The 72,089-nt window shown below is 39.5% G+C and overlaps 4 non-coding genes across 4 annotated transcripts; 3 read left to right on the top strand and 1 right to left on the bottom strand.

Moving 5' to 3' along the window:
• Positions 1-15,868: 15,868 nt before the first annotated feature.
• Positions 15,869-15,972, top strand: LOC112760649 (small nucleolar RNA R71). The gene has a single exon (XR_003181080.1). It is a non-coding gene; the product is annotated as a small nucleolar RNA R71 (small nucleolar RNA).
• Positions 15,973-35,198: 19,226 nt separating this feature from the next.
• On the top strand, positions 35,199-35,302 carry LOC112761547 (small nucleolar RNA R71). The gene has a single exon (XR_003181937.1). It is a non-coding gene; the product is annotated as a small nucleolar RNA R71 (small nucleolar RNA).
• Positions 35,303-43,400: 8,098 nt separating this feature from the next.
• LOC112761818 (small nucleolar RNA R71) lies at positions 43,401-43,506 on the bottom strand. The gene has a single exon (XR_003182194.1). It is a non-coding gene; the product is annotated as a small nucleolar RNA R71 (small nucleolar RNA).
• Positions 43,507-66,521: 23,015 nt separating this feature from the next.
• Positions 66,522-66,629, top strand: LOC112760092 (small nucleolar RNA R71). Its single transcript, XR_003180546.1, has one exon. It is a non-coding gene; the product is annotated as a small nucleolar RNA R71 (small nucleolar RNA).
• The last annotated feature ends 5,460 nt before the right edge of the window (positions 66,630-72,089 follow it).

Genomic DNA, 72,089 nt, shown 5'->3' with positions numbered 1-72,089 from the left:
GTTTTATCTTGGTGAGCAAAGGAAGAGCAACAAAGAGATTGAGGTATTCCTTTTGGAAGATGCACCTCTTGACAAAGAGCAATGAACAAGTGAAAGTCCAACTTAAGGACATTAAACAAAAGTGCTAGGTGGGAGACACCCCACTATGGTGAGATCTATCCTTTCTCCCCTTTGTATATAGTTTTAAATTCTTCATTGTTTTGTAATTGCTTAGCTACACTTTTGTTTGATTAGCATTGCTTGTGACTGACTTGGATAACTTGTTCATAAAGACTTACATTGATTTTTCCCTGAATGACTTGATTGTGTGGTAGAAGCACACTTCTCTTTAGATTTTTCATTGATTTTAGGTGTTTTTGACTTCTTTGCCTTGTTTGGCCAGTGAATACATGATAATTAGGCATTTTCCCATTCAAAAAAAGGCGGGGGGGGGGGGGGAGCACGCGTACGCGCACTGTGCGCGTATGCGTCCCTAGGCTTTCGCAACTCCTGGGCCATTTACCAGAGAGTTGTGCAAATTCTGGGTAGCTTTGGGCCCTGGGCATAGCCAACATCACGCGTGCGCCCACAAGACGCGTACGCGTCCATGTCAATTCACGCAAAAACACGCGTGCGCGCACTAGCCGCGTACGCGTCACTACTGCGTTTTTGCGACCCTGGGCCATCGTCCAGAGAGTTGTGCCCTGGTTGGGCCAATTTCATGCTACTGGCCTGATGACAAGTCATCCTAGCCTATTTTAACTAGTCTTTTTCTTTTGTTTTCATTAGAATTATGCACTTTCTTAAACCATAAGCAAGCTAATTGAGTAGATTTTCATGTTTCCCTTGATTGAATCAACCATGTATGAATTCATGCCATTTCATGAGGTTTTATGCCATAATTGTTGCATATTATGATAGAATGAATATCTCATGATTATGAGCATAGCTTTGATGAGTTTGGTTGATTAATGATAGGTGAAGAAAGCTTGGAGAAAGGTTGAAGTAGGAAGGAATAGCTAGGAGTAAAGAGAAGACAATGAAATAAGTGAAATTGAACCAGGAAGCAAAAAGCTGGACCTAAAGTTAGCATCAAACTTTTGCACAAACTTTTGGTTGAAAAGTTAGCCCCAACGTTAGCCCCCTAACTTGGAGGCTAACGTTGGAACTTGAAAATCTTTCCCTGGGTTCCAAAAGTTTGCGCCAACGTTAGCCCCCTAACTTTGAGGCTAACGTTGGCATGAAGAAATCCTCCCTGGGCACCAAAAGTTTGCGCCAACGTTAGCCCCCTAACTTTGAGGCCAACGTTGGCACATGAATTCCTCCCCTGGGCTCCAAAAGTTTGCGCCAACGTTAGCCCCCTAACTTGGAGGCTAACGTTGGCACATGAATTTTCAATGGAGAAGGAGCAAAAGTTTGCGCCAACGTTAGCCCCCTAACTTGGTGGCTAACGTTGGCGCCACAAGCACATTAGGCAAGGCCAACGTTAGGGTCAAAGTTAGACCCCTAACGTTGGCACCAACGTTCATACCAGCAAATTGTGCTGGCTGCTATGAAAAGTTGGAGCCAAAGTTAGACCCCTAACTTTAGCTCCAACTTTTGGTCTAACTTTTGCTAACCTCAAACCCGGTTCAATTGGTTCACTTTGGTTCTTCTTCAAACTTCAAGAGCAATCAACCAAGGCCTCTTTCAACCCAATTCCACCAAGAGCAAAGGCCCAACTCAAGGCTTGAAGATCATTTGAAGAAAGTGTATAAATAGGATAGAATTCAAGTTCTTCGGAGAGCTTTCCTTTTGGAATTTTCATAATAGTTTTCGGAGAGCTTTTGATATTGAGTGAACTTTAATTTCTTTGTTTTCATTGCTTTCAATTTCATTTACTCTTGTCTTGGATCTTGGATTGGAGAATTGAAGAAATTCTGTTTCAATCTCAATCTTGGATCTCTCTGTTTCTTTACTATTAATTGAATTTCATTTCCGGTTAATTGCTCTTCATCTCTTTTCTTTGCAATTTACATTTTCCCTGCAATTGTTCTTGTTGGATCTAGGAAGGCATTGAGATCTAGAATTGGTTTTCTAGTCTCTGGGCCCTGAGATCTCAATTTTACATTCTCTGTTTCTTGCTTTTAATGTTCATTTACTTTACTGCTTCAAGATCCGTTTCAATCCTAATTCCCTTTCCCTCTTCTGTTTAATGCAATTCAACTTTTCTTTGTTTAAATTCTGCAAATCCATTCCCCAATTCCCTTTAAATTTCCAGCTGTTTACATTTCTTTCACTTTAAGATTCCGCAATTTACATTTCTTGCATTCTAAGTTTCTGTCATTTAATTTCTTGTTCTTTAAGATTCAGCAATTTATTTCATGTTCTCTTTAATTCCATGCACTTTAATTTCTGCAAAATCACAAAACACTCAACCAACACTCGATTCGCTTTACTAAATCAACCACTAAACTAAAATTGCTCAATCCTTCAATCCCTGTGGGATCGACCTCACTCCCGTGAGTTTTTATTACTTGATGCGACCCGGTACACTTGCCGGTTAGTTTTGGGTGTTTTTGGAGAAATTTATTTTTCACCAAAATACCTCATCAAGTTTTTGGCGCCGTTGCCGGGGATCGAACCCGGGTCGTCCGCGTGACAGGCGGAAATACTTACCACTATACTTACGCATGGATGGCGCGCGCGCGTCGGTTTCGCGAACAATTGAATGAGAGTGTGCCTTTCTCCCTCCATTTTCTTTCTTTCTTCTTACCACCACCCCTCTTCTTCACCTCTCCCCTCCTCTACCATCCCTACCTCCTCTTCTCTGCCACCACCAGCGGTAACCACCACCTCCGGGATCCACACCTTTCTTTTCTCTCTTCCCTCTCTTCTTCTTCACTAACCTTTCTCTCACCTCCATACCCTATCTCCTTCTTCCTCTTCAAGGTACCCCTCCTTTCCAATTTTTTGTTTCCTTTTCTCTTTTTCCATTCCCTTAATTACATGCTCTTACTCTTTTTTTTAAGTAGTTGCATTCATGTTCTCTTTGTTTATTGCATTTTATTTCCTTATTTCTTTTCATTTTCTCATGGGTGTTCTAAGTGGAGCTTAGTCTTGCATTGATGAGTTTGTTTGGTTTACATACTTTCTTTTGTATTTAATGGTGTGATATGATGATTGATGATGTTTTATGGGATGCTACATTGTCACTCTTCTCTAATTTTTTGTCATAAAGGGATGCACACCAAGTGTTTGATGAAAGACCCATATGACTTCTTGGAATTATTTTGACTAAAGTGTTCTTTATTTTGGTGTTCCTTCTCATTCACTTATTTGTTCATGTATACATTGAGCTTACTACATTTCTTGCTTCATTTATACAAGCTCATCCCTATTTTTCTTACTTCTTGTTGTTGATGTTAAGAGTGTGCGCTTCTCATGCTTCTTGTTTGCATGCCTATATCACTCATGTATCATATGCTAGTGACTAGCTATGATCTTTATTATTGTCTTAGTTACATGTTGCAGCTGTCATGTATCTAGGCCATTCATTCTCTTGTGCTTTATCACTTGCATGATTATTCTTTCTTGGCGCCTCTTTAAGCTTAATTTCACCACCTTTCCTTCTTTTCTAGGATGGTTCTCAAAAGAGACAATGGAAAGGAGCCCAAGAAGGCACCATCATGGTCTAATAGCAAAGCACAACAAGGCCTGCGAGCTAAGCCCCTCATCACCAAGACTAGGAGCGTTGCTAACATTGATGTTTTGGAAAAAGAAAATCCGGTAAGGGATTCGAACAAGTTCCCCAACTGCTATTGTGAACTTGTCTATCCCTTGATCAAGCCAAGGAACTTTCATGCGGAGCCCCTTCTAGCCCCTTTGGCTCATGTCTTACCTCTCATTATGCTCCGTATCAAACGGCGGCAATGAGAATTCCTATTGAGGAAGCCACGGGAGGCGAACTTGTCATGGGTGGTTGAATTTTACACCAACTACCACTCACCTTCCCTTACATCGGTATTGGTGCACCGAAGGCAAGTTCTCGTCACAGAAGAGGCCATTCAAAATGTGCTTAAGACCGGACCGTTAGCGGAAGTGGTTGATGCCTCTCAAGAGGCCATTCAAAATGTCCTTAAGGTCATTGCCATACTGAATCATTCTGGATTCGAGGAAGGATGAGGCCCCGGCCCAAGGGCATTGACGCACATTTTCTCACCAGAGAGACTCAAGCATGGGCCCAAATTCTAGCCCACTACGTGCTCCCAAGCACCCATGGCTCATCTATCACTACCGAGTTAGCCTTGTTGGTTTGGTGTGTCCTTATAGAGAGACCGGTGTATATTCCCCGTCCCATCTGCCAATCTATGGGCCGCATCCACGCTAAGTGAAATCTACCTTTTCCTGCTCTAGTGACCGACTTAGTCGCCGCAGCCGGTGTTCCCTGAGAGACCAATGATAGAAGGGCCATGATCCCGGTGGATGGAGATGTTGTTCCAAACGTGAGGTACCTTTACCCTTTGGCGGACACCGAAGAGCCACACTTATCCGTCCCCATGCACATCCCTTCTTCCTCATCCGCACCACCAAAGTCATCCATGCAATGCATAGAGGAACTCCACAAGAAGCTTGACCGTTATGAGCGGCGTAACCAACGCCGATACACTTTTGTCAAGAAGCTTCTAAGTTGCCTAGCACCACCTATGGAAGAACCGAAAATTTCCACGTCCATCGGTACCGATAATGATGAAGAAGTGGATGGACACTCGAAAGCCGATCAACCACTCCGTCTCACTCAAGGCACGGAGGACCGTGCCAACTTCTAAGTGTGGGGAGGTCAGTCGGCCGACCGGTCTTCGTAGGTAACACCCGAATAAATTCCTTGAACCTCTTTTCTTAACTAGAGTAGATTGCATACTAGGTCTTTCATTTTTGGCATCTTTTGCATATTAGTATCTCTTAATAAATCCACTTGGTTAGAGCAATGACTTCTATTCTAGAAAACTAGAATTTTATGGCGAACCTACCAGTTTTGAAATTTGAAAATCTTTTGATGCTTAACTTGTTTGAAGAATGTATTTTGGAACATAGGATTTGAGCCAAGACCACAAGGAAGCGAGTTTTGAGCCTAATGGTGGTGTGGTTACATCTTATAACCACTTATTTTCCCTTGTTGTGTGCAATTGTTCTCTTCCTACAATTGTGATCTTTGATTTGTTTAATTCTATATGTCCATTATTCCTTGTATTTATGCATGTATATAATTGAGGCCATCATTTCTTTTAACTTACTTACCCAAATGGCCTTACCTTTTATCTTCCTTTGTTAGCCAATTTGAGCCTACGATTAACCCACTTTGTTCATAATTTTAGCACATTACAAGCCTTAAAGCGGAAAACAATAAAAGTCCTTAATTTGGATCTTTGATTAGCTTAGGCTAGTGTGTGTCTGTCATTCAAGTGTGGGAAAACTTGGGACATTAGGTGAAAAAAAGAAAAAAAGGGTAGTTTTGTATTTTGTTGTAAATATTAGGAATTGGGTATATGCTCATGTGTAATAAATGTAAAACATTATGCATTGATGATCTTGTATATAAAAAAATGATAAAAAGGAAAAGAAAAAAGAAAAAAAAATATAGAGAAAAAAAGAAAAAAAAATAAAAAAAGAAAGAAACAGAGAAAAAGAAAGAAATAAAAAGGGGACAAAATGCCCAAAGTGTAGTTCAATAAAGATCAATGCACAAGTGTTGAGAAATGAAAAGAAAATGCATAAGTATCTTAAAAGTGAAAGAATGGGTAGTTAGGTTAGCTTTAATATTGTATAAGAGGTCATAGGTTAGGTGAGAAGTTTAAGCTCATCAAAGATTCAAATTTCAAGCTCACTTGACCAAATATGCACCCTTACCTTGACCCTAGCCCCATTACAACCTAAAGAAAAGACCCCATGATACTTGCATGCATGCATGGAATATATGTTGATTGTTAGAAGAAAAACAAATTTTGAAAAAAGCATGAAGTAGGGGAGGATTGAGTGATCAACCCTACACACTGAGCGAATAGAGTGCAAATACTTCCGGTGAGGGGTTCGAAGCTCAATTCCTTGTTCCCGGCTCTCGCGAGCGTTCTTCGTACAAGTTATGCATATTTCACTTTGATGACTAGAATTGGTAGAGTTCATACATTGCCCATCATCTTGCCCTATGTGCATATACATATGTGTCTTCTAGAAAGATTGAATTACTCTTGGCCAAGTAGATAGTAGCATACACCCTAGTTGCATTCATGTAGGTAGATCGCATCACATGAGTCCTACGCCCTTGTAGTCCTTTGATCTTTTGCTTTCCCTTAGCATGAGAACATGCTTGACTTTAAGTGTGGGGAGGTTGATAAACCCCGTTTTTAGGGTTTATCATGCATAGAATTTAAGGGTTTTATCAATGATCTTCCACACTTATTCATATAAAACTGCATGATTTTGTGTATCTTTTCCATTTTTTCCTCATAGATGAAAATGTGCTTCTTTTGCATCAAAATTGATACATTTTAATCCTCCTCAATAACCATTAGATGCCTTGATCCATTTGTTGAGTGATTTCAGAAGTTACGGGAAAAAATGGAAGGAGCATGAAACAAAATCACAGAATTGAATTTGCACACACACGCGCACCGTGTGCGTACGCGTGGATGCGTTCATCCAGAGCCAGCGCAGTGGAGCCGAGCGAGGAGCCGGCACGCCTATATGGCTGAGCCATATCCCTTATGACGCTCGTGCGCACCGTACGCCTGCGTGCAGGTCGCAAAAGAGCCCAAGGACGCGTACGGGTGCAGAGCGCGTACACGTCGATGTATGCACATGATTTTTTAAATGAAACACGTGCCTAGCGATTTTAGAGGGTTCCCAGGCCCTGTTTTGGAGTAGATTTTGGAGGAAAAAGCTTAAGAAGACCAAGGATTAGGAGTGTTAGCATAGTTAGTCATAATTATAGATATTTTAGGAAGTTAGTTACATTTTATTTCTAGAGATAGAAGCTCCATCTTCTCTCTAGATTTTCATCCTCCATTGCAAGTTTCCTTGGAATTCTTGGTGATATCCATTGATAATTGACTTTTTGTTTTGCTACAAGTGTAGATCTACTCTTCTTCTACTCTTAATTGATGTTCTTTTGATTCAATTCCTTAGATCTAGGTTTGGTTCATTTTGTTACTTTGAATTTGGATTAATGAATTGAGGTTTCATTTAATTGTGTGATTGTTGATGATTGTTTAGATTAGATAGCTTTGATTCAATTCTCTTCTCTTAATTATATCATATTTTCTATAATTGCCTACCAATTGTTTGTGATAATGACAACCTTAGCTATGGAGTAGATTTCTCTCACTTGGTTTAGGGGTTGAGTTATTGGAGAGACTTGAATAGTTGATATCAATTGTAGATTATGAGTTGAGAATTGCTAATTGACTTGGAGTGCACTAAAGCTAGAATTCCCTAGGGTGAGACTAGGACTTGTGACTCAAGTTAGTTACTCTCGTTTGACTTTCCTCCATTGTTAGGGGGTTAACTAAGTGAAGCAACAATCAATTCTTATCATAATTGAAGGAGACCATAATGATGGAACTTCCAATGCTTACCCTTGGCCAAGGGTTTTATTTCAATTAATTGTTGATTGCCTTGCTAGTTTGAATTCTTGCACCAATTCTCAAAACCATAAAAGCTTTCTTAATCAATGATGCACACTCTAAAGCAATTCCTAGGGAGAATGACCCGGGATCAATACTCTCGATCATAGATATTAGAATTGTTTGATGCGGTATTTGTGTGTTGGTTAGACTATACTCACGATCGGATTCATCACTAGATTCTAACCGGCATAAGAATATTTACGTTCATCAGCCACCTCTTAGCTTTTTCCTTGTATATCTTAGCATTTTCATAGGATTCTAGTCTAAACTCATCCAACTTATTTAATTGTAATAGCCTATTCTCTCCTGCTGCCTGAGAATCAAGGTTGAGGAGTTTAGTGGCCCAGAAAGCTTTATGCTCAAGCTCTACAGGAAGGTGACAAGATTTGCCATATAACAACTAAAAAGGAGACTTTCCAATAGGAGTTTTGAATGCTGTTCTATATGCCTATATAGTATCTTCTAATTTTCTGGCCCAATCCTTTCTTGTGTTCCCCACTGTTTTCTCCAAAATCCTCTTCAACTCCCTATTTGCAAGCTCTGCTTGGCCATTGGTCTGTGGGTGATATGGTGTGGCCACTTTATGCATCACCCGGTATTTGTGAAGTAGTTTCTCCATCTGTTTGTTGTAAAAATGACTACCACCATCACTGACAAGACCCTTAGGTACTCCATATCTAGTAAAATTGTGCTTCTTAAGGAATTTAAGGACAATTTGTGCATCACAGTTGGTTGTTGCCACGCCTTCCACCCACTTTGAGACATACTCTACTGCCACAAGTATGTATTTGAAAGAATATGAAGGTGGAAAAGGGCCCATAAAATCTATGCCCTAAAGATCAAAGAGTTCTACCTCTAAGATGTAGTTTTGAGGCATCTCATTCCTTCTTGTTAATCCTCCAGCTCTTTGGCACTCATTGCATTGATGAACAAACTCTCTAGCATCCTTGAATATGGTTGGCCAATAAAATCCGCTTTGAAGTACTTTGGCTGCTGTTCTTTCTGGCCCAAAATGTCCACCATAAGCTGAACCATGGCAATGGCATAGTATGTCTTTCATCTCACTCTCCGGAATACATTTCCTAATCATTCCTTCTGGACACCTCCTAAATAAGAATGGTTCATCCCATAAGAATTTCCTGGCCTTATTGAGCAGCTTCTTTACTTGTTGCTTGGTGAATTCTTGTGATAGTCTTGTGATAGTCTTGACAAATGGTCTGCCACTTGATTCTCATTCCCTTTTCTATCTTTCACTTTAATGTCAAATTCTTGTAGCAGCAACACCCACCTAATTAGCCTTGTCTTTGAATCCTGTTTAGACATGAGATACTTGAGAGCAGCATGATCAGTATATACTATAACCTTTGAACCAATCAAGTATTGTCTAAATTTATCAAATTAATATACAATTGCCAAGAGCTCTTTCTCAGTGGTGGTATAATTTTTCCGTGCTTCATTCAACACCTTGCTAGTATAGTATTCAACACCTTGCTAGTATAGTATTTAACTTGCATCACACATAAGTTCAAAAGGCAATTCAAAGGCATGCTTGCAATTGTCATCAAAGATGAAAGGATTATCAATCACTAGCAAATTGCTTAGTGGTTTTGCTATTTTTGAAAAATCTTTGATGAATCTCCTGTAAAAATTAGCATGTCCAAGAAAACTTTTCACTGCTTTCACATTAATAGGTATAAGAAGCTTTTCAATGATTTCTATTTTTGCTTTGTCAACTTCTATACCTTTACTTGAAACCTTATGCCCAAGAACTATCCCTTCAGGAACCATGAAATGGCATTTCTCCCAATTCAATACCAGATTAGTTTCTTGGCATCTTTTCAAAACAAGAGTTAAATGATGCAACCAGGTGTCAAATGAATTGCCAAAGACAGAAAAATCATCTATGAAGACTTCGAAAAATTTTTCCACCATGTCAGAAAATATAGAAAGCATACACCTTTGAAAAGTTACAGGGGCATTGCATAGCCCAAAGGGCATCCTTATGTAAGCAAAGACTCCAAATGGGCAGGTGAAGGAAGTCTTTTCTTGATCCTTGGGATCCACCACTATTTGATTATACCCAGAATACCCATCCAGGAAGCAGTAATAGGCATGGCCAGCCAATCTTTCTAGCATCTGGTCGATGAATGGGAGAGGAAAATGATCTTTCCTTGTAGCATCATTTAGTCTTCTATAATCTATGCACATCCTCCACCCGGTAACTGTCCTGGTGGGAATTAACTAATTCTTCTTATTCGAAATGACTGTCATTCCTCCTTTCTTTGGTACAACTTGAACCGGACTCACCCATGAGCTGTCAGAGATTGGAAAGATTATCCCAGCATTCCATAGCTTCATCATTTCTTTTTGAACCACCTCCTTCATAGTTGGGTTAAGCCTTCTTGGGGGTTGAACTACAGGCCTTGAATCTTCCTCCAATAGAATTTTGTGCATACAGATAGCAGGGCTTATGCCCTTGATATCATCAATCGTCCAACCCAAGGCTGTCTTGTGAGCTTTCAACACTTCAATCAGCTTTGTTTCTTCTTCTATGTTCAGAGACGAATTTATGATCATTGGCAAGGCCTCTGCTTCCCCAAGAAATACATACTTGAGATGAGAGGGGAGAGGCTTTAACTCTTGTTTTGACTTTTCCTCTGTCTTGCCTTCAGAGGAAATTTCTACCACTTTCTGTTCTAAGAAATCTTGTTCTACTTCTGTTTCCACTTCTTGTTCCTCCTGGTTTTTGGTCTCAAGTAACCCTATCTCTACTTCTTCCACCATTTCTACTCTCATATGCTCTTCTTTCTCAGGGGGATATCTCATGGCTTTAAAGACATTGATGATCATCTTTTCATCATGCACTATGAGTGTCATTTCTCCTTTCTCTACATCAATTATAGCCCTTGTTGTGGCTAGAAAGGGCCTCCCCAAGATGATTGAGTTGTGTCCTTCTTCCTCCATGTCTAAAATGACAAAGTCAGCAGGAAATATGAATTCTCCTATATTCACTAAAAAAGTTTCCACAACTCCATTAGGTATTTTGAGCGATCTGTCAGCCATTTGAAGTGACATTCTAGTTAGCCTGAGTTCCTCTATTGTAAGCTGCTTCATTAATGAGAGAGGCATCAAGTTAATGCTGGCTCCTAGATCACAGAGGGCTTTGTTCAATGTTCTGTTGTCTATAGTACAAGATAGAATAAAGCTTCCTGGATCTTTGAGCTTTGGTGGAAGACCTCTTTGGATGATAGCACTGCATTCTTGGGTCAATATTATTGTCTCCTTCTTATTCCAGCTCATTTTCTTATTGATGAGCTCTTTGAGAAATTTTGCATATAGAGGCATTTGTTCTAGAGCTTCAGCAAGTGGGATATTAATTTCCAGCTTCTTAAAAACTTCTAGAAACTTTGGGAACTGTTGATCCTTGCTCTCCTTCTGATATCTTTGAGGATATGGTAGAGGAGGTGTGTAAGGCTTCACCATCTTCCTCTGTTCTTGTGATTGCTCCTCCATGATTTGCTTTTCCTTCTTTGAAGATTGTGGCTGTTCCTCTTTCTCCTTGAGCTTCTCTTGGTCTTGCTTGTCTTTTTCCTTTACTTGCTTCTTGCTGCCAATATCATTCTCAGCTGGCCTCTTGTTAATTTCTTTGTCATTTACCAAGGTTCTTCCACTCCTTAATTGGATGGCTTTGCATTCTTTCTTGGGGTTGGGAATGGTATCACTTGGCAGTGCGTTGGGCACTCTTTCAGCCACTATTTGCTTGGACAATTGGCCAATTTTCCTCTCTAAATTCCGCAGTGAAGCTTCATGATTTTTGTTGGCCAATTCTTGATGCTTGATCTTCTTTTCCATCATCATCTCCAGGTTGGAGATCCTTTGAGATTCTTGGGGTAGTTGTGGTTGATTATGGGATGTTGAGGGTGGATGATAGTTATTTTGATTAGTGGATGGGTTGTTGGGTGGATAGTAGTTGGGTTGGGGTTGATTATTTTGTGGTTTTCTGTATGGATTTTGATTAGTGTTTTGATGGTTTTGATGGTTTGTGTTTCTGAAGTTATTTTGGTTTGAGTTTCTTTGCTAAGGATGCTAGTTTTGGTTTTCTCCCCATTTCAAATTGGGGTGGTTTCCCCAGGATGAGTTGTAAGTGTCTCCATGGAAGTCATTTGATCCAAAACCTTGGTTCTGCATGTACTGCACTTGCTCTTGCTACTGCTCTTCATAGTTTTCCTCCTGCTGTTCCCACACCACTGGTGGTTGGTTGGTTGTGCTCACTGCTGCATGTTGTAATCCATCCATCCTCTTTGACATTATTTTAATTTACTGTTGGAGTTGCTGGTGCATGAGTTTATTCTGAGCCAAGATGGTATCAACTTCTTCAAGCTCAAATACACCTTTCTTTGGAGCTGCTTACCTTTCAGAAGAGTAGAAATACTCATTGTGGGCCACCATGTCTATAAGATCATGTGCCTCTTGAGCAGTTTTCATCATTTGTAAAGATCCTCCTGAGGAATAATCCAAAGCTTTCCTTGAAGGTAAGGACAAGCCTTCATAGAAATTCTGTAACTCCACCCATTCACAGAACATTTCTTCCGGACACCTTCTAATTAGATCTTTATACCTCTCCCATGCTTCATACAATGATTTTCCTTCTTGCTGTCAGAAGGTTTGCACATCAGTTTTCAGCTTAATGACTCTTTGGGATGGATAGAATTTGGCTAGAAATTTGCTAACCAAATTATCCCAGCTGGTGATGCTCTCTTTAGGGAAGGCTTCTAACCAATGTGTGGCTTTGTCTCTCAGTGAAAATGGGAATAGCAAGAATTTATAGATGTCAGGGTTGAATCCTTTGGTTTTGACAGTGTCACAGATTCTCAAAAATACAGAGAGGTGTTGGTTTGGATCTTCAGCAGCACTTCCTCCATACTGACAATTATTTTGAACCAGGGTAATCAATTGAGACTTGAGTCCGAACTTATTGGCATGGACATTGGGTGTTAGGATACTACTCCCACAATTCCTTGGGTTGGGGATAGTGTATGAAGCTAAAAATCTTCTCTGAGACTGGCCATTGTTGTTGGCCATACCATCAGGGTGATTTGTGATGTTATCTTCCATCACTTGATTTTCCCCTTCTAAGTCCTCTTCACCAATAATCCCCTTTCCTCTTGCTTCACTTCTTGGTATTCCGAGGGTTCTCTCGTCAAGGTCACAAGTGGTGGATATCTCTCTCCTTGCTTCTGTCATACACACAAAACCAGAAACCAGAGAAAATTTACTCTACTGCTAGAGTGATGTTAAGGTTAGCTTAAACAAAAACTCAAACAATTAGTGTGCTTAGTAAAAATAAAAAGAAAATTCTTAATCTAGATTATCACCCTACTTAATCATTGTCAATCTAAATCAATCCCCGACAACGACGCCAAAAATTTGATGAGGAAAAAATGATTCCACACAAACTCACTGGCAAGTGTACCGGGTCGCATCAAGTAGTAATAACTCACAAGAGTGAGGTCGATCCCACAGGGATTGATGGATTGAGCAACTTTTAGTTAGGTGATGAATTTAGTTAAGCAAATAGTTTGTGATTTGAGTGAAATTTTGATTAACAGAAAGTGAATTGCAGAAAGTTAAAGTGCAGAAAGTAAATTTGCAGAAAAGTAAAGTGCATAATAAGTAAATTATAGAAAAGTAAAATGCAGAAGAAGTAAATTGCAGAAACTTAAAGAGCAAGAAAGTAAAAGAGCTAAAACTTAGATTGCAAGAAATGTAAATGATTGAAACTTAAAGTGCAAGAAACTTAAATTGCTAAATCTAAATTGCTGGGAAATGTAAATTTCTTGAAGAATAAAAGGGATTTGGGTATTGGGATTGAAATTGAACTGGAAAATTTAAGTCCAGTAAACTAAAGAACTATGAGATGAAGAGAAATTGCAAATGAACCAAAACAAAAATGAAAAATTGTAGAAGAAGGTAAATCAGAAAGAAACAATTGAGCTCCGATCTTTAATTCATAGATTCAGAAAACAGAAAAGAAATGGAACTCCAAGATGAAGAACTTCAGAGAATTCTTCAATCATAGTTCAAAAACCAAAAAGCAGATAGTAGAAGTTACAGCAGAAAGAAAATGAATACAGAAAGTAAACTCAGATCCGATCCCAATTCCCCCAAATTCAAAAGAAAATTAAAAGAGAGCCAAAAGTAAAAGTAAAATAAAAATTAAGTAAAGGTCCTTCTCAAATCAAAATTTCTTCTATTTATACACTTTCTATTTTCAGTCGTTGAGCCACTGGAATGGACTTGAGATTTGGCCTTGAAGAAGTGGATCCGGATTTGCTTGGTTTAATTGGCTCAGAGTGCATTTTGTGGCTTGGGTCTCCTCCCAGTGGAGCGTTCAATTCACTTTGTGAACTCCACGTTCATTTTGCATGCATGCTTCCTCACGTGCGCAATCCTTCTTGCCTAGCGTTCACTTAGTGAATGTCACGTTCACTTGTTGAATGTTGCCTAGTGCTCCCTTGGTTGAGCGCTTCTCCTAGTGCTCCCTTGGTTGAGCGCTATGTTCATTAATTGAATGCTCCTTAGTGTACAAGATGGCCTCCCAAGTGTGAAAGTCTTGATAAAGTTCACAAAGTGAATGCCACGTTCAAATTTTGAACGCTATCCCTTGCCTCTTTGATGCGCGCCTTCCTTCCTTGGCCAGTAATCCACCAAAACGTTCACAAAGTGAATGCTATGTTCATTTCCAAAGTGAACGCTGGCCTAAAGGCGTTGTTGAATGTGGCCCCTTGGTGCGTTGCATTAGTGAACTCCAAGTTCACTCTTTGAACATTGCTCCCTTGATTGGCCTCCCCCTTTTCTTCATTTCTTCACCTACAAGCAACCAAACAAACAATCAAAGTATCACCAAATTCACAAGGTCTTTGTATCATTCATGAAATTAATTAATTCTAGCATAAACCCTATGATTTTGTGTAAAATAAATGATAGTTGATTGATTCAAGATAATCATGAAAATTCAGTCCAATTACTTACTTATTGTGCAAGAAAGTGCATAAAACCTAATGAAACTAATGAAAAATGCTTGTAAAACTAGCATAAGATAACTTGTGGGAATGGTGCTCTTGGGAATCTTGAATATGACATTTCTTTCTCACCTCCTCTGAGCCTCTGTGGGAATGGTGCTTGTGGCACATAAGGTTGCATGGTCTTTTTCTCTTTTGATTCTCTCTCTTGGGCAGGATCAGTCTTTTGCTAAATCTCTTCTTTCTTTTCTTTTGAAACTCTTTCATTATATGTTGTAGGATTGCTAACTTCCTCTTTCCAAACCTCCTCACTTGCTAGGCTTATTGCTTTACATTCCTCCCATTTCACATTTTGTGTTCCTCCTCTTGGATTCTTCTTAGTGTCACTTGGGAAGCTATCAGTAGATTTAGGGATTTGTTGAGATAGGTATCCAACCTGTGACTCGAGATTTTTAAGAACCTCTCCTCGGATTTTCATACTCCCTCTTACTTCTTCCTTAATTTTTTTTATGTCTTCAAATTCCTTGCAAAGGTTTGCAAGCATAGCGTCCATTTTGGCCATTCTGTCATCCTCATGTGGTGATGGTTAGTTGAAATTGGTGTGTTGGGAGTGGTTATTATGGCTTTGGTATGGTGGCTGTGAATAAGAGTTTTGTGTGGTCTAGTATGGTCTTTGTTTTTGAGTTTTGGTTAGAGGAGTTGTTATATTGGGTTTGATTGTGTGGTCTGTGGTCTTGGCCTTGGTTTTGTTGGTTTTCCCATCCAAAGTTTGGGTGGTTTCTCTAACCAGAGTTATAGGTTTTAGAATATGGATCATTAGCTTGCCTGGATGAATTTCCAAGGTAATTAGCTTCCTCCCAGTTAACTCCTTCGTCTGTCTCCAACTCTCCTTGAGGTGATGGTTGAGTGTGGATAGTTGCAGCTTGATTCTTCTCCATTTGGTTGGTTAATTCAGCCAGTTGCTTGGTAATCATCTTGTTCTGGGCCAGAATTGCATCCATTTGGTATAATTCCAAGACTCCCCTGTTGTTGCTCCTATCTAAGGCATAAAAATACTCATTGTCAGCAACTGTCTCTATAACATCAATGGCTTCTTCAATGGTCTTCTTCTTGTTAATGGAACCTCCAGATGAGTGGTCTACAGCTTTCTTTGATTCACAATTCAGCCCTTCATAGAAGATACGAAGTTGCACCCACTCATTAAACATACTAGGAGGGCATTTCCTTGTCAAATCCTTGAATCTATCCCAGGCTTCATAAATAGTCTCACCATCTTGCCGTCTGAATGTCTGCACTTCAGTTCTCAGCCTGTTAACTTTTTGTGGGGGGGTAGAACCTTGTCAAGAATCTATTCACCACATCCTCCCAGGTTGTCAGGATTTCTTTGGGAAATGATTCTAGCCATTTTGATGCTTTGTCCCTCAAAGAAAATGGAAACAGTAGCAATCTATAGGTGTCAGGATGAACACCATTAGATTTAACTGTGTCACATATCCTTTGGAATTTAGTAAGATACTCATTAGGATCCTCTTGGGCACTTCCTCCGAAAAAACAGTTGTTTTGCACAAGAGTTATGAGCTGGGGCTTCAATTCGAAGTTATTAGCATTGATAGTTGGCTTTTGAATGCTGCTACCACAGTTTCCTGCGTTTGGATTGATGTATGATCCCAGAACTCTCCTCTCTTGTCCAGCAGGGTTGGCTCCACCTCTTCTGGCATGGTTATTCACCTCTCCTTCATGATGGTTTTCCATATCATCCTCCATGGTTATATCTAAGTCTTCCTCTTCTTCTTCTGCACCAACAGCCCTCTTTCCTCTTGGTTCCCTCCTTAATCTCAGGAAGGTTCTTTCTGGTTTACTATCAAATGAGGATGAGGCCTCTCTTCTACCTATCATATAATGAACAAGTACAAGAAACAGCAATTGCAGAGTCCACTAAAACAGAGTATAGTTAGCTTGGTTAGAGCAATTTATCAAATGGTTAGTGGGTTAGCTTGTTGGAAGTAAAGGAGTAAGGTAAAATTAAAGAAAAACAACTAAAGATTGCAGAGAACAAAAATGAACAACTAAAATTAAAATTCAAAAGAAAAGAAAAGTGCTCAATCTAATTATCCTCCAATTAATAATTGTCAATACAAAACCAATCCCCGACAACAGCGCCATAAACTTGATTTACTCGGAAACCGTCTCTCAACAATTTCCTACCGGCAAGTGCACCGATTCGTCGTCAAGTAAAAACTCACAATAGAGTAAGTTCGAATCCCACAGGGATTGGTAGATTGATCAATGTTAATTGGAGAATTGTGCTAGTTGAGCAAAATCAGATTTGGTTGAGATTGCAGAAAGTAAAATTGGCAAAAAACTTAAATTGCAAGAAATTAAATGATAGAATCTTAAATTTCTAGAAGTTAAATAGGAATGGGGATTAGCATGAAATTAAAGAGCAGAATGTAAAAGAATGGGTAAGATCAGAAATAGGGGATTCATTGGGTTTCTGGAGATATTGAACTCTTCGGATCAAATCATTTTCATCTCTTCCTCAATCAATACATTCATTGACATTGCTTGGCAATTTAGATGATTGGATCCTAATGTCGTGGCTTACCAATCTCTCTAAGCATGAACAATTCCCCAATGTCTTGATTTAATTGCTCATGGGAAGATTTGAAGTTCGGTCACTGACTATACCACACAAATTCATAGATGAAAGTATTGGTAGGATTACATGTCACTATATCCATCCAACCCCCAATCTAATCCAATGTGAGAAAGAAATTCTAGCATGAATTATTCATCCCTCTCTCAAGGATCCGAAGAATTCCAATTATGGATAGCTTATCTCTCAAGACAACTATCCAATTGAATTAAGACCGAAAGCTTTCTAACAAAAATCAAGAGAAAAGAAAGTAGAAGAAGATGAAAACTACTATTGATCCGTTGAATTACAATAGAGCACCCTAACCCAATGAAAGGGGTTTAGTTGTTCATAGCTCTCAAAATGGAAATTGAAATTGAAAGATACATTGCTAAATTGAAAGAAATTAAATGAACCGGAAGTGAAAAGTGAAGTCAAAGTTCTTTCTAACTTAAATTCTAAGCTATTTATACACTTTCTTCCCTTGATCTTCAATCTCTGAATTGGGCTTTTGGCCTTGATAAAATTGGGTTGAAGTTGCTCCAATTGGTTTACCTTGCTGTTGAGAAGAGATCTGTTTGAATTGTGAATTCTGATGCTTCACGTTGGAGTCAACGTTTGATGGCCAACGTTGACTCAAACGCCATTTAGAAGAAAACCAGAAAAACCAGATACTTTGCTCTCATTGGCGTTTGACTCAACATTGGAGGGCCAACGTTCAGCTTACCTATCCGTACGCGTGGTTCACGCTTAAGCGTGAAGCCTGTGATTTTGCTGATTCATGCGTACGCGTGCACCACGCTCTCGCATGAATTGCCCTTTTTACCATCTACGGGTACGCGTCACTGACGCGTGCGCATCGATTCACATTTTTCAACTTCAAATTCTGGGCTCCTCGTCGCGGACGTTGGAGGCAACATTTGAGGCAATGTTGGACCTCCAACGTTCGTTTTTGATGCGTACGCGTGACCCGCGCGTACGCGTGGATGGTAAATTTTGCCATTCCACGCGTGCGCGTGACTCACGCTTGCGCGTGGATACAGAAATTTTGCTCTTTCACGCGTACGCGTCGTAGACACATACGTGTCAATCAAAATTCATTTAGCTCTAGAATTGAACTTTTTATCACCATGTTGGGGGTAACGTTGGATGTCCAACATTCCCTCCAACGTGAGCATTAGTAAAACATGCAGAGACTTGCTCTGCCTCTCTTCCAACGTTGGAGGCAACCTTGGTGGTCCAACTTGGCCACCAACATTACTTCTTCTTCATCTTTTTCAAGTCTCCTTCATCAACCTTGCTCCATGCTTTCTTTTACCTATCATCAACCAATACATGCATCAAAGTGTTGCTATGAGAATTCTCATCATTCTTAGCACACAAGTAATTATAGCATAATTCTCATGAAATTACATCAAATTAATTATAATTAGATGAATCTAGGTATGCACGAATTTCTACCCAATTTGCTTACTTATAACTCAAGAAAGTGCATAAAACCTATTAAAAACAAAGAAAAAGGCTAGTGAAACTAGCCTAAGATGCCCTGGCATCACGTAGATCCTGTGGTATTCGCAGTATTCGGTCCGACTTCTTCTCCTTTTATGTTTAATCGGGTGAGGAGGTGGGATTTTTTCTGTGTTGCATATCTCCCGATAGACATCCATAAGGGATACCCGAAGAGGGGTGTAATTATGGTATTTCCTAGGTTTCTCTACAGATTGGTCTTCTTTTTTCCTGGAATCTTTACCCTTATCCCGAGGTGGGTAGAAGAATCCGGCTTTGGAGATTTCTCCTAATCGGGAGTTCTCCTCCATGTTGATATACTTTTCGGCCCGTTCTTGTACCTCGGATAAGATCTGCTGTTGTGGCCGGAGCTGTCGTCTCTGACTTGCTGGATTTGATGGTGCTGCTGATCTCTGGTCACTAGAGGGTGGTGGTACCTGCAAGAGACTCCGATGCTTAAGTTAGCATGTGTTTTAGGCAGGTTTTTTTTGAAGAATTAGAGTATGAGTTATACCTGGGTGCTCCAGTGTATTTATAGTAGTGTGGAGTGACTTCCCTTGAGATAAGATAAGTTAGTTATCTTATCTTATCCTTTGGAGGTGAGTCCCCTTATCTTTGGCCAGCCGTCTTTTAGGTGGGTTGTGATCTTCTACTTTGGCCCTACTTGGGCCCTTATAGCAACTTGGCCGAGCTCTTTGGGGAGAGGTCGGTGGCGACCAACCTTTATAAGAGGTCGGTCATTTTTATCTTCATCCAGCCCAGCTCTCATAGCTCGACCCATGGTATGAACAGTGCCCCTGCTCGAGCTTCGATCTTCCCTTGAGGTCGTGCTTTCCAGCCTTGATCCCTTAGGGGAGTCATGTTCGAGCACCTTGGTCCAAGCTGTACTTCTGTTGGCGAGTTTTATGCTAAGTTTAAATATGAAGCGTTTTTTGTTTTTGCCTCTTTTATCGTTGCGCTTTATTCCTCGAGGGGGCTACTTCCTTGGGAATATGCACGTGCCTTTAATGCATCTTGATTAAGCTTTCATTTTTCTTTGTGATAAACCCCATCTTTAGTGTGTATCTTATGCTTCATTTAAGGGATTTTATCACCTTTTACCCACATTTATTCAATGAAATAGCATGGTTTTGTAAATTCTCCTTTAATTGTGCTTAAGAGTGAACACATGCTTTTTAGGACATAGAATAGCTAAATTTAATTCACATTGATTCCATTAGATACCTTGATATGTTTTTTAAGTGATTTCAAATTTAGAAGGCAAAGATTGGATCAAGGAAATGAAGGAAAAGCATGTAAAAATGGAGAACTCATGAAGAAATGAAGGAATCGCAAAAGCTGTCATGCCGACCTCTTCGCACTTAATTGACCATAACTTGAGCTACAAAGGTCCAAATGATGCCGTTTCAGTTGCGTTAGAAAGCTAACATCCGGAGCTTCAAAATGATATAAGATTTGCTATAGTTGCATCACGTTTAAGGGGCGCGTATGTGGCATGTACGTGTACGCACCGATTTGCACGTTATTCATTAAATGCAAATTAGTAGCCAGCGAATTCTAAAGCCTTGTGGGCCCAATCCAACTCATTTCTGATGTTATTTAACCCAAAAATTGAAGAGGGATGGGACATCTAGTCATTAGTTTAGTTTTATTTTAGTTTTCACATGCTTTAGTTAGTTTCTAGAGAGAGAAGCTCTCTCTTCTCTCTAGAATTAGGAGTAGGTTAGATCTAGATTAGGAATTCTTAGATCTAGGTTAATTTCATGCTTTGATTTACTTTTCCTTTTGCAATTCTTCTTCTTCTACCTTTCCTCTCTATAGTTTAGCATTTAATTCATCTAATTCTCTACTTTTATGTTGATGCACTTTTATGTTCCTTTATTGTTGATTTGATTTCTTGTTGTTTAATTTCTTGCAATTGAGTAGTGTAGATTTACTTTCCTTGCTATTTTACTATGTTTTCCTTTTATGCTTTCCAAGTGTTTGATGAAATGCTTGGTTGGATTTTAGAGTAGATTTACATTCCTTGCAGTTTTACTTTGCTTTTCTTTTGTGCCTTCCAAGTGTTTGATGAAATGCTTGGTTGGATTTTAGAGTAGATTTTAGTGCTCTTGGCTTGGGAAGGTAACTTAGGAACTCTTGAGTTACTAATATCCAAGTGATTGACGATTGGGAGCCATTAACTCTAGATCTCACTAATTGATTTGGTGGAGAACTAGGACTTATGGACTTGGATTGACATAGCTCACTTGACTTTCCTCTACTATTAGTTAGGGGTTAACTTAGTGGGGTTGGTCCTTGCCAATTCTCATGTTGTGGTTAGTGATTAGGATAGAGATCCTTGACCACCAAACCTTGCCAAGACCTCTTTAGTTGTTAGTTTATTTTCATTTCCATTTATTTTTCATGCCTCTTATCAAAAAACCCCAAATATAACTCATAACCAATAACAAGACACTTTATTGCAATTCCTAGGGAGAACAACCCGAGGTTCAATACTTCGGTTTATAAATTTAGGGGTTTGTTACTTGTGACAAACACAATTTTTGTATGAAAGGACTATTGTTGGTTTATAAACTATATTGCAACGAGATTTCATTTGTGAATTTCTAAACCGTCAAAAGTCCATTCATCAAAATGGCACCATTGCCGGGGAATTGTAATGGTGTTATGTTATTGGTTATTGTATATATGTGAATATTGTGAATAGCTTGATTTTTGGGATTGCTTGTTAGTTTTTGCTAGTTTTAGGATTTTGTTTCATTATTTCTTATTAGCTTTTGTTTCTTATTTTCTCTTTTTATCATGGATTCTCACTTTGGCTATGAGTATAATTACAACTATGTTGTAAGTAATGAGAGCTACGATGAAGATGTGTATCAAGGATGGGATAATCAAAGGTGGGAGGAGCCATATGCATATGATCAATCCTCTTGGCAACAACCTCCACCAATGCACTATGAAGAAGAGCCATTCTATGATGCATACCAATCAAATGGCTATGCTGAGCATCCTTGTGACTTTCAAGAACCACCACCATATGCCTATGAGCCATATCCTCAACATAACCCTCAACCATACTCACAAGCCTCTTTTCACCAAGCACTTCCATATGACCTTGACCCATATCCACCATACCAACCACCTTTTGAACCATATGAGCCATACATGGAACCACCATTCCAATGTCAATACTCCCAAGAACCACCTCAACACACACCACCACCACACCCTTACAAAGAAGAACTACCTTCCTATCATGAACCCCTTCTCCAAGACAATGAACCCTCTTATCCATCCCAATCCTCAATGGATGAAATCCTTAGCCTTATACTTCAAGGGCAAGGAGAAATATAAATGGAGACACTAGAATTTATGGGTACCTTGACCAAGGTAGTAAGCACCTTAGCCTCCCAATATTTGAGCACTCCAAGAACTTCCATGGTCACATGTGGAGAATCAATTAAAGAGCAAAGTGTGAAGGAGAGATTGGAAACTCCGGTGGAGAAGGAGGAATGCCACTTTGTGTTAGAACAATTGGAAAAGCCTATGATCATTGAAGAAGAGGAAGAAGTAGTTGAAGACTTAGGAGATGCAGAACCACCTTGGGAACCTAGAGTTGAAGAGAACCTCTCAAAGAAGATTGAATTTGATGTTGAGGAGGAGAGTGTACAACCTCCAAAACAATTTTTGAATGAAGACTTGGAAGGAATGGAGAAAAAATCGAGTTTCCTTGGTGATGAAGATCATGCATCCAACCTTCTTGGTGGTGAATCCTTTGAATTTGAAGAACCTTCTCCCAATGAGATAGGAAATGATGTGGAGGTAGATTTTTCTCAACCTCCCATTTATAATTTGAGTGATGGGGAAGAGTTAGATGAAATTGATGAACAAAGGATTGGAAGTGAAGAAGCTTATGAAGAGGTGGAGATTAACAAGGAAGAACACAAGGGAGTAAAGCTTGCTAGCACGTTGGAGATACCTCTCCCCAAGCCACCACCATCCATTCTTTCATTCAAGTGGGTAAATTCCTTATACTTAAGCTTTATTATTCCCCTTGAATATGGTTTGGTTGAGACGGATGGTCAACTTATATATATTTATGGCTTTAAAAGCAAAAAGGAGATGGCTAGTGGTTGGAAATTTCATTCTAGGTTCATGATGGCTACACGTTCAAAGCTTAATTACAATGGTTGGTGTAGAACTATATTGCTTGGATCTAGGATGTTGTTTGGTTGCTTAAATGAGAACTCCAAGATTATGCCACCCAAATGGAATAATGACAATCAACTCAAAGATGGGTGTAGAAACAAGATATGGGATCCCGGCATACATGAGGATCAACTTTGGGAGCCCATAGTCTATGAAGAACTCCATCAAAGCTTTGGAGAATTGAACTTGAAGAGTGGAGCTCATTAGAAATGCAAGCATTAGTGGATGTTCAAGGATGGCTTCAAGCACAAGCCACCTTGATGGAGCTCCCCATAAGTCCAACTTAAGGACAATAAATAAAAGTGCTAGGTGGGAGACACCCCATTATGGTAAACTCTTTTCATTTTTCTCTTTTGCACATATTGGTTTAAATAGTTTAATTTCATGTTTTGATTGATTTGTTGAGTTTGTTTGGTAGTTTAGTATGTTAAATAAGGTTCTATGGTGTTTTGGTAGCTGTTTGGAGGTTTGGAATGCTTGGATTGGTGCAAAAACATAGAAAAAAAATAGAGCACCATCCACGCGTAGGCGCACTGCGCGCGTACATGTGCATTAAGCATTTTCGCCTACCCACGCGGACGCGCCATGTACGCATACGCGTGGATTGAGAAATTACACCCCCAAGCCAAAAACCCGAGAATTGTGCGAATGCTGCGTGACGTGGCAGAAATTGGCAGATTAAGAATTATTAAGAAAAATGGCGTTGCAAGTACAGCTCTTAACCAGCAAAAATCCACTTGTCAATTTAGAAAAGAGTTGTCACAAAATGAGAATTAGAATACTGGGAGTATGAGTCCCAGGTCGTCTCCCAACAAGTTGCAGAAAGATGTGCTATTTCATTAATCAGAGGTTTTTCCAAAATGGTTTTGAGTTTGATAAACAGGAAATTAATTCAGAGAATTTATGTAATTTAAATAAAAATCTTGACCGTGAGAAGATTAATCGGAAGTTCTATCCTTGTTGGAATTTTCTCAAGGTTAATTAATAATTAGTAGTTATTCCACTTAGTTAACCCTCAACGAATGAAGGAAAGTCAAGTTAAAAGCCAACTTCTATTCACAAGTCCTAATCCTCTCCCTTAGGAAGGATTAGAGTTAGTGACTAACAAGCAACCAACAACGAACCAATTACAATTGATCTCTTGAGTATTCCAACTCAAGGTTCTCCTTTTAATCAACTCCCAATCAAGTTGGGGGACTACTCCATTATCATAAATATACACTTCACAAAATAAAGAGGGGAAATAAAAAGAGACATGATAAACAATAATCAAAGAGAATAATTTAAAAAATAAAAATAGTCTTTGTATTAAATAATTCTAAATATAATCCAATTGTACTCTGGACAAATTAAGGATATGGAAGAGTAAGTAAAAAGTAGAGAAAACAAACTAGAGAAATGAAATCTTGCGGAGGTAACAACTCTTCTCGATATCCCAATCCAAAAAGTAATTAAAACAAAATCCTAAGAACTATGAATGTGTAGAGAGAAAACCTAGAGGATGAGTAAAATCATATCTAAAACTAAAAATTATGCGGAATGAATGTCGTCCTCTGTCTCTGCATGTTCCCTGGCTCTAATCATCTAATCAAGCAATCACCACCACAAGTCTTTATTCTAATTCCTACTACATTGGACAATCACTTTATATTTCAAATATTTTCTCTTATTGATGCAAAAAGGGGAAACAAGACATGAATTTAATGCAGATGAGTGATAAAGACAAGCATTTACACTAGTGCAGACATCAAAATTTACATTATTTGAACTAATCGTCAAGGTAAACAGCAACTTCTCATTCAGAACATTTCAAAAGCTGAGTGAATTTAGTGACAATACAACTTCTCAGGAGTGTCTTGCAGCTTTCCTTTTTTCCTCGTCATCTTTTACTTTTGCATTTTCCTTGGTGATGATTCTTTTAAGAGGCTGAGTGTTTTTTTTCTGCATAATTATTAGAAGTAGCTTTTTTTTCCAAGCACATAGGCAAATGGTTAGCATGCATGAATTATTGTAGTTTCTTGAACTTACTTTGGTGAGGGAACACCAAACTTAGTCTCTTGCTAAACGTAATAAAACTAAAAACTAGAAGACAGACAATGGTTTAGTGATCTCCCTGATTGCTTGGATGATGGGAAGCAGAAGCTGGTAAATTAAAAATTTATTAAAATGGTTACGTTGCAAGTATAGTTCTTAACTCACCGAAAATCTGCCTATCAATTTAGAAATATGTCACAGAGAGTTTAAATTAAAATTACTGGGAGTTTTAAGTCCCAGGTCGTCTCCCAACGAGTTGCAGAAAAGTATGCTGTTTTATTAATCAAATGTTCCAAGAAGTTGAGCTAAGTAAATTGGAAATTAAATTGAGGAATTTTAAATAATATAAATAAAAGCCTTGACTAGGAATTGATTGGTTAGAATCTCTATCATTGATGGTGTGATTGTAAGATTAATTCATAATTAATGGTTGTTCAATTTGGTTATCCTTTACTAGGTAAGGGAAAGTCAAACAAGTGGGAATGCCAGATCTGTTCACAAGTTGCAACCTACTTAGTTCAAAGGGATTGGCGTCGGTGACAGGATAGCAATCCAACATTTAACCCAATTACAAATTTTCTTTCAATCCTTCCAACTCAAGAGTTCCGTTTAATCAACTCCCCATCAAGTAAGGAAACTACTCACGCATTGTAAATAAAGAATCCATAGCACATGAAAGGGAATTAAAAGAATCCATGTGGACGCGTCGCTTGCGCTTTTTCCTCTCCACGCGTTCGCCTCGTCCACGCTACCGCGTCGCTTGCGCTTTCCAACCCGCGCGGCCGCGCAAGCCATGCAGCCGCGTCACTGCGAATTGCGCTCCTTCGCGCGGTCATGTGAGCCATGCGACCGCGTCACTTCTCGTTGGTTATCTTCTCAAATTCTTGTGTTCCTTCCATTTTTGCTAGCTTTCTTTCCAATCTCCAACTCATTCATGCCCTATAAAGTCTGAAACACTTAACACATAGATCACGACATCGAATGGAATAAAGGAGAATTAAAAATAAATAATTAAAGTATCTAGGAAGCAATTTTCAAACATGTACTGAATTTAGGAAGGAAATCTAAATGCATGCTAAATTGATGAATAAGTGGGTAAGGGTCATGACAAAACCACACAATTAAACATAATATAAACTATAAAATAGTGGTTTATCAACCTCCCCACACTTAAACATTAGCATGTCCTCATGCTAAATTGAAGGAGACAAGGAAATAAGTATGAACATGCAGAAACTCATGAAATGCAATGCAATCCTACATATATAAATAAATGCAACTATATGATTATTGTCCACTTGATTAAAAGTAAATAAGCCCTTCAAAATAATTACAAATCAAATTCCACTAATTCTATCATTAAATAATAAAACCGATAAAAGTGCAAGAAGATAGCTTATGAAAGCAGGAAACATGAAAATTTAAGCATTGAACCCTCACTGATAATGTATGTACACTCTAATCTCTAGTGTATAGGGTAATCACTCTATTCTTCTCTAGTCATGTTTTCTAACTTTTGTTTTTCTCCTAACCAATCAAAAACAGTTAATATACCAATGCAAACATCATGAGGTCTTTTCAGGGTTGTAATGGGGCCAAGGTGCAGGTAAGGGTATACATATGGCTAAGTGAGCTTTATAAATTGAATCTTTAATTAACCTAAGCTCTCACCTAATATACATATATTCTATATACTTTTAAATTCATGCCTAGCTACCCATAATTTCCTTTTTCAACCCATACTCATGTTTCAACTTTGTACTTTGATTCTATCCTATGTGCATTGATCTTTGAATTCTTAATTTAACATTGGGGTAATTTTGTCCCCTTATTTTTTTGTTTATCATTTTTTTTTTCAATGCACATAGATTTTTCATTCTTATATTTTCACATTAGTAGGTATCCAAATTCCCTTTAAATTTTCATGACACATCCCCTTAACAACTTTTGTTTCCACAATTTCCCATACTTAACTAGCACACACAATTCTATCTTAAGCTAACCAAAGATTCAATTTGGGATATGCAATTTGTTTTTCATCTTAAGGTTAGTAATGTGGTAAAATATAGAACAGATGGGGTTTTAAAGGCTCAAAGTGGTTAACAAGGGTAATTGAAAAGGGTAGGCTTGATTTGGATAAGTGAGTTTAAACAAATAATGTCCTCAATCATGTGCAAGCATGTAAATATAATAAATATTGGACATATAAGATAAAACAAAATATAGATTACAATCATAGAGAAGTAAACACACAAGAATAAAATAATTATGGTTAAATAATGTAACCATACATAAAGGCTCAAATCTTTCACAGGTTGTGTGTTCTCTAGCTCAAACATCATGTTCCAAATACAACTCAAGCAGAAAAAATTTTGAAAAATTAGTGAAATTTTATTCCAAAGATAGATTTTTAAAAGAAATTTATTGTCTTTTCAATCAAGTAGAATATGCATGCAACTATTCTAACCTATGCAATTTATCCTATTCTATAAAGGGAAGAAAATCTAAATAAAATATCCTGATTATTGGTGTACAGAGAAGAGAAATTACCTCCGGAAGTCAGGTACTGACCGACCTCCCCACACTTAAGGCTTTGCACCGTCCTCGGTGCCATCTGTCAGAAACAGGGGTGGGCTGGTAGCAGTATCTCCACAGTCGGGACCATCATGGCTCCCGGTGCTGGTAAAAGAAGTGGAGTCCGGAGTGTCTGAGTCCTTGAATTTGCCCATGATCAGCTCCTTGAGGTATGTGAATCGGCGCTTGTTACGGCGCTCTCTCATCTTATCTTTCTGTTCATGCCAATCCAACTTTTCAAGTAACTATTGGAGCAATTTCTCAGTGGTAGATGCTTGTGGTGTTGAAGAAGGAATATCTTCAACTGGCTCAGTATGCTGGCTTGTAGTGGCTGCTAAAAGTCTGAGGTATTTCCCGTTAGGGACATATTGATCATCCCGTGGAAGCATGGCTTTGGTGTCCCCAGCTCTGTATAAGACTCCGGCTATTGAGACAAGATCTGAGACCAGGGCGGGAAAAGGTAGGTTGCCCGCGATTTGTACGTGTTCCATAGCATTCCGGATATGTCTTGAGAGATTCAGAGGTTGGTCTGTAAGGATGCACCATAGTAGAACAGCCATGTCTGCAGTGAAAGAGGACTCATGAGTGCTCGGAAAGACGTAATGGGACATGATCTGTGCCCATACGCGAGCCTCCAAGGTAAGTGCGAAAGCCAAGATTTCCTTAGGGCGGGTACGGTGGTATCCGTAGATCCAACGGCTACCAGGTAATGCAATGACTCCGAGAACGGAGTCCCAGTCAAATTGGTATCTCTGGCGCTGAAGGGTGGCTTCTTGAAAAGCGTCCATTTCTGCTGGAAAAGGGGGAAGATTCAGAGCTTGTTGGATGGCCTCTTCTGTAATGGGCACTGGCTTCTGCCAGACATAAACAGACCGCAGGGTCGGTATGTAGAAGTTGGAGTAGAACTCAACTACCCATGAGAGATTGACCTGCCTCGGCTGTCTCCGTAAGAAACCCCATTGTCTTCGTTCAATTTGTGGCTCAACAAAGGAGGCAATATTGGATGGGAGGATAAGAAGGTATTTATTGTTATAGTTCCTTTCTGCTAAGATAGGAAACATCCGCTCACAGTAGCGATTGGGAAATCGCGCAGTGTCCTTTGCTGGAAAGGCTTTCTCCTTGTCGTCAACCTTTATTATCCTCTTGACTCGTTTTGTTGAGGGCTTGACTGTGGTTGAAGAAGGCTCTGCCACTAATGCTCTTTTAGTTCCTCTTCTTGCTGGTGGTTTGGAAGTAGCTTTCTCTTTTCCTTTCTTGGTGGCCATCCTGAAAGAAGGAAAGAGAAAGAAAATTAAATTTAAAGAGAGATACAGCAAGGAAGGAAACGGAAAAGATGGTGAATGATACACAATAAAATGTAGATGACATTAACACATGATCTTGAGTATATATGAAAAGCCATTAATGGGAAATAGCTAGTGCATAAAAAGATAAGTGAATGCAAGGTGTTTATTGGCATGCTGGCAAAGGGCATGAGTAGCGTAGACCAAGCATTACTTTGTAACAAACCATCACGTTTGTGTTGACAATTGAATTCAATCAATAAAATAATAAGGGAAAGTTGTGAAAAGCAAGCATTGAATAGTATAGTAACATAGGGAAGTGCATAATGCTATATGGGCTTTTTCACAAGCACATGGCATGCATGTTAAACAAGATATAAAAAGTATGAAATTGAACATGCAAGCAATCCCTTAAAAATAATAATAATTGTCAATTAAATTGTAACAAGTCACAAGCATATAATGAGGGATAATGACTCAAAAAAAAGATTTCTAACACCATGTAAAAAGGGAAAAGAAGAATAAAGAAAAGAGGAATAATTAAAAGAAGAAGAAAAGAAGAAGAAAATACATGTAGAACAATAAAAAAAATGATAGAAAAAGAAAGAAGGAAGAAGAAGGTAAAACCTTGTTAATGGAGGAGAGAGAGAGAGGGAGTGAAAGGTGAGATAGAAGGGGGAAGGGAGAAGGAAGAGAGAAGGAGGGAAAAGAAAAATTAGGATTTGGAGGAAAGAAAGATAAGATAATTTGGCAACTGAGGTTGAGCTGTGCGGCGCATGCGATGCGGCCGTGGAAGGCACGCGTTCGCGTGGGTGCGCATCAGGTAAGATGACGCGATCGCGTCAGTCATGCGGTCGCGTGACCCATGTTGCACTGCTGGTGCGAGTGCAGCCTCACTCCAGCACAACTCTCTGTTCGATTCATTTTAATTGCCAAAATTGGGTGACGCGATCGCGTGGGTCATGCGATCGCGTGAGTGTGCGTCAAAAAATAATTTGACGCGGCCGCGTCGGCGACGCGGTCGCGTGACAAAGATTGTGCTTCCAGCACCAATCCCGCACCACTCTCGCACAATATAGCATTGTGCACCCTTTTACGTCGAAAATGCAGGGCACGCAGCCGCGTGGGGCACGCGGTCGCGTGGGAGGCTATAATTCCCATGCGACGCGAACGCGTCAGGGACATGGTCGCGTGGTTCAATTTGTGCCGTTGGCACAACTCCAGCGCTCCTCCTGCGTAACTTTCTGTTCATTTTTATTTTTCTTTACTCCCCCTGCCACGCGGACGCGTTGCTGGTGCGATCGCGTCGCGCGGCGAAATTTTTTTTTTTTTTTTAAGGAAAGATAAAGACATGTAATTGAAAGAGCACGGAAGCACTAATATAGAGAAGAGTTATCAAAGAAGAAAAACTAAAAGTGAAGAAAAGAACGATCATACCGCGGTGGATTGTCTCCCACCAAGCACTTTGCTTTTACGTCCGTAAGTTGGACGCTCCAATGGCTCAATCTGCTGCGATGTGGGGATCTTCCAAGTGGAAGATCTCAAGCCCCTTATTTTTCTGCACCTTCTCACCATGGTATAGCTTCAGGCGTTGTCCATTAACCTTAATAAGTTCAGAGCTTGAAGGATGGCTTAGGTGATAAACTCCGTACGGTTCAGCCTTCTCTATTCTGTATGGACCTTCCCATTTTGATCTCAACTTACCGGGCATGAGCCTCAGTCGAGATTTGTAAAGGAGAACAAAATCTCCAGGTTGGAACTATCTCTTCTTGATGTTTTGATCATGCACAGCTTTCATCTTTTCCTTGTATATTCTGGAGTTCTCATAAGCTTCCAGGCGAAGGTTCTCCAGTTCCTGCAGTTGCAACTTTCTTTCAGCTCCAGCATACTCAATTCCCATGTTGCACTCCTTAACTGCCCAGAAGGCTCTGTGTTCGATTTCAACTGGGAGATGGCAAGCTTTTCCATAAACCAAGCGGAAGGGACTCATCCCAATGGGTGTCTTGTATGCTGTTCTATATGCCCACAGTGCATCTTGTAGTCTAGTGCTCCATTCTTTTCTATGAGGCTTTACTATCTTCTGCAAGATATGCTTAATTTCTCTGTTTGACACCTCGGCTTGCCCATTAGTTTTGGGATGGTAAGCTGTTGCAACTTTATGGATTATCCCATGCTTCTTCATCAATCCTGTTAGTCTCCTGTTACAAAAATGGGTGCCTTGATCGCTCACGATCGCTCGTGGTGATCCAAAGCGGCATATAATATGGTTTCTCACAAAGGAAACAACAGTGTTAGCATCATCAGTGCGGGTAGAAATTGCTTCCACCCATTTGGAAATATAATCCACAGCTAACAATATATAAAAATATCCACTAGAATTTCGAAATGGACCCATGAAGTCAATGCCCCAAACATAAAAAATTTCACAGAAAAGCATATATTGTTGAGGCATCTCATCCCTCTTGGATATGTTACCAAATTTCTGGCATGGGTGACAAGATTTACAAAACTCAGCGGCATCTCTAAAAAGAGTAGGCCACCAAAATCCGCAGCCTAAGATCTTTCGAGCAGTTCTTTGAGGGCCAAAGTGTCCTCCACTCTCAGATGAGTGACAGGCCTCTAAAATGGACTGGAATTCTGATTGAGGTACACAACATCTAATTATCTGGTCAACGCCACATCTCCATAAATATGGGTTATCCCATATATAATATTTAGACTCGCTTTTCAGCTTGTCTCTTTGATGTTTAGAAAAATGTAGAGGAAATGTGCGGCTAACTAAATAATTAGCAACAGGTGCATACCAAGGGACTACCTCAGATACTGCTTGCAGGTTGTCAAAAGGAAAATTATCATCTATAGGAGTAGAATCATCCTTAATATGTTCAAGGCGACTCAAGTGGTCTGCTACTAAATTTTGATTACCACTCCTATCCTTTATTTCTAAATCAAATTCTTGTAACAGCAGTATCCAACGTATAAGTCTTGGTTTGGATTCCTTTTTAGCTAGTAGATACTTTAGAGCTGCATGGTCCGAATACACTACTACTCTAGTACCAAGTTAATAAGCCTGGAATTTATCCAGAGCAAAAACAATAGCAAGTAGCTCTTTCTCGGTAGTAGTATAATTGGACTGGGCAGTGTCTAAAGTTTTAGATGCATAGGCAATAACAAAATGATCCTTACCTTCACGCTGAGCCAGCACTGCTCCTACTGCATGGTTGGAAGCATCGCACATGATTTCAAATGGTTGGCTCCAGTCGGGTCCTCTCACAATTGGGGCTTGAGTTAGAGCAGTCTTCAGCTTATCAAATGCTTGTTTGCAATCTTCACTGAACTCGAACTCAATGTCCTTCTGCAGTAATCTGGATAAGGGAAGTGCCACCTTACTAAAGTCTTTAATAAATCTCCTTTAGAAACCTGCATGGCCAAGGAACGAACGGACTTCCCTCACAGAAGAGGGGTAAGGTAAACTAGAAATAACATTCACCTTTGCTGGGTCTACAGAAATGCCATTATTAGATACCACATGTCCTAATACAATCCCTTGCTTTACCATAAAGTGGCATTTTTCAAAATTCAATACAAGGTTTGTATTAACACATCTATCTAATACTCTAAAGATTAGAGAAACTTCCATACAGTCCTCAATAAGATCAGAGAAAAGACTCATCATGCACCTTTGGAAGGTGGCTGGTGCATTGCACAAGCCAATGGGCATTCTCTTATAGGCATAAGTCCCAAAAGGACATGTAAAAGTAGTCTTTTCCTTATCCTCAAGAGCTATATGAATCTGGAAATAACCTGTGTAACCATCTAAAAAGCAATAATGTGATTTACCTGACAGGCGATCCATCATTTGATCAATGAATGGAAGTGGGTGGTGATCCTTACGGGTACCTTGGTTGAGACGCCTGTAATCAATGCAAACTCTCCAAGCATTCTGAACTCTAGTTGCTATGAGCTCTCCATGCTCATTCTTCACTGTAGTGACTCCAGACTTCTTGGGCACCACTTGTACTGGGCTTATCCATTCACTGTCTGAAATGGGATATATGATACCTGCTTCCAATAGTCTGGTCACTTCCTTTTTGACAACTTCCAAGATGGTGGGATTCAATCTTCTTTGTGGTTGACGGACAGGTCTTGCTCCCTCTTCTAAAAATATTCTGTGTTTGCATACTTGAGGGTCAATTCCCACTATGTCTGCCAAACTCCACCCAATTGCCTTCTTATGCTTCCTCAGTACATCAAGTAACTGCTCTTCTTGTTGAGAAGTCAGTTCCCTTGCAATAATAACCGGAAGCTTCTGCTCATCCTCGAGATAAGCATATTTGAGATGTGGAGGGAGAGGTTTCAATTCTAACTTTTGATCATGGGCAGGCTCTGGATTATCTGGGGCTTGTGAAAATGGCGAAGTGTCCTCATTGTCAGTTAAGAGGGTCCCCACACTTGGACCTTGTCCAGTGTGCCTCTCTTCAAACTCTTCTTTTTGAACTTCAGCCACACTTTCATCTATGACATCACACTGGAAGATAGAACAATCTTCTGGGGGTTGTCAATGACTCCATTCAGATTGAAGATCACTATGCGGCCATCTATTTCAAAGGAGTATGTTCCTGAAAAAGCATCCAATTTGAATTTTGATGTCTTCAGGAATGGTCTTCCAAGTAGGATTGATGATGGCTTATCTGAATCATTATGGGGCATCTCCAAGATATAAAAATCAGTGGGAAATGTGAGCCCTTTAATGTTCACCAAAACATCTTCAGCAACTCCAGCCACTGTAATAATGCTTTTATCTGCTAACACAAAATGAGCTGCCGACCTTTTTAAGGGAGGGAGCCTCAAAACATCATATATAGACAAAGGCATTATACTGACACATGCTCCTAAATCACACATGCAATCATAAATTACTACACCACCAATAGTACAACTAACTATGCAAGGACCTGGATCACTACATTTTTCAGGTAATCCTCCCATTAAAGCAGATATAGAACTACCTAAAGGAATAGTTTCTAATTCATTAATTTTGTCTTTATGGATACATAAGTCTTTTAGAAACTTTGCATATTTAGGTACCTGCTAAATAACATCAAAAAGGGGAACAGTTACCTCAACCTTTTTGAATATTTCTACCATTTTAGGGTCAGGTTCCAGCTGCTTCCTGGGCTTCCTTGCAAGTTGTGGAAATGGAATGGGAGTAGTGTTTTCTGTGGTGCCTGCACCTTTTTGTGCTTCTTCCTGTGGTTGAGCTATCTCTTCTTCAGCTATGTCCTGTATGTTCTCTTCCTCTTCAACATCTTCAATTTCTACCACCTCTTCAGCTGAGGCGTATTCTGGTGAGCTTGGTTCTTCCTGATTCCTCTCCTGCAGTGTGGTTCCGGACCTCAGGGTGATGGCATTAATGCCTCCCTTTGGATTGGGTAATGGTTGAGAGGGGATTCCAGTGGTGCTTGAAGGTTGGTTACTGGAATTTTGTGCTGAACCAAGTTGTGTCATAAAAGCTTACAGAGTAGAGGTGAAACCATTCAGACTGGCATTAATACTGTTCACGATGGTATTTTACATGGCCAGTTGTCTTTTCTCAAAAGCTTGTAATAAATCTTCATTAGAAGATACAGAAGAATGAGTAAATTGAGAGGTTTGCTACTGATTGTTCGGTGGTCCTTGGTTTTACCTCAGGTGAGGTGCTCGGTACGGTTGATTTTGCTGCCTGTTGTTGTTATTATTCCACCTCTGATTTCCCTGATTATCTCTACCTCCTCTATTATTGTTGTCCCTCCAATGCTGGTTTGAATTGTCCTGCCATCCATGGTTATTATTACCACTTTGATTGTACCATTGGTTGGGGCGGTCATAGAAGTTGTGAGTGGATGCCACCATGTTGTCTTCTTGTTGGAGCTGCGGGCATTCATCAGTGTAGTGGCTGTAATCAGCACAAATTCCGCAAATTCTTTGTGGAACTAGTTGCTGGTTTTGCTGCGGTTGGGTTTGCTGAGCTTGTTGGTTCAACTGCATTTGTTTCAGCAGGTTGGTCATCTCACAGATGCTTCGATTTAGAGCAGCAGTCTCTATGCCAGAAGATACTTCTGCAACGGCTTTTGAACGTCCTGGCTTCTGTCTGTGATTCCGAGTAGATTCAGCTAAATCACTGATCAATTGCCAAGCTTCATCAGTGGTCTTGTACTTCTTCATAGACCCATTGCTGGCACTTTCCAATGTGGTCTTATCTTGGGGTCTCATACCTTGTGTGATATAGCTGAGTAGGACGATCTTGTCAGTCATGTGGTGGGGGCATGCTTCTAGAAGATTATTGAAGCGCTCCCAGTATTCAATGAGAGTCTCATTATCGTCCTGAACAATTATAGAGATATCCTTCCTCAGTTTATCAGTAACTTCAGATGGAGAGAATTTCTCCAGAAACTCCTTTCTGAGTGTATCCCAGTTGGATACATTTGCTAGAGGTTGAGTGTAGTACCACTCTCTTGCTTTTCCCTCAAGAAAGAACGGAAAAGCTTTCAGCAGAATTGAAGTTTCATCAGTGCCATCACGCTTGACAGTAGAACAGGCTTCCTGGAAATCTCTCAAGTGCTTGATAGGCTCTTGAGCAGGTAGGCCATGAAACTTGGGCATTAAATTTAGCAGTGCGGTCTTTATTTCAAAATCCGTAGCTACCGCTGGATGATGTGCTTGAAACGGTTGCATTGTAAAATCAGGAGCTCCTTCCTCCTGAATGGTAACTCTTCTAGCTGCCATGTTTTCTGCACGTAAAACAACCGAATCAGTAGAACGGGGGCTGGTTTCTTCCTCAGATTCACTTTCAGATCCGCCCTCAGAGCGGGCTAACCTACGCTGTTCTCGCCTTATTCGTGAAATTATTCTTTCAATTTCAGGATCGAATATTAGCAAGCGCGGATCAGGAAGTGAACGTGTCATTTGACGGAAGAAACATGCAGCTCATAGTAGCAAAATTATACAAAATGCAAATAAATAAATTCTAATTAATAAAATTAGCACTCTATTGCAACTCCTCGGCAACGGCACCAAAAATTGATGGGAAGCAGAAGCTGGTAAATTAAAAATTTATTAAAATGGTTACGTTGCAAGTATAGTTCTTAACTCACCGAAAATCTGCCTATCAATTTAGAAATATGTCACAGAGAGTTTAAATTAAAATTACTGGGAGTTTTAAGTCCCAGGTCATCTCCCAACGAGTTGCAGAAAAGTGTGCTGTTTTATTAATCAAATGTTCCAAGAAGTTGAGCTAAGTAAATTGGAAATTAAATTGAGGAATTTTAAATAATATAAATAAAAGCCTTGACTGGGAATTGATTGGTTAAAATCTCTATCATTGATGGTATGATTGTAAGATTAATTCATAATTAATTGTTGTTCTGTTTGCTTATCCTTTACTAGGTAAGGGAAAGTCAAACAAGTGGGAATGCCAGATCTGTTCACAAGTTGCAACCCCCTTAGTTCAAAGGGATTGGCGTCGGTGATAGGATAGCAATCCAACATTTAACCCAATTACAAATTTTCTTTCAATCCTTCCAACTCAAGAGTTCCTTTTAATCAACTCCCCATCAAGTAAGGGAACTACTCACGCATTGTAAATAAAGAATCCATAGCACATGAAAGGGAATTAAAAGAAGACATGATTATTGGAATTGAAATTGAATTAAAAAGAAATAATCCTTGCATTAAATAATCATAAAAGTATCTGAATGACAAAATTGAACATAACAAAGAACATGGAAGATTAGAACCAAGTTAAGAGAACAAACTAGAATGATGAAGTCTTGATGAGGAAATAACTCTTCTCAATGTTCCAATGCTAAGAACAATTGAAAATTAAAATTCTAAATACTAGAGAGAAAAATCTAAGAGAGTGAAAAACTAGATCTAAAACTACTGAATGAAAATGTGTGTTGTTTTTGCATATTCTCTGACTCTAGTCTGCTGTTCCGGGCCGAAAACTGGGCCGAAATAAGGTCCAAAATCGCCCCCAACAAATTTTGCAGATTATGCAGATCGCACATGTCACGCGATCGCGTCATCCATGCGGACGCGTCGCTTGCGCTTTCCAACCCGTGCAGCCGCGCAAGCCATGCAGCCGCGTCACTGCGAATTGCGCTCCTTCGCGCGGTCGCGTGAGCCATGCGACCGCGTCACTTCTCGTTGGTTATCTCCTCAAATTCTTGTGTTCCTTCCATTTTTAATTTGCTAGCTTTCTTTCCGATCTCCAACTCATTCATGCCCTATAAAGTCTGAAACACTTAACACATAGATCACGGCATCGAATGGAATAAAGGAGAATTAAAAATAAATAATTAAAGTCTCTAGGAAGCAATGTTCAAACATGTACTGAATTTAGGAAGGAAATCTAAATGCATGCTAAATTGATGAATAAGTGGGTAAGGGTCATGACAAAACCACACAATTAAACACAATATAAACTATAAAATAGTGGTTTATCATTGGAGCTAGTAACCTTTTATGAAGAGGGTTGAAATGTGTTTTTAAATAAGATTTTTGGTGGAACACCAAACTTAGTCTACATAACCTTTTTATTGAAATAGTTTAGGAAGAGAAAACTACCTCTGGTTGGGTTGCCTCCCAACAAGCGCTCTTTTAATGTCACTGGCTTGACATCCTTCATTCTTGCTCAACTTAATTTCTGACTCTTCTTCTCTTTGTCCCAAGGGCTTCCCAAATAATGCTTTGCCCTGTGACCGTTTGCTGTGAAATTGCTCTTTGTTGCTTCATCTAGGAGTTCAAGGCTTCCATAAGGGAGAACCTTTGTCACCAAGTAGGGACCAGTCCATTTAGACTTGAGTTTACCAGGGAAAACATTGAGCCTGGAGTTATACAAGAGTACTTGCTGTCCTGGTTTGAACTCCTTCTTTGAGATCCTTTTGTCATGCCACTGATAAACCCCATTTTTAGGGTTTATCATGCATAGAATTTAAGGGTTTTATCAATGATCTTCCACACTTATTCATATAAAAATGCATGATTTTGTGTCGCTTTCCCATTTTTTCTTCATAGATGAAAATGTGCTTCTTTTGCATCAAAATTGATACATTATAATCCTCCTCAATTACAATTAGATGCCTTGATCCATTTGTTGAGTGATTTCAGAAGTTACAGGGCAAAAATGGCTAAGAGGAATGAAGGAAGCATGCATGAATGGAAGGAGCATGAAACAAAACCAAAGAATTGAATTTGCACATGCACGCGCACGCGCACCGTCCGCGTACGCGTGGATGCGTTCCTCCAGAGCCAGTGCAGTGGAGCCGAGCGAGGAGCCGGCGCGCCTATATGGCTGGGCCATATCCCTTATGACGCTCGCGCACACCGTACGGCTGCGCGCAGGTCGCAAAAGAGCCCAAGGACGCGTACGCGGGCAGTGCGCGTACGCATCGATGTGCGCACATGATTTTTTAAATGAAACACGTGCCCAGTGATTTCAGGGGGTTCCCAAGCCCTGTTTTTGAGTAGATTTTGGAGGGAAAAGGTTAAGAAGACCAAGGATTAGGAGTGTTAGGATACTTAGTCATAATTCTAGATATTTTAGGAAGTTAGTTACATTTTATTTTTAGAGAGAGAAGCTCCAACTTCTCTCTAGGTTTTCATCCTCCATTGCAAGTTTCCTTGGAATTCTTGGTGAGATCCATTGATAATTGACTTTTTGTTTTGCTACAAGTGTAGATCTACTCTTCTTCTACTCTTAATTGATGTTCTTTTGATTCAATTCCTTAGATCTAGGTTTGGTTCATTTTGTTACTTTGAATTTGGATTAATGAATTGAGGTTTCATTCAATTGTGTGATTGTTGATGATTGTTTAGATTAGATAGCTTTGATTCAATTCTCTTCTCTTAATTACATCATGTTTTCTATAATTGCCTACCAATTGTTTGTGATAATGACAACCTTAGCAATGGAGTAGATTTCTCTCACTTGGCTTAGGGGTTGAGTTAATGGAGACACTTGAATAGTTGATATCAATTGTAGATTATGCGTTGAGAATTGCTAATTGACTTGGAGTGCACTAAAGCTAGACTTCCCTAGGGTGAGACTAGGACTTGTGACTCAAGTTAGTTACTCTCATTTGACTTTTCTCCATTGTTAGGGGGTTAACTAAGTGAAGCAACAATAAATTCTTATCATAATTGAAGGAGACCATAATGATGGAACTTCCAATGCTTACCCTTGGCCAAGGGTTTTATTTCAATTAATTGTTGATTGCCTTGCTAGTTTGAATTCTTGCACCAATTCTCAAAACCATAAAAGCTTTTCTAATCAATGATGCACACTCTAAAGCAATTCTTAGGGAGAACGACCCAGGATCAATACTCTCGGTCATAGATATTAGAATTGTTTGATGCGGTATTCGTGTGTTGGTTAGACTATACTCATGATCGGATTCATCACTAGTTTCTAACCGGCATAAGAATATTTACGTTCATCAAAATGGTGCCGTTGCCGGGGAGTTACTTATGTGTGTCATTCTATTGGTTAGTGTGAATATATTGATATGTGAATACTTGCATTTCTCTCTTAATTGATTGATTGCTTGTTTGATTGTTAGTTAGGATTAGTCTTTGCTTAGATGCCGATTGATGTCATGAGTTTCTTATCTCCTTCATTGTATGATGCGTTCACTACCAAATCCGAGCTTAGCACCATTTGATTCGGAAATTGAAAGAACATTGCTTCATATTAGGCAAGCTCGGAGGCGATTGGTCTTTGAGAAAGGTGAAAAGGTTCTAACCAATTCACCAACCATCTCATCGTCATCCAACGAAGGCACCAATTACTCTTCCGTTGATACTACTAATAGTTTTTCTTTTGATCTAGGTTTTGACAACATGGCCGCTCTAAGAAGAGTTACGCTCAAGGAAGCGGGTGCACCGGATTTTGTTCTCCAATCTCTAGGTTTTGAATGCAAACTTTGAAATCAAGACCGCTCTCATCAATCTCTTACCAATGTTCCATGGACTTCCCGCACAAGATCCAATTAAACACCTCAAGGACTTTCATGGCGTATACTCGACTACTAGGTGGGAAGAATCCGATGAAGTGGCTATATGGTTGTTTGCCTTTCCCTTCTCTGTTGAGAGAAGAGCCAAGGAGTGGATCTATACCTTGCCTAGTGATGTTGTGTCCGATTGGGATTTGCTTAGGAGAGAATTCCTTGATAAGTTCATGCCCGTGGAAATGACGGACAAGCTAAGGAAAGAGATTTCATGTATTGTACAAGGCGAGATGGAAACTTTGTATGAATATTTGATGCCAGGGCATCTTGGCCAGTTTCACTGACCTTTTCTTTACTGTTTTTAGGTTAGTTTCATGCATTTCCTAAGGAAATAAGCAAGTTTTGGGTAGATATTCACTTACACCTTGATTCAAGCATACATTGTGCATTTCACATTATTTCATGAGGATTTTGCATAAGTTTAGTGAAAAATTGTATGTTGCATTGCCCATGACTTGGACTAGAACTTTGATGCACTCTATTGCTTGATTTCAGGACCAAAGGAAGCAAGGAAAGGGATGAAACTTGCATGATTAATGAGAAAAGGGATTGCCAATGACACTCTCAAAGCCATCATTGCCCACATTAAGAGTCACGTTAACTCACGTTAACTAAGTTAACGTGAAATCTAATGTGGAAAAGGGAAGTTGAGCCAACGTTAGTGCCACTTAACATTGTCACTAACATTGGCAAACACTCATGAGTGGCCACGTTAGAGCCCACGTTAACCTAGTTAACGTGACTTCTAACGTTAAAGGGGGAAGAGAAGCCAACGTTAGTGACATTCGACATTGTCACTAACGTTGGCCTAAGGATGCAACACACCACGTTAACTCCCACGTTAACTTGGTTAACGTGGGAGCTAACGTAAGAAGTGAGAGTTGTCGACAACGTTAGTGACACTCAACATTGTCACTAACGTTGGAAGCAACCACACAACCCCCCAAGGAGCCACGTTAACTTCCACGTTAACTTAGTTAACGTGGAAGCTAACGACAAGGAATGAATGATGAGCCAACGTTAGTGACACTCAACATTGTCACTAACGTTGGGATGGCTAAGAATGGCCACGTTAGAAGCCACGTTAACCTAGTTAACGTGGACTTTAACGTGAGATCTAGGGGCACATTGGAACGTTAGTGACAATGTTGAGTGTCACTAACGTTCTCGAAGGTTGGCAAGGCCACGTTAGAAGCCACGTTAACCTAGTTAACGTGGACTTTAACGTGAAGCAAAAAGGGACACACTAGAACGTTAGTGACAATGTTGAGTGTCACTAATGTTCTCAAAGGTTGGCAAGGCCACGTTAGAAGCCACGTTAACCTAGTTAACGTGGGATCTAACGTGAGGCAAGGGGGTACATTGGAACGTTAGTGAAAATGTTAAGTGTCACTAACGTTCCCGAACTTATACTTTCACTAAATGATTAACACCCCTTACGCCCTGAGCTAAAGTCTCTGCCCACTTAACACTTTCTTTCTGCAAGTAAAGCCAAGCCCAAATGAAGAAAAGAACTGCTTCAAACTCAAGATCCAAAGGCCCAAGACTCGAAGAGCAAACTAGAAGCTGAGAAGAGTAGTATATATAGGAGTAGCTTTGAATTGTAAAAGAGAGTTTTGAGGAGGCTGGAAGAGGAGAACTACTCTCTGTATTTTACTTTCTCTGCATTTTCTAGTTTTATGATGTATTCTCCATCTTTGTTTTCATTTTCTAGAGCTATGAACAACTAAACCCCTTTCATTGGGTTAGGGAGCTCTGTTGTAATTTGATGGATCAATACTAATTTTCATTATTCTTCTTCTATCTTTTCTCTTGATTTTACTTGAAAGCTTTCGATCTTCATCCAATTGAGTAGTTATCTTGGAAGAGAAGCTATTCAAACTTGGATCTCTTTTGAACCTTGAAAGAGGAATCAAGAGATCAAGCTAGAAATGCTTTCTCATGCTGGACCAAATTGGGTTTGGATGGGTATGTGACTATAACCCTCTCAATACTTGATTTGGGAAATGCATGTGGTATAATCAGTGACCATACTTCATCTCTTCTCATGAGCAATTGACCAAGGAATTGGCTATTGATCAAGATTTGAGAGATTGAATTGCAAGAAATTGTAATTCAATCACTTAAGATTGCCAAGGAGATCAATGAGTGCATTGATTGAGGAAGAGATGAAAATGAACTTGATCCAGAGAATTACAACATCTCCTAAGCCCAATGAACTCCCCATCTCTGATCTTACCCATTCTCTTTAATTTCTGACATTTACTTTTATGAGCAAATCCCCCATTCCCATTTACAATTCTGCAATTTATTTTCAGTCATTTACTTCTAATCCTTTAATCCTAGCATTTACTTTTCCGTTATTTACATTCCCGCCATTTTATTTTCTGCAACTCTCAACCAAAATTCTGGATTCGCTCAACTAGAACATTCTTCTAATTAAAGTTGCTTGATCAATCAATCCCTGTGGGATTCGACCTCACTCTATTGTGAGTTTTTACTTGACGACAAATTCGGTACACTTGCCGAAGGGAAATTTGTTGTGAGACATGTTTTCCGTGCATCAAGTTTATGGCGCTGTTGCCGGGGATTGATTGTGCATCAACAATGATTAAATTGGAAGATCACTAGATTGAGCATTTTTATTTTGTGAATTTTATTTTCTGTTTTAGTGATTTACTTTTTGTTTTAGTTAAACTTCTTCCCTTCCCCGTCTACTCTTTTGTTCTTCTTTGTTACTTTCAATTCTGTTTGCTAACCTACTAACTGTTTGATATATTGCATCACCCACAACTAACAGTAATTCTGACACAAATACTTTCTGCACCTATCTTTTCTTGCTTGCACTTGATGGTTGTATGACAGGGAGAAGAAGCGGGGCTTCAACTTCCTTCGATTCTGAACCTGAGAGGACCTTCCTTAGATTAAGGAGGGAGGCAAGAGGAAAGAAAGTGGTTGGTGCTGAGGAATAAGAGGAATTCTTTGAAACAAACATGGAAGACAACATGGAAAACCATCATGAAGAAGAAGATCACAACCATGGGGGAGGAGGTAGAGCAAATCATGCTGGGGAGGATAGAAGTGTTTTGGGCTCTTACATCAATCCAAACCCAGGAAATTGTGGAAGTAGCATCCAAAGGCCAACAATCTATGCCAACAACTTTGAACTTAAACCACAGCTCATCACTCTTGTTCAGAACAACTGTTCGTTTGGAGGAAGTGTTCAAGAAGACCCAAATCAACATTTAACCACCTTCCTGAGAATATGTGACATAGTGAAGTCTAATGGTGTTCATCCTGATGCCTATAGACTGCTCTTATTTCCATTCTCACTCAGGGACAGGGCAGCCAAATGGCTGGAATCTTTCCCAAGGGAAAGCTTGACAACTTGGGAAGACGTGGTGAACAAATTCTTAGCAAGATTTTACCCTCCTCAATGAATCAATAGGCTAAGAGCTGAGGTCCAAACTTTCAGGCAACAAGATGGTGAGACTCTATATGAAGCATGGGAGAGGTACAAGGACTTAACAAGGAGGTGTCCACCTGTCATGTTCAACGAATGGGTGCAGCTGCACATTTTCTATAAAGGGCTCTCTTATGAGTCAAAGAAGGCCGTAGACCATTCATCTGGAGGATCTTTGAACAAGAAGAAGACCATTGAGGAAGCCATAGATGTTATTGAAACAGTAGCAGAGAAGGACTGCTTCTATGCTTCCGAAAGAGGGAACACAAGAGGAGTAATAGAGCTAAACAATGTAGATGCTCTATTGGCCCAAAACAAGCTCATTACCCAGCAGCTGGCTGACCTCACCAAGAAGATGGAGATGAACCAAGTAGCAGCAATCTCCACTTCATCAACAATTCAAGAAGGAGTGAATGAAGAAGCAGAGGTGAGTCAGGAGCAAGCCAACTACACTGGGAGTTCACCAAGGAAAAACTATTATCCATACTCTAAGACCTACAACCCTGGATGGAGAAACCACCCAAACTTTGGGTGGGGAAGTGAGCAAGATCAAAACCAAGACCAGAGACGTTACAACTCCAACAACAATGTAGCTCACCAGCAATTCACACAGAGGACGTCTCAACACCCCCACAACAACACTTCTTCATATGCCTATCAAAACCAAAATAGCACATCTGCTCCGAATCACCCATCAATTGATGACAAGCTCTCTAAGATTGAAGCCTTACTTGAAGGAATATGCCAAGAGATTCAAGAAAATAAGGTGTTCAAAAAGGAAGTACGAGCCAATATTAAGAACCAGGGAGAGACCATTAGGAAGCTGGAATTCCAGGTGGGATATTTAGCTGAGAAGATTCCCAAACCTACCGATAGCTTCCCAAGTGACACGGAGAAAAACCCCAAGGGAGAAGCAAAGAAAGTAAGATGGAAAGGTTGCAAAATGGTCACTACGAGTGATCAAGAGACTGAAGACAAGCAAGGCAAATTTTGCAAACAACCTGAAGACAACTCAACAAAGGAGGAGGATAGAGATCACCAAGAACGAAAAATCTCACAACAAGAGTTGCTGAAGCTCTATGCTCCCTTCCCTCAACTGCTCAATGGTGCTGTGGGAAAGAGAATATACTCAAGGTTCCTAGACTTGTTTGCATCTCTGCATATAAACATACTATTCATCAAGGCAATTCAACAAATGCCTACATTCATCAAGTATATGAAGGAACTTCTTCCCAGGAAAAGCTCACTCAAAGGAGGCCAGACTATAGTGATGAACAAGGAATGTAGTGCCCTTATTCAACCTGAGTTGCCTACAAAAAGAAGAGACCTAGGGAGTTTTCACATCCCTTGTGCCATAGGTGAAACTATGTTCGATAGAGCACTATGTGATTTGGGGGCCAGCATCAACTTACTGCCTTTATCCCTGGTGAAGAGGCTGCAGATTAATGAGATAATGTCCACAGATGTAATCATCAGACTGGCTGACAAAACTCAAAAGCAAGCAATAGGAGTGGTGGAAAATGTGTTGCTAAAGGTTGGGAAATACTTTCTCCCAACAGACTTTGTCATTCTGGACATGGAAGAGAGTCACACTCACCTAATCATATTGGGAAGACCATTCCTAGCTACGGCCAGAGCACTTATCGATGTAGAGAAAGGGGAGCTAATATTGAGAATCCATGATGAACGACTCAGCTTCAATGTCTTCAATCTCTCACAAGAATCAGATCAAGAGGACAAGGAACTAAGCACAAACGATAAAGAGACACTGAAGGGGGAGACAAGCACTGAAGCACAGCAAGTTCATTCTGAAACCCCCTCAATTGATAAACAAGGAAAACAGCAATTGCCACAGCTCAAGGAAAAGTTGGAGGATCCTAAACCTCTAGAGGCATGTGAAGACAACATCACAACTCCTTGGAAAAAAAAGGTCACCAAGGGGAAGGCAACCTCAAAAGAAACAAAGAAGAAGGTACCAAGGAAATGGAGGAACAAGAAGATCCCTACGGAAGATTTCTCTCCAGGGGATAGAGTTGTCTCAGCTTACTTCCCAGATATTCCCACTAATCTCCCTACTGTACCATCTCAGTTACCTAAGGTCTTCACTATCAACAGAGTTCTTTCCCTGTAACATGTGGAGATCATTGATCCAACCAATGGATACACGTCAACAGCAAGAGGGGAGGATTTTAAGCACTACCAACCACCCTGATGAAGGAAAAACGTCAAGCTAGTGACGCTAAAGAAGCGCTTCATGGGAGGCAACCCATGTTTTATATGTTTTTAAAATAATGAATAAATCAATGTTTATGAATTTCAACCCAAACTTGACAAACACTTGGTGAAATCTTTATCATGCAGTCTATAGTGAAGAACAAGTTTGGTGTTCAAAGCAGAACTCTTGGAGCTTTGAACAAAACTTTTCATCACAATGCTTCAAACTAAGTTTGGTGTCACCCCATGGTGCCACCAAAATTCATGAGGATACACCAGTGGTTGGCTAAGTTGAAATTCATAAATATACAAACTCTTTTTCTTCCTTTTAGTATTCTAGCCGTAGAGTTTGATTATTTTTTTTATCATATTAATTTCCTTATTTTAAATCTTTATAGGAAAGGAAAAGGAGAATTAAGAGGGATAGATTGGACAACCAAACAAAGAAGGTTCGGACACCACAAAAGGAGGGGTTACACACTTGTTCTAAAGAGGGAATACATTGGAAAATGTTGCCATGCAACATTGAAAAAATGGGACCCCTAGAAGACCGAGCAATCCCCATCATAAAGTGATGATCCTTGTCTTCTAGCCATGCATAACCCTAACCGTCCATCAAGTGACCACTTCATCAATCTACACCCTCCATTCTCTCACAACTTCTTTATATAAACGACCCTTGTCATCACACACCCTTCACCACTCTTCATTTCGGTACAATACACCCCCTATCCAATTATAAACATTCCTCCCCTCACTCTCTTCATTGCCATAAAACCCTAAACAACCAAAAGTCTCTACAACCTTGCCACCTTCACATATTAATCATCATTCATGGCAACTTCAAGTTCTAAGAGAAGGGAGGGAAAGAAACCCATGGAAGAAAACCCATATGATGAGAAGAGATTTAGAAGCTTGCATCATGCATTGCAATACGGGTGGATGGTTGATAAGGAAATCATTTATGAGTTGGGATTTCAAGTTAAGAAGATTGAATACCCCGAAATCACAGAGAAGGTAGAAAGGAGAAGATGGGAGCTCCTCACTGACCCGGTCACTAAGGTGAATGCAAATCTCATAAGAGAATTTTATGCAAATGCAGTTAGATATGATAAGAAAGATGAGTCATATACAAGCTTGGTGAGAGGAACAATGGTGGATTTTGGTCCCATGTGTGTAATGAGGGCATTGAAGCTACGGTCTATACCATTTGAAGAAGAAAGTTATCACTCAAGATTGGACAACAACCCCAATTATGACCAGCTTTTACGAGACCTTTGTGTACCAGGAGCTGACTGGGAAAGGGGTGCGGGAAATAAACCAAAGTTCATTAAGAGAACAGACCTCACTCCTGAAGCTAAGGGGTGGTTTGAGCTAGTGAGGAGGTCTATTCTCCCAGCTGCAAACAACTCGGAGGTGAATCTCGAGAGAGAAACAATGGTTCGTTGTATACTCAAGGGAGGAGAAATCAAAGTTCATGAGATCATAGCTCAAGGCATTAGAAAGATGGCAGAGAAAAGCGACTCAAGAGGAACATTAGGTTACCCTAGCACTATTTACCGAATATGCAAGAAAGCTAGGGTGGTTTTTGAAGATAAGGACCCCGTTTGGATAATGGAAGGCATTCCAATAACAGTCCAAAGGATGAATGCTGCAGCATCCCCCCTGCCTCAACGGAAGCAAAGAAAGAGGACAGCCCCTCAAGTAGTGGAAGGCCAAGTCTCAGAGGGTCAAGCACAACAGACCTTGGACATGCACCAATTGCAGGAGGCTATTGATGGCTTGTCTAGACAATATTTGGAAAGCCAAGGAGCACAGAAAGAGCTTCAACTACAGATGATGGGGCAGCAAGAGGAAACACATTCAAGATGGATGACTCAGAAAGGTGAGTGGCAAAGGCAAATGATGGAACAACAACTAAGCCAAGGACAATAATGGGGAGAAGCATTCAACAGGATGGAACAAAGGCAAAACGAGCAACAAGAATCCACCCAGAGGCTAATCAACATCCAAGCACATCAAGGGGCACACATACATAAGATGCATCGAAGACAAATAGAACAGGCAGAACTATTGGACGAGCAAAGGGCATTCACAGAAGGAGTTTACATGAGCGAAATAGGACATCATATAAACACTCAAGCCAGGCTCGGCTACTTAGTGGGATAGCTGCCAGTATTGCATCCAGGAATAGCCAAGTATGACGAAATGAAGGATGAATTAGCACGAAAGGAAAGACAAAGGGTGGAAGAGAGTCATGAGTCAGTGAAGAAGGCACTTGAGGATTGGAAGCGAGCAAGATTGGCACGGATGCGAGGAAATGCAAGAGGAAATAATGAGGACAAGCAAGGAAAAGAGCATGGACATCCACAACAGTAAAAGGTGGTGGAGATCCTTCTTTGTTCCATCTTTCTCTATGTCTTAAATAAGGAAGATCTTGTGTGAAATAGAACTTGCTTCCATGTTATGTTTAAACCTTTTTCAATCATGTCTTTTAAGTTTGTGGTATTGAATAGGTCTATGTGTGCTAGTCTTTATGTCACTGCATCCTTACTTAACTTACTTGTATGCTTGTTCCTTTTAAATCAAATGAAGAAGAGAATGTTTATGTTTTTAAAAGACCAGAGTGGAGTTCATATTGTGGAAGTGCATTCATGAATCTTTGGGGTAGTCATAAGTTAGCCAAGTTAGTTCAACCACAAGGTTAGGAGGACAACTATCTATCCTGAATACTTGACTTTGGATATACCCATGAGACTACGTAGATGACAAGATCCTAATAAGAGAAAAGGGAAAGAATAATGGAAGTGAAAAACAAAAGAAAAAGAGTAAGCAATAAGGCTAGGCACCAATGGTTTGGACCTTGAGATAAGTGTCTGTGGTGCTCCTATGTGAGGGATCTACTTGGATGAATAAGCTCTCAGGGGTGCTTTATAACTTGGTAACTTGGGTTAACTAACCCGGAATTATCAGCTGAAAATCCACTATCAAGAGTAACCCTCACTACAGAGCATTTAGTAACCCAAAGAGGTGCTGGACACCAAGGTCTCAAGAAAAGAAAATAAAGGAACTATATGCCTGTGGTGTGTATGTATGGGGGAGAGACTTGAGGGAGTAAGTCCTTAGGGGTGCTTTAACACCTAGCACCTTGAACCAATTGGTTCGGGAGTGTTGGCTAAAAGCTTATCTTAAAGAGTTGCCCCCTTACAGAGCACTTAGCCTAAATAACACAAATAACCCTTGAAATAACAATAAAAGGATCAATAAATAAAAGTCTCATGGGATATAGACAAAGTAAGTGTTTAGGGACATGATAAAGGTCTGAAAGCCAGTAATGGAATGAACCTAAGTTGCTATTCATGAAACCACCATAAAATCAGTAACATGACTTCCACAAGAATGACTCATTCCTCTGGATATTCCATTCATCATTCTCTTGTTCCAGTACTTGCTTAGGGACAAGCAAGCTTTAAGTTTGGTGTTGTGATGCCAGGGCATCTTGGCCAGTTTCACTGACCTTTTCTTTACTATTTTTAGGTTAGTTTCATGCATTTCCTTAGGAAATAAGCTAGTTATGGGTAGATATTCACTTACACCTTGATTCAAGCATACATTGTGCATTTCACATTATTTCATGAGGATTTTGCATAAGTTTAGTGACAAATTGTATGTTGCATTGCCCATAACTTGGACTAGAACTTTGATGCACTCTATTGCTTGATTTCAGGACCAAAGGAAGCAAGGAAAGGGAGGAAACTTGCAAGATTAATGAGAAAAGTGATTGCCAATGACACTCTCAAAGCCATCATTGCCCACGTTAAGAGTCACGTTAACTAAGTTAATGTGAACTCTAACGTGGAAAAGGGAAGTTGAGCCAACGTTAGTGACACTTAACATTGTCACTAACGTTGGCAAACACTCATGAGTGGCCACGTTAGAGCCCACGTTAACCTAGTTAACGTGACCTCTAACGTTAAAGGGGGAAGAGAAGCCAACGTTAGTGACATTCAACATTGTCACTAATGTTGGCCTAAGGATGCAACACACCACGTTAACTTGGTTAACGTGGGAGCTAACGTAAGAAGTGAGAGTTGTCGACAACGTTAGTGACACTCAACATTGTCACTAATGTTGGAAGCAACCACACAACCCCCCAAGGAGCCACGTTAACTTCCACGTTAACTTAGTTAACGTGGAAGCTAACGATGAGGAATGAATGATGAGCCAACGTTAGTGACACTCAACATTGTCACTAACGTTGGGATGGCTAAGAATGGCCACGTTAGAAGCCACGTTAACCTAGTTAACGTGGACTTTAACGTGAGATCTAGGGGCACATTAGAACGTTAGTGACAATGTTGAGTGTCACTAACGTTCTCGAAGGTTGGCAAGGCCACGTTAGAAGCCACGTTAACCTAGTTAACGTGGGCTTTAACGTGAAGCAAAAAGGGGCACACTAGAACGTTAGTGACAATGTTGAGTGTCACTAACGTTCTCGAAGGTTGGCAAGGCCACGTTAGAAGCCACGTTAACCTAGTTAACGTGGGATCTAACGTGAGGCAAGGGGTTACATTGGAACGTTAGTGAAAATGTTAAGTGTCACTAACATTCCCAAACTTATACTTTCACTAAATGATTAACACCCCTTACACCCTGAGCTAAAGTCTTTGCCGACTTAACACTTTCTCTCTGCAAGTAAAGCCAAGCCCAAATGAAGAAAAGAACTGCTGCAAACTCAAGATCCAAAGGCCCAAGACTCGAAGAGCAAACTAGAAGCTGAGAAGATTAGTATATATAGGAGTAGCTTTGAATTGTAAAAGAGAGTTTTGAGGAGGCTGGAAGAGGAGAACTACTCTCTGTATTTTACTTTCTCTATATTTTCTAGTTTTATGATGTATTCTCCATCTTTGTTTTCATTTTCTAGAGCTATGAACAACTAAACCCCTTTCATTGGGTTAGGGAGCTCTGTTGTAATTTGATGGATCAATACTAATTTTCATTATTCTTCTTCTATCTTTTCTCTTGATTTTACTTGAAAGCTTTCGATCTTCATCCAATTGAGTAGTTATCTTGGAAGAGAAGCTATTCAAACTTGGATCTCTTTTGAACCTTGAAAGAGGAATGAAGAGATCAAGCTATAAATGCTTTCTCATGCTGGACCAAATTGGGTTTGGATGGGTATGTGACTATAACCCTCTCAATACTTGATTTGGGAAATACATGTGGTATAATCAGTGACCATACTTCATCTCTTCTCATAAGCAATTGACAAAGGAATTGGCTATTGATCATGATTTGAGAGATTGAATTGCAAAAAATTGTAATTCAATCACTTAAGATTGCCAAGGAGATCAATGAGTGCATTGATTGAGGAAGAGATGAAAATGAACTTGATCCGGAGAATTGCAACATCTCCTAAGCCCAATGAACTCCCCATCTCTGATTTTACCCATTCTCTTTAATTTCTGCCATTTACTTTTATGAGCAAATCCCCCATTCCCATTTACAATTCTGCAATTTATTTTCAGTCATTTACTTCCAATCCTTTAATCCTAGCATTTACTTTTCTGTTATTTACATTCCCGCCATTTTATTTTTTGCAACTCTCAACCAAAATTCTGGATTCGCTCAACTAGAACATTCTTCTAATTAAAGTTGCTTGATCAATCAATCCCTGTGGGATTCGACCTCACTCTATTGTGAGTTTTTACTTGATGACAAATTCGGTACAAACTATTTAATATCCAATGTTGAATGTCACTAACGTTGGCTTCCCCCCTTTCTTCTTAACATTAGAGGCCACGTTAACTAAGTTAACATGGCAACTAACGTGCCCACTTATGAGCTTGGTCCAACGTTAGTGATAATGTTAAGTGTCACTAACGTTGGCTCCATTTCCTTTCTTCAAAGTTAATGCCACTAACTTTTCTCACTATCGTTGGGGCTTTCCTTCCTTCCACGTTAGTGCCCACGTTAGTGTAACTAACGTAGCTACTAACGTGGCTTCTTCTCTTCTTCTTTTGGCCTGAAATCAATCAAACAAAGTGCATCAAAGTCTTGCTCTTAATCATGGGATCATGCATCATCCAATTTATCATATAATTCATGCAAAATTCTCATGAAATCATTCAAAGTTCACAATGTTTGCTTGAATCAAGATGTAAGTGAATATCTACCCAAAACTAGCTTATTTCCTAAGAAAATGCATGAAACTACCTTAAAAACAGTAAAGAAAAGGTCAGTGAAACTGGCCAAAATACCCTGGCATCAATTTACAGCGTCCTGGGCGTTCAGAAAAACGCCCAGTGACAAAGGAGTTCCTGGCATTCAGCGCCAGAAAGAAGCAACAGCTGGGCGTTGAACGCCCAGGAAAAGCAGCAGTTGGGCGTTGAATGCCCAAAACATGCAGCGTTTGGGCGTTCAAACGCCAGGATGGTGGGGAGGAGGTAAATTCGTTTTTTCTTCATATTTTTCATTTTAATCTTAATTTTCATGTTTCAATTCATGATTTCTTGCATAAACATGTTACAAACCCTGATTTCTAAAATCCCTAATTTCTAAAAACCCCACTTTAAAAATATCAAATGTATCTTAATCCATAAGCACAAATCCTTTTTTTTATCCAATTCAACTCTTTTTCAAAATTTTCAAAACAAATCTATTTCTTTTCATTCAAAAATCTTTTCAACTAATCAATATCTTTTTCAAATCTCTATATTATCTTTTTCAAAAAAAAAATATCCAAATTTATCTTTTTCAAATATCTTTCATATCTTTTCAATTTTAAATTATATCTTTTCTTATCATACTTATCTCTTTTTAAATCATATCTTCTATCTTATCTTTCTCCCTATTTTTGAAAAACCCACCCCCTCCCTTTTAAAAACACAATGGAAAAAACAACAAATGCAGGATGACCTCATCAAGAGGAGGGCGCAAGAATTCCCACCAGAACTCCCTCAATTTGAACACTGGGAGCATCTTGAGGCATCTGTCACTAAGTTGCAAGAAACCATGGACCAATTGAAGGAAGAACAGCAAAATCAAAACAGCATGCTTTGCAAACTGCTCAGAGAACAAGAGGTGCAAGGGCGTGAATTAAGAGAACTAAAGCGTCAGAAACTATCTCTTGAAGGGCCAAGCACCCCACAGACTAAAGAGGCATTCGCTTCCCAAAGTCAAGGTTGTTGAGTTCTGATCTTAACCTTAACCCTGTGATAATTTTTTTTCTATTATTTGAGTTTCACCTTAGGAGTCATATAATGGCAATTAGTATTTATATTTTGATTTTATCCCCAATTAAGCTATAATTTATTTTTCTCATCATCATTAAACATGAATAAAATAGAAGATTTTCTTTAGAACAAGGAGGCAATAATTTTCGAGTTTTTAATAAAACAAATTCTAATTGTTTACATGTGGTGGCAATGCTTTCTGCCTTCTGAATGAATGCTTGAACAATGCATATGTCTTTGGAATTTGATGTTCTTGAATGTTAAATATGTTGGCTCTTGAAAGAATGATAAACATGAGACATGTTATTGGTAATCTGAAAAATCATAAAAATGATTCTTGAAGCAAGAAAAATCAGTGAATACAAAAAAAAAGAGAGAAAGCAAGCAGAAAAAGCCAATAACCCTTAAAACCAAAAGGAAAGGGTAATAAAAAGGATCCAAGACTTTGAGCATCAGTAGATAGGAGGACCTAAGGGAATCAAATCCTGGTCTAAGCGGCTAAACCAAGCTGTCCCTAACCATGTGCTTGTGGCGTGAAGGTGTCAAGTGAAAACTTGAGACTAAGCGGTTAAAGTCAAGGTCCAAAGCAAAGAGAAGAGTGTGCTTAACAAACCCTGGACACCTCTAATTGGGGGCTTTAGCAAAGCTGAGTCACAATCTGAAAAGATTCACCCAATTATGTGTCTGTGACATTTATGTATCCGGTGGTAATACTGGAAAACAAAGTGCTTAGGCCACGGCCAAGACTCATAAAAGTAGCTGTGTTCAAGAATCAACATACTGAGCTAGGAGAATCAATAACACTATCTGAACCTCTGCTTTCCTACTGTCTTCATCTAACCAGTCATACTCCTTTCCATGGCAAGCTTTATATAGGGCATCACCGTTGTCAATGGCTACATCCCATCCTCTCTGTGAAAAAGGTCCAAATGCTCTCTCACGGCACGACTAATCATCTGGAGGTTCTCGATCATACTAGAATAGGATTCACCCTCCTTTTGCGTCTGTCACTACGCCCAACACTCGCGAGTTTGAAGTTCGTCACAGCCATCCCTTCCCAGATCCTACTCGGAATACCACAGACAAGGTTTAGACTTTCTGGATCTCAGGAATGGCTATCCATGGGTTCTAACTTATACCACGAAGATTCTAATATCTCGGACTAGATCCTCTGTATTAGATATCTAAGAGATACTCATTCTAGCTTGTATGCATGTAGAATGGAAGTGTTTGTCAGGCACGCGTTCATAAGTGAGAATGATGATGAGCGTCACATAATCATCACATTCATCGTGTTCTTGGGTGCGAATGGATATCTTAGAAGCGGAATAAGTTGAATTGAATAGAAAACAGTAGTACTTTGCATTAAATCATGAGGAACAGCAGAGCTCCACACCTTAATCTATGGAGTACAGAAACTCTACCATTGAAAATACATAAGTGATAATGGAGTTCATTAGTCTCGGCCCCAGAGGGGAACCGGAGTAACCAAGACTAAAAATGATCCGAAGATGAAAATACAATAGTAAAAAGTCCTATTTATACTAAAGTAGTTACTAGGGTTTACAGAAGTAAGTAATTGATGCATAAATCTACTTCCGGGGCCCACTTGGTGTGTGCTTGGGCTGAGCTTGAAGTTTACACGTGCAGAGGCTTCTTTTGGAGTTGAACGCCAAGTTGTAACGTGTTTTTGGTGTTCAACTCTGGTTCGTGATGTGTTTCTGGCGTTTAACTCCAGACTGCAGCGTAGAACTGGCGTTCAACGCCCTTTTGCGTCGTCTAAACTCGGCCAAAGTATAAACTATTATATATTGCTGGAAAGCCCTGTATGTCTACTTTCCAACGCAATTAAAAGCGTGCCATGTTGAGTTCTTTAGCTCCAGAAAATCCACTTTGAGTGCAGGGAGGTCAGAATCCAACAGCATCAACAGTCCTTCTTCAACCTCTGAATCTGATTTTTGCTCAAGTCCCTCAATTTTGGCCAGAAAATACCTGAAATCATAGAAAAACACACAAACTCATAGTAAAGTCCAGAAATGTGAATTTAACATAAAAACTAGTAAAAACGTCCCTAAAAATAACTAGATCCTACTAAAAACATACTAAAAACAATGCCAAAAAGCGTATAAATTATCCGCTCATCACAACACCAAACTTAAATTGTTGCTTGTCCCCAAGCAACTGAAAATCAAATAGGATAAAAAGAAGAGAATATACTATAAATTCCAAAATATCAATGAAACATAGCTCCAATCAGATGAGCGGGACTTGTAACTTTTTGCCTCTTGAATAGTTTTGGCATCTCACTTTATCCATTGAAGTTCAGAATGATTGGCATCTATAGGAACTCAGAGTTCAGATAGTGTTATTGAATCTCCTAGTTCAGTATGTTGATTCTTGAACACAGCTACTTTATGAGTCTTGGCCGTGGTCCTAAGCACTTTGTTTTCCAGTATTACCACCGGATACATAAATGCCACAGACACATAACTGGGTTAACCTTTTCAAATTGTGACTCAGCTTTGCTAAAGTCCCCAATTAGAGGTGTCCAGGGTTCTTAAGCACACTCTTCTTTTGCTTTGGGCCTTGACTTTAACCGCTCAGTCTCAAGTTTTCACTTGACACCTTCACGCCACAAGCACATGGTTAGGGACAGCTTGGTTTAGCCGCTTAGGCCAGGATTTTATTCCTTTAGGCCCTCCTATCCACTGATGCTCAAAGCCTTTTGGTTTTAAGAGCTTTTGGCTTTTTCTGCTTGCTTTTTCTTTTTCTATTTTTTTTCGCCATTTTTTTTTTGAATTATGCAAGCTTTGTATTCACTGCTTTTTCTTGCTTCAAGAATCATTTTTATGATTTTTCAGATTATCAAATAACATGTCTCCTTGTCATCATTCTTTCAAGAGCCAACATATTTAACATTCATAAACAACAACTTCAAAAGACATATGCGTTGTTCAGGCATTCATTCAGAAAACAAAAAGTATTGTCACCACATCAATATAATTAAACTAAGTTCAAGGATAAATTCGAAACTCATGTACTTCTTGTTCTTTTGAATTAAAAACATTTTTTATTTAAGAGAGGTGATGGATCCATAGGACATTCATAACTTTAAGACAAAGTTACTAAATAGTAATGATCATGTAATAAGACACTAACATAGATAAGCACTTAACATAAAGAAAATGAAAAACAGAAAATTTGAGAACAAGGAATGAGTCCACCTTAGTGATGGTGGCGTTTCCTTCTTGAGGAACCAATGATGTCCTTGAGCTCTTCTATGTCTCTTCCTTGTCTTTGTTGCTCCTCCTTCATAGCTGATGACAAGTCATCTTAGCCCATTTTAGCTAGTCTTTTTCTTTAGTTTACATTAGAATTATGCACTTTCTTGAGCTACAAGCAAGCTAATTGAGTAGATTTTCATATTTCCCTTGATTGAACCAACCATATGTGAATTCATGCCATTTCATGAGGTTTTGAGCTATATTTGTTGCATATTGTGGAAGATTGAATACCTCATGATTTTGAGCAAAGCTTTGATTAGTTTGGTTGATCAATGATAGGTGAAGAAGGCTTGGAGAAAGGTTGAAGCAAAGAGGAATGGCTAGAAGTGAAGAGAGGACAATGGAATAAGTGAGAATTGAACCGGGTTGCATGAAGTTAGCCCCAACGTTAGCCCCCTAACTTGGAGGCTAACGTTGGGCATGTAAATCGCTCCCTGGAAGTGGCCAACGTTAGCTCCAACGTTAGCCCCCTAACTTGGAGGCTAACGTTGGAACTTGAGAATTTCTCCCCTGGGCACCAACGTTTACGCCAACGTTAGCCCCCTAACTTGGAGGCTAACGTTGGCACATGAACCACAAAGGGGGAGTAGGCCAACGTTTGCGCCAACGTTAGCCCCCTAACTTGGAGGCTAACGTTGGCGCCACTAATATCAAGCATTGCCAACGTTAGGGTCAAAGTTAGACCCCTAACGTTGGCACCAACGTCCAAACCAGGGAATTTAGCTTGCTGATATGAAAAGTTAGGGTCAAAGTTAGACCCCTAACTTTGACCCTAACGTTGAGATCATCTTTGGCCAACTTCAAAAACCGGTTCAATTGGTTCACTTCGGTTCTTCTTCAATCTTCAAAGAGCAATCAACCAAGGCCTCTTTCAACCCAATTCCACCAAGAACAAAGGCCCAACTCAAGGCTTGAAGATCATTTTGGAAAGTGTATAAATAGGATAGAATTCAAGTTATTAGAGAGCTTTCCTTTTAGAATTTTCAATATAGTTTTCGGAGAGCTTTTGAACTTGAGTGAACTTTAATTTCTTGTTTTCATTGCTTTCAATTTTCATTTTACATTTGTCTTGGATCTTGGATTGGAGAATTGAAGAAATTCTGTTTCAATCTCAATCTTGGATCTCTCTGTTTTCTTTACTTTACTGTTAATTGAATTTCATTTACGGTTCATTGTTCTTCATCTCTTTTCCTTGCAATTTACAATTTCCTTGCTATTGTTCTTGTTTGATCTAGGAAGGCATTGAGATCTAGACTTAGTTTTCTAGTCTCTGGGTCCTGAGATCTGAATTTCTCATTTCAATTCCCTGTTTATTGCTTTTTCTGTTCATTTACTTTACTGCTTCAAGATCCGGTTCAATCCCAATTCCCTTTCCCTCTTCTGTTTGATGCAATTTAGTTTTTCCTTGTTTAAATTCTGCAAATCCATTCCCCAATTCCCTTTATATTTCAAGCAATTTATATTCCTTGCACTTTAAGATTCCGCAATTTACATTTCTTGCACTTTAAGTTTCTGCCATTTAATTTCTTGTTCTTTAAGTTTCAGCAATTTACTTTCCCGCTCTCTTTAATTTCATGCAATTTACATTCTGCAATTCATAAATCACCCAACCAACACTTGATTCGCTTGACTAAATCAACCACTAAACTAAAATTGCTCAATCCTTCAATCCCTGTGGGATCGACCTCACTCCCGTGAGTTTTTATTACTTGATACGACCCGGTACACTTGCCGGTTAGTTGTGTGATGTTTTGTGAGAGATTCGTTTCTCATCAAAATATCTCATCAAGTTTTTGGCGCCGTTGCCGGGGATTGAATAGATTGACAATGATTAAGTGAGGTGGTGATCTAGATCAAGCACTTTTTCTTTATTTTTCTTGAATTTTTGACTAACCCACTAACTGTTTGAAGTTTTGTCTCAACCGGCTACATCCAATTTTCAAGAAAATCACTGTGTTTTCTATTGATTGATTTATATGTCACAAGGAAGGAGGAGTCTCTGAGAAAGAAGAACATCACAACATGAAGCCACAACTCATTACACTAATAGAGAACAATTGTTCCTATGGTGGAAATCCCTTGGAGGACTCTAAACAGCACCTATCCATTTTTCTGAAAACATGTGGGGCTGTCAATCTCAATGGTGTAGACCATGATACCATTAAGCTCATGTTATTTCCCTTCTCACTGAAGGATGAAGCAGCACAATGGCTTGAAACCTTTCCTCAAGGAAGTATAACTAGTTGGGATGAATTGGTTGCCAAGTTTCTAACCAAATTTTCCTCACCCCAACAACACATCAAGATGAAAGAAGGAGTACATCCATTCATACAAAGAGAGGAAGAACCACTGTTCAAAGCATGGGAGAGATACAAGAAAACAAATGACAAGGTGGATTTCCGAGCGTTTTATGAAGGATTAACCTCCGAAACAAGAAAAGCAGTAGATTACTTCTCAGATGGCCTACTCAAGGCAACAGCAACCATCCAAGGAACTGCGGAGTTCAGTAACAAAGGAGCCAATAACCAACACTCATTTGAGACGCCACAGAATGCAATTTCAGAAAGGGAAGCAATGAATCTTGAAGGGGTGAGAGCAATCATGGATCAAAACAAGCAGCTACACCAGCAAAATCAACAGCAATTGGAATCAATAGCTAGACAAATTGATTCTCTACATTCTGCCACATTGAATGCACAATTTCCACCATGGAAACCACATTCTTATTTAAGAATGAGGGAATTTCAGCATCAGGAACAAAGGGACTTCAACTATAATAACCCCAACTTCCCAAACCTGCAAAAACATCACCATACCAACAAAAATCACTACACACCACCCCAATATACACACCTCCAACCTTATCCTACCCCACCACCTGCCCAAAATGACTTCCATCAATCACCACAATTTACACAGTCACAACCAATCCTAAACTTTCAAAAACTCTATGTTCTAGAAATGATGATGGAAAGGTTTATGAAAATCCAAGAAATGACATTAATAGAGCAGGAAGACATAAGGAAAAACCAAGAGGCATATCTCAAGAGAATTGAAAGGTACATGGAACAAATGGTTCAAAACCCTGCTAAATTGGGTGAGAGAGAGGGAAATATATCCCTAAGAGCCACTGAAGATGACTCGAAGAACAATGAAAAAGCTGCTGAGTTGAAAGGGAAGACAGTTATGGAAAACAAGGAGAAGCCTACGGTAAGAGGAGGAAACCAAAGGCAACTAAGACTTCAACTTCCATGATCAGAGGATGAAGAATGTCAAGCTAGTGACAATAAAAGAGCGCTTGTTGGGAGGCAACCCAACCTGAGGTAGTTTTCTTTCCATAGTTATTTTAATAAAAAGGTTAATTAACTTCATCTATAATGCAAGAAGCTAAGTTTGGTGTTGCACACCAACACAATCTAAGGGAGAATGAAGGATTCTAAGTTTGGTGTTCCACCAAAATCTTACTTAAAAGCACATTCTCACTTTCTGCATAATATAGGCTTCAAGCATACTGGATGAACTAGTTAGCCATTTTACTGCATTTCTTAGTTTCCAGTTCTATCACTTGTGAAAGAGAAAAAGAAATTATCACACATGGTTAACCATGGGCAAGGTACTAAGTTTGGTGTTCCCACACCAAAGTAAGTTCAAAAAGCCCGAAAATAAATCATGAAAATTAACCATTGTTTCCAAGTGCTTGGGGAACAAGCAACTTTCAATATCATTGCAGAGGCCCATACAAGCTGTTAGAAGGATTAAGCATCATCAACCAAAGAGACAAAAGATGAACTTAAAGGCCAGCAATGATGATGATGAGAAGAAGGAAATCAAGCAAACTTCAACAGGTTGTATTGTTAAGTCATTGTTTTGCATCAAATATTGCTGTGATTGAAAGTTGGATTGTATCCTGATCTATCCTGCCTATCTGCATAGCATAGTTTTTTTTATTTACCCCTGCCTGCCTGCATAACATAGTCTTTCTTTATAAGTCAATAAGCAAGGTGTCTGATCATTCACAACATTCTTATCTTCAAAACTTGTTTGCACTCAATTTTCAAGAAATGCATCACATGAAAGTTCTTTGAAAAGAAGGATTAAGGAATTAAACAATTTTGAGGCCAGCAAAAGATTAGGAGAAGTGGTGGTTCTGGTTATATGATTTTGTACTGAGGTTGCATGCTTGTGAAAACTTGCATGGGAGCTCATAGGCAGGACATGAAGTTCAAAGAAGTATTGTGGAGATTCTCAAAAATCTATTGATCCAAGAAGCAGCAAACAAAACAAAAGAAAGAAAAGAAAATACAAAAACAAAAAGAACATGGTCCAAGGCTCTGAGCATCAATTACTAGGCAGAAAAGAAAGAAGAAACAATGACTCAAAGAGTTGTTAGCCTAGTAAAATGCTTGTGGTTGAAGTGTGTCAAGGAAAGAGGCTTGAGCAAGTAAATCCTTAGGGGTGTTTTAACACCTAATACTTTAAAACCAACTGGTTTAGGAGTATTGATTGAAAGCTTATCTAAAGAGCCGCTTTGAGACATGATACTTAGAGTCGAGACCAAGGCACAGAAACTATAAGCTGCTTCAAGGTGATTACACATAAAGAGATCTCCATGGTACCATTTGAATGAAAATCCTAAGACCTACGACTCCCAATATGTAAGGACTAGTGAGCACTGAAGCCCTTGCATGAGCATATGATTTAGAGTTCACCCCACTGATACTTGATCACTTCACTCACTGCACTTTACAAGTGTTCCTCAATCCATCTTAATTGAAAGAACTTTGGAGCATAAATCTATTTCTTGCTTGGGGACAAGCAAGCTTTAAGTTTGGTGTTGTGATGACAAGTCATCTTAGCCCATTTTAGCTAGTCTTTTTCTTTAGTTTACATTAGAATTATGCACTTTCTTGAGCTACAAGCAAGCTAATTGAGTAGATTTTCATATTTCCCTTGATTGAACCAACCATATGTGAATTCATGCCATTTCATGAGGTTTTGAGCTATATTTGTTGCATATTGTGGAAGATTGAATACCTCATGATTTTGAGCAAAGCTTTGATTAGTTTGGTTGATCAATGATAGGTGAAGAAGGCTTGGAGAAAGGTTGAAGCAAAGAGGAATGGCTAGAAGTGAAGAGAGGACAATGGAATAAGTGAGAATTGAACCGGGTTGCATGAAGTTAGCCCCAACGTTAGCCCCCTAACTTGGAGGCTAACGTTGGGCATGTAAATCGCTCCCTGGAAGTGGCCAACGTTAGCTCCAACGTTAGCCCCCTAACTTGGAGGCTAACGTTGGAACTTGAGAATTTCTCCCCTGGGCACCAACGTTTGCGCCAACGTTAGCCCCCTAACTTGGAGGCTAACGTTGGCACATGAACCACAAAGGGGGAGTAGGCCAACGTTTGCGCCAACGTTAGCCCCCTAACTTGGAGGCTAACGTTGGCGCCACTAATATCAAGCATTGCCAACGTTAGGGTCAAAGTTAGACCCCTAACGTTGGCACCAACGTCCAAACCAGGGAATTTAGCTTGCTGATATGAAAAGTTAGGGTCAAAGTTAGACCCCTAACTTTGACCCTAACGTTGAGATCATCTTTGGCCAACTTCAAAAACCGGTTCAATTGGTTCACTTCGGTTCTTCTTCAATCTTCAAAGAGCAATCAACCAAGGCCTCTTTCAACCCAATTCCACCAAGAACAAAGGCCCAACTCAAGGCTTGAAGATCATTTTGGAAAGTGTATAAATAGGATAGAATTCAAGTTATTAGAGAGCTTTCCTTTTAGAATTTTCAATATAGTTTTCGGAGAGCTTTTGAACTTGAGTGAACTTTAATTTCTTGTTTTCATTGCTTTCAATTTTCATTTTACATTTGTCTTGGATCTTGGATTGGAGAATTGAAGAAATTCTGTTTCAATCTCAATCTTGGATCTCTCTGTTTGATTTACTTTACTGTTAATTGAATTTCATTTACGGTTCATTGTTCTTCATCTCTTTTCCTTGCAATTTACAATTTCCTTGCTATTGTTCTTGTTTGATCTAGGAAGGCATTGAGATCTAGACTTAGTTTTCTAGTCTCTGGGTCCTGAGATCTGAATTTCTCATTTCAATTCCCTGTTTATTGCTTTTTCTGTTCATTTACTTTACTGCTTCAAGATCCGGTTCAATCCCAATTCCCTTTCCCTCTTCTGTTTGATGCAATTTAGTTTTTCCTTGTTTAAATTCTGCAAATCCATTCCCCAATTCCCTTTATATTTCAAGCAATTTATATTCCTTGCACTTTAAGATTCCGCAATTTACATTTCTTGCACTTTAAGTTTCTGCCATTTAATTTCTTGTTCTTTAAGTTTCAGCAATTTACTTTCCCGCTCTCTTTAATTTCATGCAATTTACATTCTGCAATTCATAAATCACCCAACCAACACTTGATTCGCTTGACTAAATCAACCACTAAACTAAAATTGCTCAATCCTTCAATCCCTGTGGGATCGACCTCACTCCCGTGAGTTTTTATTACTTGATACGACCCGGTACACTTGCCGGTTAGTTGTGTGATGTTTTGTGAGAGATTCGTTTCTCATCAAAATATCTCATCAATAGCTCTTTGATCTTCTCTAATTTCATGGAGGATGATTGAGTGCTCTTGATGTTCCACCCTTAGTTGTCCCATGTTGGAACTCAGTTCTCCTAGGGATGTGTTGATTTGCTCCCAAAAGTTCTGTGGAGAAAAGTGCATCCCTTGAGGCATCTCAGGGATTTCTTGGTGATGAGCTTCCTCATGCGTCTCTTGAGATCCATGAATAGGCTCTCTTGTTTGCTCTATCTTTTTCTTAGTGATTGGCTTGTCCTTATCAATGAGGATATCTCCCTCTATGTCAATCTCAGCTGAATTACATAGATGGCAAACGAGGTGAGGAAAAGCTAACCTTTCCATAGTAGAGGACTTGTCAGCCACCTTGTAGAGTTCTTGAGGTATAATCTCATGAACCTCCACCTCTTCTCCAATCATGATGCTATGGATCATGATGGCCCGGTCTATAGTAACTTCAGACCGGTTGCTAGTGGGAATGATTGAGCGTTGAATGAATCCAACCATCCTCTAGCTACAGGCTTAAGGTCCAGTCTTCTCAGTTGAACCGGTTTGCCTTTTGAGTCAATCTTCCGTTGAGCTCCTTCCACATATATGTCGATGAGGACTTGGTCCAACCTTTGATCAAAGTTGACTCTCCTTGTGTAGGGGCGTGCGTTCTCTTCCATCATTGGCAAGTTGAACGCCAACCTCACATTTTCTGGACTAAAATCTAAGTATTTCCCCCGAACCATGGTGAGATAATTCTTTGGGTTCGGGTTCTTACTTTTATCATGGTTCCTAGTGATCCATGCATTAGCATAGAACTCTTGAACCATTAGAATTCTGACTTGTTGGATGGGGTTTGTTAGAACTTCCCAACCTCTTCTATGGATCTCATGTCGGATCTCCGGATACTCATTTTTCTTGAGTTTGAAAGGGACCTCGGGGATCACCTTCTTCTTCGCCACAACATCATAGAAGTGGTCTTGATGGGCTTTGGAGATGAATCTTTCCATCTCCCATTACTCGGAGGTGGAAACTTTTGTCTTCCCTTTCCCTTTTCTAGAGGATTCTCCGGTCATAGGTGCCATCAATGGTAATGGAAAAATAAAAAGCTTATGCTTTTACCACACCAAACTTAGAATATTGCTTGCCCTCGAGCAAGAGAAGAAAGAATAGACGAAGAAGAAGAAGAAGAAGAAGAAATGGAGGAGAGGGAGAGAGAGTTGTGTTTCGGCCAAGAAGAGGAAGAGAAGGTTGTGTTGTGTGAAAATGAAGAAGAATGGAGGGGTTTATATAGTGGAGGGAGAGGGGTTAGGTTTGGCCATTTAGGGTGGGTTTGGGTGGAAAAGTGATTTTGAATTTTGAAGGTAGGTGGGGTGTATGAAGTAGGTTTATGGGGAAGAGTGGGTGGATGTGAGTGGTGAATAGGTAATAGGGAAGAGAGATTGAGGTGATTGGTGAAGGGTTTTGGGGAAAGGTGTTTATTGGGAAGAGAGGATGAATGAGAAGAGGAAAGAGTATGAGTGGAGGTAGGTGGGGATCCTGTGGGGTCCACAGATCCTGAGGTGATTCTGTGGAGTCCACAGATCCTGAGGTGTCAAGGAATTGCATCCCTGCACCAATTAGGCATGTAAAATGCCTTTGCATGCAATTCTGGCATTTAAACGCCAAATTGGTGCTTGTTCTGAGCGTTCAGCGCCCAGATGCAGCATGTTTCTGGCGTTGAACGCTAGTTCTATGCTTGTTTCTGGCGTTCAGCACCAGCTTTCCTCAGTGTGCATTCCTGGCGTCTGAACGCCAGGATGCTGTTTGTTTTGGGCATTCAACGCCAGATCCAGCCTCTGTTCTGGCGTTGAACGCCAGGCAGATACTCCTTACTGGCGTTTAAACGCCAGTAAGCCCTTCCTCTAGGGTGTGATTTTTCTTCTGCTGTTTTTGACTCTGTTTTTAATTTTTTGATTTATTTTGTGACTTCACATGATCATGAACCTAATAAAACATGAAATAACAATAAAAATAAAAAATAAAATTAGATAAATAAAAATTGGGTTGCCTCCCAACAAGCGCTTCTTTAATGTCAATAGCTTGACAGTGGTTTCTCATGGCTCCACACAGGTGATCAGGTCAATTTTATAGACTTCCAACACCAGACTTAGAGTTTTGATATGGGAGTTCAACACCAAACTTAGAGTTTGGTTGTGGCCTCCCAACACCAAACTTAGAGTTTGATTGTGGGGGCTCTGTATGACTCTATTTTGAGAGAAGCTTACTGTGCCTCTTTTCCATGTTTACAGACGGATGTCCTTCAGTTTTAAACACAAGGGAGTCCTTATTCAATTGAAGGACTAGTTTACCTTTGTCAACATCAATCACAGCTCTTGCTATGGCTAGGAAGGGTCTTCCAAGGATGATGGATTCATCCTCATCGTTCCCAGTATCTAGGATTATGAAATCAGCAGGGATGTAAAGGCCTTCAACCTTTACTAACACGTCCTCTACCTGTCTATAAGACTTTTTTCTTGAATTGTCTACCATCTCTAATGAGATTCTAGCAGCTTGCACCTCAAAAATTCCCAGTTTCTCCATTACAGAGAGTGGCATGAGGTTTATTCCTGACCCAAGGTCATATAGAGCCTTCTCAAAGGTCATGGTGCCTATGGTACAAGGTATTAGGAACTTTCCAGGATCCTGTTTCTTCTGAGGCAATCTCAGTTGATCCAATGCATTTTGTTCATTGGTGAACAGGGGAGGTTCATCTCCCCAAGTCTCTTTACCAAATAAATTGGCATTCAGCTTCATGATTGCACCAAGGAACTTGTCAACTTGCTCTTCAGTAACATCCTCATTCTCTTTAGAAGAGGAATACTCATTAGAGCTCATGAATGGCATAAGAAGGTTCAATGGAATCTCTATGGTCTCTAGATGAGTCTCAGATTCCTTTGGTTCCTTAGAGGGACACTCCTTGTTGATCACTAGACGTCCCAGGAGATCTTCCTCCTTGGGATTCACGTCCTCCCCTTCCTCCTTGGATTCGGCCATGATGGTTATATCAATGGCCTTGCACTCTCCTTTTGGATTTTCTTCTGTATTGCTTGGGAGGGTACTAGGAGGAGTATCAGTGATCTTCTTACTCAGCTGGCCCACTTGCGCCTCCAAAATTTCTAATGGAGGACCTTGTTTCATTCATGAAACTCAGAGTGGCCTTAGATAGATCAGAGACTAAGTTTGCTAAATTAGAAGTATTTTGTTGAGAGTTCTCTGTCTGTTGCTGAGTGGATGATGGAAAAGGTTTACTATTGTTAAACCTGTTTCTTCCACCATTATTAAAGCCTTGTTGAGGCTTTTGTTGATCCTTCCATGAGAGATTTGTGTGATTTCTCCATGAGGGATTATAAGTGTTTCCATAGGGTTCACCCATGTAATTCACCTCTGCTATTGCAAGGTTTTCAGGATCATAAGCTTCTTCTTCAGAAGATGCCTCTTGAGTACTGTTGGATGCAGCTTGCATTCCATTCAGACTCTGAGAAATCATATTGACTTGCTGAGTCAATATTTTATTCTGAGCCAATATGGCATTCAGAGTATCAATTTCAAGAACTCCCTTCTTCTAAGGCGTCCCATTACTTACAGGATTCCTCTCAGAAGTGTACATAAACTGGTTGTTAGCAACCATGTCAATAAGTTCTTGAGCTTCTGTAGGCATTTTCTTTAGGTGAATGGATCCACCTGCAGAAGTATCCAATGACATTTTAGCTAATTCAGATAGACCATCATAGAATATATCCAGGATGGTCCATTCTGAAAGCATGTCAGAAGGACACTTTTTGGTCAGTTCTTTGTATCTCTCCCAAGCTTCATAGAAGGATTCACCTTCTTTCTGTCTGAAGGTTTGAACATCCACTCTAAGCTTACTCAGCTTTTGAGGAGGAAAGAACTTGGCTAAGAAAGCCTTGACCAGCTTATCCCAAGAGTTCAGGCTATCTTTAGGTTGAGAATCCAACCATATTCTAGCTCTGTCTCTCACAGCAAAAGGGAAAAGCATGAGCCTGTAGACTTTAGGATCTACTCCATTAGTCTTAACAATATCACAGATCTACAAAAATTCAGTTAAGAATTGAAAAGGATCTTCAGATGGAAGTCCATGGAACTTGCAGTTCTGCTGCATCAGAAAAACTAATTGAGGTTTAAGCTCAAAATTGTTTGCTCCAATGGTAGGAATTGAGATGCTTCTTCCATGTAAATTGGAATTAGGTGCAGTAAAGTCACCAAGCATCCTCCTTGCATTATTATTATTTTCGGCTGCCATCTCCTCTTCCTGTTCGAAAATTCCTGTAAGGTTGTCTCTGGATTGTTGTATTTTAACTTCTCTTAGTTTCCTTTTCAGAGTCCGTTCAGGTTCAGGATCTGCTTCAACAAGAATGTTCTTGTCCTTGCTCCTGCTCATATGACAAAGAAGGGAATAACAAAGAAAATATGGAATCCTCTATGTCACAGTATAGAGATTCCTTTGTGTGAGTAGAAGAAGAAAAGAATGTAATGTAAGGAAAGAGAAGGGAGGAGAATCCAAACACAAGGGTGAGGAGAGCAGAGATATGAGATGAAGAGAAGTGTTAGTAGGTAATTAAATAAATAGAAGAAGATGAGGGAGAGGAAATTTCGAAAGTTAATTTTGAAAAAGAGTTACTGATTTTCGAAATTAAGATAAAATTAAAATTAAAAATTGAAACAATTAATTAATTAAAAAGAATTTTTGAAAAGGAGGGAGGTATTTTCAAAAATTAGAGAGGGATAGTTAGTTAGGTAGTTTTGAAAAAGATAAGAAACAAACAAAAAGTCAATTAGTTAGTTGAAAAAGATTTGAAATTCAATTTTAAAAAGATAAGAAGATAAGAAGTTAGAAAAGATATTTGAAAAAGATAGGATAAAAAGATATTTTTGAAAAGATATGATTGAAATTAGTTTTGAAAAAGATTTGATTTTAAAAATCAAAATTAATGACTTGACTCACAAGTAATCACAAGATATGATTGTAGAACTTAAAGTTTGAATCTTTCTTAACAAGCAAGTAACAAACTTGAAATTTTTGAATCAAAACATTAATTTTTTATGATATTTTCGAAAATTATGAAATAAAATTAACAAAAAGATTTTTGAAAAATATTTTTAAAATTTTCGAAAATAAATAAGAGAAATGAAAAAGATTTAATTTTTGAAAAAGATTTTGAAAAAGATAAGATTTTTAAATTGAAAATTTGATTTGACTCATAAAAACAACTAGATTTTAAAATTTTTTGAAAAAGTCAATCCAAATTTTCGAAATTTATGAGTGAAAAAGGGAAAGATATTTTTTGAATTTTGAATTTTTAATGATGAAAGAGAAAAACATGAAAATGATGCAATGCATGAAAATTTTGGATCTAAACATGTGATGCATGCAAGAACACCATGAATGTCAAGATGAACACCAAGAACACTTTGAATGTCAAGATGAACATCAAGAACTTATTTTTTTGAAAAATTTTCAAGAAAAGAAAACATTCAAGACACCAAACTTTGAAATTTTTCATGTATAGACACTATGAATGCAAGAATGCATATGAAAAACAAGAAAAGACACAAAACAAGAAAATATGAAGATCAAACAAGAAGACTGGCCAAGAACAACTTGAAGATCATGAAGAACACTATGAATGCATGAATTTTCGAAAAATGCATAAAAAATTTTTAGAAAAAATGCAATTGATACCAAACTTAAAAATTGACTCAAGACTCAAACAAGAAACACAAAATATTTTTTATTTTATGATTTTATTAATTAATTTTTTTTTGGATTTTTGTATATTTTTATTTTTTTGAAAATGATTTGAAGAAGAAAAATAAAGATTTCAAAATTTTTAATATGAATTCCAGGAATCTTGTGCTCTTTAGTCTAAAGCTCCAATCTGAGGGTTAGACATGGCTTAATAGTCAGCCAAGCTTTAGTATGCTATTACATGCATTGAAGTGATTAGTTGAATCCTCAGTCCAAAGGAATTTAGACATGGCTATACAGCCAGCCAGGATTCAACAAATCATCATGAAACACTAGAATTCATTCATAAAAATTCTGAAATAATTTTCGAAAACAAAAGGAAAAATTTTTTTTTTTCGAATATTAATTGGGAAAAACGAAAAAGAAGAAAATATTTTTGAAAAATTTTTGAAAAATTTTTTAAAATAAAATAAGAAGAAAATTACCCAATCTGAGCAACACGATGAACCGTCAGTTGTCCAAACTCGAACAATCCCCGGCAACGGCGCCAAAAACTTGGTGCACGAAATTGTGATCCCTGGTAATGGATCCAAAAACTTGGTGCTCTAATCTTAATTCATAATTTGTCACAACTTCGATACAACTAACCAGCAAGTGCACTGGGTCGTCCAAGTAATAAAACCTTACGTGAGTAAGGGTCGATCCCACAGAGATTGTTAGTATGAAGCAAGCTATGGTCATCTTGTAAATCTCAGTCAGGCGGATATCAAATGGTTATGGAGTTTTCGAATAATAAAAGTAAATAAATAGAAAATAAAGATAGAAATACTTATGTAAATCATTGGTGAGAATTTCAGATAAGCGTATAGAGATGCTTTCGTTCCTCTGAACCTCTGCTTTCCTGCTGTCTTCATCCAACCAGTCCTACTCCTTTCCATGGCAAGCTTTATATAGGGCATCACCGTTGTCAATGGCTACATCCCATCCTCTATGTGAAAAAGGTCCAAATGCTCTGTCACGGCACGGCTAATCATCTGGAGGTTCTCGATCATACTGGAATAGGATTCACCCTCCTTTTGCGCCTGTCACTACGCCCAGCACTCGCGAGTTTGAAGTTCGTCACAGCCATCCCTTCCCAGATCCTACTCGGAATACCACAGACAAGGTTTAGACTTTTCGGATCTCAGGAATGGCCATCCATGGGTTCTAACTTATACCACGAAGATTCTAATATCTCGGACTCGATCCTCTGTATTAGATATCTATGAGATACTCATTCTAGCTTGTTTGTATGTACAACGGAAGTGTTTGTCAGGCACGCGTTCATAAGTGAGAATGATGATGAGCGTCACATACTCATCACATTCATCATGTTCTTGGGTGCGAATGGATATCTTAGAAGCGGAATAAGTTGAATTGAATAGAAAACAGTAGTACTTTGCATTAAATCACGAGGAACAGCAGAGCTCCACACCTTAATCTATGGAGTGCAGAAACTCTACCGTTGAAAATACATAAGTGATAATGGAGTTCATTAGTCTCGGCCCCAGAGGGGAACCGGAGTAACCAAGACTAAAAATGATCCAAAGATGAAAATACAATAGTAAAATGTCCTATTTATACTAAAGTAGTTACTAGGGTTTACAGAAGTAAGTAATTGATGCATAAATCTACTTCCGGGGCCCACTTGGTGTGTGCTTGGGCTGAGCTTGAAGTTTACACGTGCAGAGGCTTCTTTTGGAGTTGAACGCCAAGTTGTAACGTGTTTTTGGCGTTCAACTCTGGTTCGTGACGTGTTTCTGGCGTTTAACTCCAGACTGCAGCGTAGAACTAGTGTTCAACGCCCTTTTGCGTCATCTAAACTCGGCCAAAGTATGGACTATTATATATTGCTGGAAAGCCCTGGATGTATACTTTCCAACGCAATTGGAAGTGCGCCATTTTTATTTCTGTAGCTCCAAAAAATCCACTTTGAGTGCAGGGAGGTCAGAATCCAACAGCATCAGCAGTCCTTCTTCAACCTCTGAATCTGATTTTTGCTCAAGTCCCTCATTTTCAGCCAGAAAATACCTGAAATCACAGAAAAACACACAAACTCATATTAAAGTCCAGAAATGTGAATTTAACATAAAAACTAGTAAAAACATCCCTAAAAGTAACTAGATCCTACTAAAAACATACTAAAAATAATGCAAAAAGCGTATAAATTATCCGCTCATCACCCACCTGGACAGATGATGCTAATGTGGTCCTTTCTTTTGTGTGGAATAATATCATTTGTAGATTTGGGTCGCCATGAGCGATCGTGAGCGACCAAGGTTCACACTTATGCAACAAAATAATGGACGGATTAATGAGGAAATATGGCATCATGCATAAAGTAGCCACGGCCTACCACCCACAAACAAATGGCCAAGCCGAGGTTTCCAATCGGGAGATCAAACGCATCTTAGAAAGGATTGTGAAACCCAATAGGAAAGATCGGAGTGCCAAGCTCACCAATGCTTTATGGGCCTACCGAACGGCTTACAAAACACCAATTGGCATGAGTCCCTTTCGGTTGGTGTATGGCAAAGCTTGCCATTTGCCGGTGGAGATAGAGCACAAGGCGTATTGGGCCATTAAGGAGTGTAATCCGAGTTTGGGTGGAGCCGGAGTAGAAAGGAAACTTCAACTAGCGGAGTTGGAATGTTTGAGGCTTGATGCTTATGAGAACTCTAGACTTTACAAGGAGAAAATGAAAGCCGTCCATGATAGGAACATAAGAGGCAAAGAATTCAAGGCCGGTGATCTTGTCCTTCTTTACAATTCTAGATTGAGATTGTTGCCCGGTAAACTAAGGTCAGAATGGGAAGGCCCATATTATGTAGTGAAGGCGGAACCCTATGGGGTTTACCATTTGTGCCATCCCTCAAGTCCGGATATCTTCAAGGTCAATGGGCACCGTCTCAAGTTGTATCTTGGTGAGCAAATGAAGAGCAACAAAGAGATTGAGGTATTCCTTTTGGAAGATGCACCTCTTGACAAAGAGCAATGAACAAGTGAAAGTCCAACTTAAGCACATTAAACAAAAGTGCTAGGTGGGAGACACCCCACCATGGTGAGATCTATCCTTTCTCCCCTTTGTGTACAGTTTTTGAATTCTTCATTGTTTTGTAATTGCTTAGCTACACTTTTGCTTGATTAGCATTGTTTGTGACTACCTTGGATAACTTGTTCATAAAGACTTGCATTGATTTTTCCATGAAGGACTTGATTGTGTGGTAGAAGCACACTTTTCTTTAGATTTTGCATTGATTTTAGGTGTTTTTGACTTCTTTGGCTTGTTTGGCCAGTGAATACATGATAATTAGGCATTTTTCTATTAAAAAAAAAGGGCGGGGGGGAGCACGCGTACGCGCACTGTGCGCGTATGCGTCCTTAGGCTTTCGCAACTCCTGGGCCATTTACCAGAGAGTTGTGCAAATTCAGGGCCAGCTTTGGGCCCTGGGCATAACCAACATCACGCATGCGCCCACAAGATACGTACGCGTCCATCTCAATTCACGCAAAAACACGCGTGCGCGCACTAGCCGCGTACGCGTCACTACTGCGTTTTGCGACCCTAGGCCATCGTCC

Source organism: Arachis hypogaea, chromosome 16 (assembly GCF_003086295.3).
Source record: "Arachis hypogaea cultivar Tifrunner chromosome 16, arahy.Tifrunner.gnm2.J5K5, whole genome shotgun sequence".
NCBI classification, from domain to species: domain Eukaryota; kingdom Viridiplantae; phylum Streptophyta; class Magnoliopsida; order Fabales; family Fabaceae; genus Arachis; species Arachis hypogaea.
The sequence above is the reverse complement of the archived record's forward strand: the minus strand, read 5'-3'. Positions and strand labels throughout refer to the sequence as shown.